The sequence below is a fragment of the Diuraphis noxia genome, unplaced genomic scaffold, assembly GCF_037042655.1.
Source record: "Diuraphis noxia isolate RWA-SAM2 unplaced genomic scaffold, SU_Dnox_SAM2 contig0003, whole genome shotgun sequence".
Lineage (NCBI taxonomy): Eukaryota > Metazoa > Arthropoda > Insecta > Hemiptera > Aphididae > Diuraphis > Diuraphis noxia.
The window spans coordinates 34,517,857-34,579,065 of record NW_028301713.1 but is presented as its reverse complement, the minus strand read 5'-3'; the positions used below and the strand labels follow the sequence as shown (position 1 = coordinate 34,579,065).

General features: G+C 31.6%; 2 protein-coding genes across 2 annotated transcripts; both read right to left on the bottom strand.

Moving 5' to 3' along the window:
• Positions 1–1,652: 1,652 nt before the first annotated feature.
• On the bottom strand, positions 1,653–3,224 carry LOC107170135 (uncharacterized). Its single transcript, XM_015520163.2, has 2 exons — positions 2,895–3,224; positions 1,653–2,751 (listed from the first exon to the last, which is right to left on the bottom strand). The coding sequence occupies exons 1-2, from the start codon at positions 3,006–3,008 to the stop codon at positions 2,362–2,364; spliced, it is 504 nt and encodes a 167-aa protein (XP_015375649.1). The 5' UTR covers positions 3,009–3,224; the 3' UTR covers positions 1,653–2,361.
• Positions 3,225–18,641: 15,417 nt separating this feature from the next.
• LOC107170133 (uncharacterized) lies at positions 18,642–33,312 on the bottom strand. Its single transcript, XM_015520161.2, has 8 exons — positions 33,192–33,312; positions 32,948–33,089; positions 32,762–32,873; positions 32,491–32,677; positions 32,200–32,385; positions 31,845–31,935; positions 31,494–31,579; positions 18,642–18,899 (listed from the first exon to the last, which is right to left on the bottom strand). The coding sequence occupies exons 1-8, from the start codon at positions 33,304–33,306 to the stop codon at positions 18,754–18,756; spliced, it is 1,065 nt and encodes a 354-aa protein (XP_015375647.2). The 5' UTR covers positions 33,307–33,312; the 3' UTR covers positions 18,642–18,753.
• Positions 33,313–61,209: the final 27,897 nt, after the last annotated feature.

The window sequence follows — 61,209 nt, the reverse complement described above, 5'->3', positions numbered from 1 at the left end:
TTATTTTTATTCGAACAATTATTTTTAAAAAAAATATTGATTTAATTGGGGTTTTACCGACTCCGCTATTTTAATAATAATTCCGTCAAATAATTGTTTATGTTGATTCCGTCGATTGTATGTTAAACAATAACCGATAAAAATATTTCAAAAAACAATTCAAACATTTTCGTCTAAAAAATACAATATTCATTAATATAATAAAATTATATAACTCAAATACCCTATATTTTTAAATAGATTTATATAATATAATATTAAAAATAATAAAAAATACAGTTAATTTCACGTAATTTAAAGGATTATCAATAATTGTCGTAAATAATAATATAATTAAAATACTAAAATATGGGTATGGTATGGTAAAAAAATAATGGTTAGGTGGCCAATTTGAAAAATTATACAAAATATGTTTTATATAAACACTACAATATAATTTTAACGAACCTATAAAATGTATTATACTATGTTATCGATGTTGTGGAATGATGTCGTAGGTATAATCATATTATAGTGTTTTATATTGCAGTACAACAATCGACGAAAATTTTTCGCATATTATTAATAATTAATTCAACTAAAAAAATGTAATGCGTTGTTAATTTTCTCCGACGACAACAATAAAAATCATTTTTCAAACGCCCCCTGACCTATACTGTTATCGGATATAATGTCGTTACAAATGTCGCATGCACGTCATGTCAGTTTGTGTTGGCAAAAATCAATCGTACATATTATTATTACATCGAAAATATGTACTTAAGTATTATAAAATAAAAATGCCATAGTCATATGTAGTATATATAGGCGATTGTCTAGCCAAATTATTGCTTAATCGAGACACTGCAACGTCTAGACTAGGGCGACTGTGGAATGTTTGTTTTGGTATCAAGTCTCGACGCGCGTGTTTTGACCATATTAGTCCAAGTACAATAGACAATAGTGAAATACAATTTTGACAACAGCATTTAACCTCTGATGGCGATTTAGAATGGTGATGATAACCGTGTTAAACAATATAATAATATTATAATATACTGTCTGGTCATCGAATCACGTGGACACGTTTTTGTCACCTACTTCGAGAGAAAACTATAAAAAAAAACCTTATGATATTGTAGGCGCAGACAACGCGCGGCACGTGCAGTATACCGTGTTGTAATGCATAATAACAATATTTTATTTTATATACTTGCCACTTGCCAGTATACAGCGTACATGTGTATTTTACCTTTTACATGCAGTAGGCATACATTGTCTGGTCAACATTATCATTTATAATAATAATATGATATACCCACACGAGTTTCTACACCAAACGACTGCACGCGTCACTGTACACTCATTAAAATATTCGACGAACACAAACGCTGATAATGATAGTCAAATAATATTCTGATCCAGTTTTAACGATGTCCTCCTGCACTGCGCATGTAACCAACAGCTATCTATATGTATTATACATTACACATTACCACTATTTTAATTATATATTATAATGTGCTCAAGCAGTCGAGCGCCTATTTATTATACCTCTATATAATTTACCTGTATACATAATACCTCAACAATTATAATAATAATACAGAAAAATATGAACTGGGATAGGAATGACCTGTGGCTCGAGCGCCGATAATATAGACAACAACGTGTTTAAAATCAATTAATTTTCTCAATTTTATTTATAACAAAGGAACACAATATAGTATAATATAAACATTATCAGTCAATAACCACAGTTAGTTGTAGATAACTGCAGCTGTTAAAATTGAATCACAGAATCGCTGTTGAAAAAAACAATTATTTATCACAAATATATCGTAATAATGCATACGACAGCGTTTTATATACATACAAATTCGTAATACATTATTGTACAAATATTTTTTTTTAAACAAAAATAAAAATATATTTGTTAGGTCTTAAGTATATATATATAAAAAAAAATAATATAAATTATAATCATAATCAGTAAAGAATCGCAAGACGATAAAATATCTTTCATATAAACATAATTTAAATCTACTAATATAATATAATATGTATATATAAATACTATATATTGGCTGATCGATATATGATCAATAGTGCGATCAATATATAATATATTATTATACGAACACGTTTACAGGTGGTAAAAATGGTTTACACTGTTTAGAGATCCCAGTAAAATAGATACCACAAAAATATAAAATTAAAAAAATAAATAAATAAAAATTACACACGAACGCAAACACACATTATATACATGTTAGTACAATATATAGAAACGAGTTTTGAGCAAATGGCGAAAGACTTTCGGGGGCGGACGGACGAGACGGGTCGGCGTAGACCGACGGACGATAGCAACTTGGTGCATTATTAGTACCTGCAGGGCTGCTGTCTCTGGGGCGTCTGTTGGCTGGTGAATGATGGTCGACCGGCGGTGCGGGAGTCCGATTCGAACCAGAAATCACGAGACATGTAGTATCCGGCTTCCGGCAACAAGGATACGAGTTGTCTGCGATCGGCTGGCCGGACGAGTTCCTCGAATGACATGCCAAGTCCGGACTCGATGCTGATCGTGTCCGAGTAATAGTCGTCTTCATCGTACACGACAGCCTGTGATAGCTTGCGTTCGATGTATTCGTTTTGAAGGTTCTCCAGTTCTTCGGGTGATAGACCCCGTGGGTCCAGAGCCGAACCGTCCTGCTGGGCGGCCGGGGTAACTGCATTTCGGCGGCACAACGCTCTCAGTATCGGTTTGATAGTCTGTAAACATAAAAAAAAACAATTCCGTTAGATGGGTCTGCGTAGAAAAAAAGGCGCAAAGATAAATCGCACAAGGTGTGATCGGATGCCGAAAGTTATGTCGATAACGATATTATATAATAATATAGTATGTCGACGCTTACCTTGTTGATTTTGTGCATCTTTCTTGCGACGAAAGACCGTTTCTTATGGACGGCTTCCCAGTTGGTCGAGTTTTGCATGTGTTCGAAGTCGAAGCTGTTTGATAGATAAGCCATTTTATGTATTGTTCGGATCCGGAAGTAAATAACACGATTGATAACGAACGGTGATATTATATAATAATAACGAAAATAATATATAGTGACACTAGTAGTTTTCACGACGACGATGATAACAACACTGATACGGTGTAGTGTGATAAGGGTGACGACGTGCGATGTGCTCGGTATGCCGTTCGACGGTGTACTGTTGCCTGCCGAACGGGCGGCGGGCTCTTTTATAGGGGCATAGCGATGGGGGCAGGTGTTGGCAGATGCGGCGCCGTGCAGTGGTCTCGAACGCGCACGGACGGGACCGTGAGAAACCTCGGATTCTCGCGATCCCATGGCGGAGTACGCGGCAGATGGCGAATGGAGCGGCGGCGCTGTGGACGACCCTCGCGGCCCGCACAAACTGCACCTGCGCGCGCGAGCCCGAATCGACCCCGCGCTACGCCCTCGCCCGTGACCGCCGCAGAACTCGCTACGCCCGCGAGATTTAATATATTATTATTATTATTATTATTATTGTTGAACGCTTATTATTATATTATACCGTGTGTGTAAGGGGTTTTTTTTCATCCCTCGTTCGTCGTCGTCGTATATCATATATATATATGTATAATAATGCGTATATACCGTCACGGACCCGTTCGGACCTGCACAATACCGTAAGTGCAACACGCTGGATCCTTTTCTTTTGTACGACTTCTCCTTATATTGTATAATATATTCTATAGATATACATTTTACGCGAATGATATTGCGATGTCGTTTTCTTGTGTTATATATATCTTATTGTGTGATGCTGAATGTTTTATTACCCATCGTTTTCGCTGACCGTTTTGCAACATGTTCGCACAGGTTTCGATTCTGTCGTGTAGTATACTAGTATACCTCCCCAAATAAGTGTACCGCTAGTTATTATTATTATTATTATTATCACTTATCAGGTAAAGTCGCGGTACACGAGGGTATATGCGATCTGACGGCAGACACGTGACATCCATCCGATACTATGTAATACATTACAAATGTATATACCGCCGATACCTACGCAAAGCATGTGCTTCGACGCGGGTCGAGTTACCGCGGTATAGGTTCCGGGTGTGATGTACAGTAACCCTTTTTCAGTTTAATTCTGGGTCGTTTCGCTGCAGACATAGGTATCATTTCAATAATACGTTACTTAATGTGTAGGTAACAGTCCTACACCTGTATTAACTAATAATAATGGATGACATCGTATAATACGGCAATAATTACCGTTTCGGAAGATTTCAACATTTATTATTTTATTTTATTTTTTGTTACGACTCGATACATTGTCCTACTACTGCAACCAACGACGCCCTCACCACCACCCTCTGCGTTGTTGCATTGTTCATCTGTACCACCTAAATACATTACATTACTATTATTATATTGTACGGATCCCGACGCCGTCTCGATTGACCGTGGTATACCATTACACGATTGCGCTGACCTGTTGATTTGATCTCTCTTGTAATGTTATTATAATATGTATACTGGTCAGGCGCATTATATTGTAATATATCTACGCTGTACATTTGCCGCCTAATTTCAGTTTTTGTATAATATTATGCAGGAGGTCTAATGTATTATTATTGCGTAATATATTAAACCGTAAATATACCTTCACCCTAAATACGCGTATTATCCGTTTTTATACACTCGTGTGTAATTCTACGGTAACTTCAAATAAAACGTACGACTCGACCGTCAACATAGTATACGTAGTTTGTTATGCAATTACGTTATTATCGTTGTTATTTGTGAGTACTGCTCGGTGCCGCCTTGACTTCGTAAACAGTTTTACGAATAACATAATATATTAAAATAAATAATAATAATAGAGGATCGAATATAATTATGACCTCCGAAACTGTTGGGTAAGGTCAAACTACGTCGTCGTGTTTAGGAAATACAGTAGGCCCTACACCACCGTGCGCGTATATTTTATTCGTTATTTCGTGTATACAGGATTGTACAAAAATGTATAATTTATAATATTATTATGCTCGATGATTATTTTGCGTACACTCAACCGACGTGCATTGCTGTCCATGAATTCTCGTATAGATATTATAATATTATGACTCTCATGAATTATTATCACTGGTATATGACTTACGATGTAAATATAATGTTATGCGCGCTGTACAGCATACGGACGTCAAACCCGTCTAGGTTTCGTTATCGTAAATTTTTTCTCCCTAATATTTCCATACCGCATATTATAATCGATGGGATATTGCATTTACGTCAACCAGACCGATAAACACGCTCTGCACATCCGCCGGCCATTGAGATCTGTACAAACACGTGTCCGCACACGAACGGACTTCATTACCATTCGCGCATAATATTATTTAAATTATAAAGTTAACATATATACGAGGAGCAATTAGTGGCAACCCAAAATTTACTTTTGTCTATTTCCAAAATATCAACTGTACAGTAATGGCCTAAAAATGTTCCCAATACATACATAATACGTATGCCGTATACAGTATATCCATTATCTATACCTTAAAAAATGTAATACATTTATTTAAGCACATTTTTAAGATTGAAATTTAAACTGTAACTTTTTTTTTAAATACAAAATTAACATTTCCTGGAAACTTCGCGTTTTGCCATGAACATATAACTAAGTGTAACTGTTTAAGTATGTTATGTTATAGGTTATAACACACCAACTTCCTAGAAAATATATTATCTCCCAAAATAACTTTAAAAAAATATTACTAGTCGAAGATTAACAAACTCTAAAATGTTTATAAAAAACAACAATTTATTGCGTCTATCCTAATTAAATCATTAACAAATAATTTATATATATTAGATTGAATTTTATCCCCTGTTTTCACAATATGAAATTTGTTTACACTTGCTATGTCTCATAAACTAACACGTAAGATAAATAAACTATAACAACACTCCTCCCTGGCTCATCATTTAAATTTTATCCAATTAAATAAGCTTAAGTAAAGTATAGAGATAAGAGTGGGTTTTGTAAAACATATTATTGTTGTAATAGCTATAACATAGGTAAATAGTTCGTTTTGATGAAAAACAGATTCTAAAATATATTATAATAACTTGGAAAAACTAGTCGTTTTTAAAAAATATTTTAATGTAATTTTTGTGTAATTATAATAATATGTAAGGTACGTTTTCGAAAATAAAAACTACGTCATCAATCGATTCCTGCGATTTTCTATTTGATGTACAACTGATAACCGACAATTTTGGCCAATACGCAGTAGGTACGCACCAACAAAAGTATCCAATTATACTCTTTGAAAAGTTGTCCTTAATCGCAGGACTCGTGGATTTACCATAAACATGTAATGTATGCATGTATATCCCTACACACACACACATATTATTATATGTATATAATTTTTATATACTATATAGTATATACGACGAGCGCTCGATCCGAGATTCGATTCTTTACATATTATAATTTATTATTGTATACGTGACGACTCGGGCGCATAATAATAATATAATTAATCCGCCGTGGCACATATTCGTTAACGGCTAGCGTGTGCCGCTTCTCGATACATCGCCGTCACGTCATATATTATAATCTCCGTGAGTGCGTGCGTGCACTTAGAACATATACACATAAAGCCACCGTATATGATGTGGTACCTACAACTATATATACGGTTGTAATTGATAGCCGTATATATATACACACACACACACACACACACACACACACACACCGCAAGCATAATTATGTTGAATCGCGATCGTCGGCTCGTTTGTGCGTCGGAAAGCCGACGATCGACGGCGGTGATGCTGACCGCCGGTCTCGCTGCCTATGCGGATAAATCAAATTCGTCTAACCAGAATCTCGTTAAAACAGGTATAATATGTTATACGTACGAGCTGTCATCCGTACATGGGGTGTATATACCTACCTATACTACTACCACTGTCGGTAACTGCAGTGTAGATATGGTGTGTATTATATATTATAGCGGTGCCCGTGGTTTAAAAACGTGTAATAATATTATAATATAGCCAGGTAATAAGGCGAAGGCCAAACCGTATTATTACACCTTGTACACCTGCAGTATATTATTATAATAATATTGTGATTATTATTAGGTATATTACCTGTGTATAGTGTATAATATATTATTATTATTATTATTATTTGCGCGAATTTCACCGTCGTTCGAAACTCGTAACTATATACCTATCGCGTTTTAATGCGCGTAGGTAAACTCATACAACTTATAGTAACTACTTTATAAGAAGTACTTATATGCTATGTATGTGTATTATTATGGGTATGCGAGATGATTTGACGTGCATAATTATTACGATTTACAATGCGATCGACCTGAAGTATACACTGCGCGCGTTTACCTTACCTAATGCTTATTATTATATTGCAATAATTATTTTATGCACATATATTATTTAGGTACAGCTTCTTCGATCAGAACGGTAAATATAGATATATTCGACCAACAGATATTATAATACGATGTAATGGTTAGAATTTAAATTAATAATATAATCGAATGTGTCCTAGCTGACTGACTTATCAACGTAGAGCCTAATTGATGATAGTTGTAGGAACATGATATTTTGATTAGTAACTTCGTATACCGCCAAACCGAACCTAATGGTGTACTGCTGCAGAGTGCAGAGAATATATTGTCATATACTCCCGAGGATTTTGAGATTCACGATGGAAATGGAAATTTTCTATTTGTTTATAATTGTTTTCCATTGGTTATATATGTAATATGTATATTAATAGATTGGTTATAATAGATATAATGGTAATACCTATATAGTAGAAATAAACATTTTTTTTTTCAAATAAATTGTTGTCACTGAAGTAACATGAAATAAAATTGTTTTTATGTTTAATTCGATTATGATTAGATATAATTTTAGACCATATTATTTGATCGCTATATTTTTTACCCGAGTTGATTGAAATCACAACCACAAATTCGTTTATTCCTGCTATAACAATTGGTTACAAAAAAGTTACTATCCACTGATTTAAAATTTAATATTTTAATTTTTTAATTTTTTAATCTTTATTATTGAACTCCGTACCACGGATTAATAAATAACTAAATGAAAAATGTTTGAATGAGTTGGCATTTTCTACGAGCAACGAATTGCATGGGGTCAGCTAGTATATTATAATATTATAATATAAGACGTGTAACAGCTGATTCCAACACTCTGTACAGCGTTGTTGCATTTGTGTGATCGATCCATGATATATTTTTTTAAGTAGGTAAGTGTACCGTGTACCTATATTATATTATACAGAAGTATATACGTCGCTTTTTTGTTGCGTTGTTATTGTGCAGACAATTATGTCAAATATATCTTCATTAGAAAGAAAAAACGTGTTTTGTGCCCTTCCTAGAACCACACGCCTGGGCGGCTCCCGTTTATTATAACAGTATGTACACCTATCCTACTTTACTAGAATTTCTAGACGTCATTATACTTTACACACACGGTTCAAATATTTAAATATCACTTTTTTATCATAATTAAAATATTTCCGAAAATACAGTGGTATAAATAATAATGGTTCACGAGGCATTTTTTTTTCACAATTAATACTCTCGCAATAGTGTTTTCATACCTCTAAATGGAAAACGTACCTATATATACTACACGTTGTGGCTGTAAAAAATAACACCTCTAAGACGATCCAACTACGCCAATTCACGTATATATACAAATATATCATTATTACAATATGTTAGCTATATTATAAATTTGAAGTTAAACAAAAAAGAAAAGATTTCGAATGGGATTCATCGAGTGTTAAGTAACGTATGAGCTGTAATTTGTAAAACCGTGTTTATATGTGACATTTTGTTCTCATGAAACAGTCGTCGTTGTCCGTGGCTTATCTAGAATTTATAATTAATGGTACCTTCACCAACACACGCTCGGCCGGTTGAACATATAATATTATTATATATATATAGCCAGCATATAGGTATGCGAACGGAACGGAGGACGAGAAACACGCATATTATTATTATCTTGTTCATATTTGGTACATAAAAATGGTACATCGGGATCGATTACCACGATAAGGACAGGCGATTAATTTGTAGGATCGTCGACGGCAAGGAAAAACGTTTTTGGTTACGACGTATTTAAAAAAAAAATATAAAATAGTCACATGCGTTAAAAGTGAGTTTCTATATATTATTACGATATCATAACGTATACGAATAATAATAATAAAAAAGTGAACAAAAGTGAAGTGAGCGCATACGACACATATAATAATAATATAATAACCCTCTCCGTTTTGGTCGTGCACCACGAGATGACTGATCGCACGGGGATCACGCTTTGTAAACAGTCCCTAGCGGTTCGTGTAGTATTTTTATTTTCACACGACGGTCCAACAATGGTCCCATCAGGATCATTATAATAGCATAGCTCGTGCTACGCTCGTTTTCCCCGCGGATTATATAATTGCCGCAAAGACGATCGGTCTCGTGATTTCCGATAAATATATAAGTACATAATAACATATTTTTATACGTCACCACATCGACGTGCACCTGTATAGTAAAACGCGTCTACATGTTAAACCAATATATATATAATATAATATACTACATTATTATTATAAGGGCCGCAGGGTGGGGAACACTTTATTGTATTGGCCAGCAAAGTTTGAATGACAAATTAAGGAGGTATATATTATGTATAATAATATAATGCAATAGATGTAAACATAAAATGCTAAAAAATATTTTTCAGATGATTCATCGAGAATGCTAACCCTCGATTTTCCCTTTAGCTTATGTATTTATTTAAATTTCTGATTTTTGTAATTTTTATTTTTAAGTATACCTAATACCTATGTTACATAGGCTATGTACTAATATGACCTGAGTCGTACTCGATTTTTTTGACAAAAATGTTCATGATTTTCAATCAAAATTCGATCAAGTAGTTTTTGAGTTATAAAAATTTTTATGTATATACTAAGTTGTATTTCATCTGTACATAGTTCAAAATTAATTCTATATATATGTGGCAATATTTGTTTATAATATTAATATTTTCTAAAACTTTTGCTAGCATGATTAGTATTAGAAACTAGAATAAATATTACCTATAGTTATATTTTTATATTTTATACAAAACCATCAATGAAGACTATTCTTAGAGTAATCAATATTTTAAAAAAACTAACAGGAAAAATATTAGTTCTTGTTTGAAAATAAAAAGTTTATATCACTACAGAAAATTACATAAAATAAATAAATGGTATAAAAGTATTTAAAAAATAATGTATTATATAAAAATTTTGATTTTGATAAATGATTTTTAAAGTGGGGGGGGGGGATATATTGGAGTAAATATATCTGTAAAGGTATTTTTACCTACATGTAGGTATAATTTCAAAGTCATTTAATTTTCAAGCGAAATATTTTCGTTTGATTTATTTGATGTGACCTTATTGTTTTCGATGAGAATTAAAATCATTGTGTTAAGTAGGTTAGGTTACCCACACTTCTTACGAGCATAACTATTTTTGACCTAACAAAAAAATGAAATATTTATATTACGTCATACTTTTTATATAGAAAAGTATTAAAAAGGGTCTCGTCCCTACTAATAACTGCATGAATTGGACTTATTATTGCAGTTTATCAGTTAATATAAAGCGTAGGTATATAATATGTGGTTATTAGAGTCGGCGAATTTTTTATCTCGAAATCGATGTGTAGGTTTGTAGGTACGAAAAGGAATAATACGCATAATATATTTTATTATGATGTATATATTTTTTTATTTCTTTAAGTTGACCTCCAAACATACGTGGTATAATTTGTACTAAACTTTATCTAATGTCATTTCCGGGCGTTAAGTGTTTTATATGTTTTTTTTGTGCACAGGATGTACTCGTTTACGTCTAAAATGAGTAGCTATCATTTCAAAACAGGAACGTTTCTATCACATCACGCGAGAGCCCGCGACGAGTGTAATTCAATGCATGACCATTAATCATTATTTTACATATATATTATGTACAATAAGATAATCTGTGACTGTCGATTGCAATACATTATTTTGCCATGAAACGTCAGATTGTAACATACATATGCTTATAAATACAAAAAAACCTAATCAAAGTTGAATTGTATTTTGTAAGTTAGATTTTTGTTATTTTTTTTAAAAATATTATCGAATATTAATTTTGAATACAATTGTATAAAAACAATATTCCAAACGCCTTCAAACATGTAGACATTAACTTAGATAGTATTATGAGAATATCGAAAATGTTCATCGAATGCAATGAATTGGCTACCTTATATATTATATAAGTACTTGCAGGTACCTACTCAGAATAAACTGTTTTTTTTTTTTTTTTTTTTTTTATTAATTAAAGGCTTCAAATACAATGTTTATTAGCCTACAATGGTTTATATATTTAATTTATAATATAATGGAAATTGATAGTTGTGATGTGCTGTCTTTGGTTCTTGTCTTATATGTTGGTTGTAAGGTCGGCCATCTTGATGAAGCTAACTATGTTTTTTTCTTGTCCTGGTCCGAGTGCGTCTTTGAGTGAGGAGGTGTTTATTTTTGCTTTTGATCTAGCGTTATGATAAGTGGGGCATTCTAGGAAAATATGTTTAACGGTGAGTTCGCAGTTAATAAACTGTTTTATAAACAGTAAATATTAAAATATTGTGTTTAAATATAAAATCAACATAGTATATAGGTACCTATATTTGTTTACATCTTACAGTCTTCTGCACTGTGTACGTAAATTTATCATTAATACAATATTATATAGCTATTAGCCATCTAAAAATGCTATTACGTTAGGTAATATAACTTTAATGCGTGTCGTAATCTTATAATATTTTTTGCATGTTATAATGGATATTGTTCTGGGTAAAGACAATTTTCACTTAATTTTGTCGAATTACACCAGGATTCAAAAATAATGATGTTCAAATTGCAATCGATTGTTAATAAGCGTATTAACTAAAAAATATTAAAAATAACAGTCTATGGTCGGTAGAACAATTTTTATTTTTAATAATCTAAATACTAAATTTGATTGTTTTTATTATAATAATATAATAACATATTAAAATATTATAATAACATAATATCATGGATAAAAATTAAAAATATGGTGTTGATAAAAATGTGAGTGCATAATATATAAGCGTATCATTTGATGAATTTCAATCGATTTTCCAATTAAAACGATATTTTGAAATACTATAAAAATTCATCGTCATACATTTTTACACGATCCTGTATATATATTCAATTAATACTGCATGTTCATGAGGGCAAATGTAAACTGGGCCCGCGATTACCTTTTTTGATGTAAACTCGGCCCGAAAATTTTAGGTAGTAAAATATGTAGATTGTAAACTAGGCCCGGCAATTTCAGGTAATAAAAAAGGTCGGTTGTAATCTCGGCCTGATAATATTTACCGATAAATTTCATGCGCATTTTAATTCAAATTTCAATTCCACTCATCCCAATATATATTCCGTCATTGTGAAATTAAAAGAAATACAAACAGAAACGTACATTAAAATCGACAGCCTAGATGCACCATTTCAATTTCAGAATACAAAAACTAAAAAAAAAGAGAAGTCTTAGAAAGAACACTTACAAAATATAAAAATAAGGAAATATCAGTAAGTGAATACGATAAACACATGGTGCTTTTAACCAAGCTTGGGCAAGTTAATGATAATTTTTAACTGAGTTAAGGCAGTAAAGCTAAGTTAATGGAAAACATTTTAAAAAGTTTAAAGTTAATAGTCAACCTAATTCTTTTTTTAACTCGGTTAAGTTAAAAGTTACATGAACATTTTCAATTAATTTATTAACTTAAGTTAAGTTAAGTTTTTTTTTTTTTATAATATCTATATAAATAATAAAAATCATAAATATTATTGACCACAGAAAATAGCCAATAGTTTTTCTATACATAGGTATTGAATTAATAGAATTATGTAGTAGGTATGAAAAAAATACAAAATTGAAAATGTCGAAACAAATACAATCTTTTGATTTATTAATACACTAATACAGACAAGTATTATACATTTTTTTTAAATTATTAAATAAAAATAACATGGTATTTAAGAATGTACTTTGAATACTTTTTCAGGAAACTAAAAGTCTAAAACTGTTAGAGAATATAGCCCACTTAATACTTCATTATATTTATTATTTAATTATTTATAAATTGACTTAACTTGAATTTGATTAAAAGTAACTTGTTATTTATTAAGTTTATATCAATTAAAATAAGTTAAGTTAAAAATTAAGTTTATGAAAACTAAATTTTAAAAAGTCAAGTTAAAAGTTAAAATTAACTTAACTTTTAACTTTTTAACGCATTTTTGCCCAGGCTTACTTTTAACTAAAAAAATAGATTTATACATTATATTTTTACACTTTTTACACTTACACATTTACATAAATACATTTTACAGTTATATAACGATTTTCATACTATGAATAATAATACGAAAATGAAAAAAATTTTGGAGGATAATGAGAATCGCCTCCTCGTGGTGTCATCTGGGTAATGCTAAAGGGTTCTTAAAAATATTATAAGAAAATTATATAAAAACATTTTTATCCGGGAAGAGTTTACACCTAAATAATTTTTACCTGTAAGAACCCCGGGCCGAGTTTTTTCCTCGGGCCAAGTTTACAATCGCCCGTTCATGACATGTATGTGTATAGGTAACTCAAGGATTCATTTGATTGCCGGCGAGTCCGTCTAGCCGTATGAATGACCTTTTCGCTCGCGTTTACACCTAAAAACAATATGGTGCAAGTTTAACAAACCGAATGCAATACTGACCTACAGTCTCTCTCTCTCTCTCTCTATATATATATATATACACATTACACATATATCGATATATGGGTGGCAAAAACATTCAAAGGTCAAGAGCGAACACGGAAAAATGAAAAAAAAAAATCATACATATTATTATGGTTTTTGATGGTTTTTTTGATTCAATGTTTTTCCGCGCATACGCGAAATCGGTTAGCTGAATAATATCAATTCATTTATTAATGTTTGATAATAATTTCAACTGTACCACGAAATAAACTACGTGAAATCATTAAGTAAATACGATCGATATAACTAATTATAATTTATAACTTACTATATTATTTATATTTTGCAATTTATACCTTGTAACTTATTGTTAAGTTATCATGACAATGATTAGAATTTTGTATTCAGCTTAAAAACATATTATATACATGTTAAAATTCATAATGGAATATTGGAATCTAGACTTTTAACGATCGTTTAAATTTAAATAAATAATATTAATCGTGATCGCGTCCTTACTGATATAAGATATAATATCAATATATTACGTGCAATAGTCAATAGGTAGGTTATATATTATATTTAGTAATAATGTTATTATAATGACATTATTTAGGTATACGTCATAGAACGCCTATAGTATAATACTTGTAGAATATAATATAATATATAAAATATAATATATATATATATAATTATACAGTATAATATATGATACAACTCGCGGTATAATATATCGGTTTGATGTTGCGTAGGTAGTACATAATTATGTATGTATGTCGATTATTTATATTATAATAACCATTACTTATTATATGTGCGCCGCGAATCGCGATAGCCTTTGTAACACCGAATCTTTTTGCGTCGAACGTTATACATTATATACTACTACGTTGTATCCATAACGTATATATGGGTATATGTATATTGTATAGTCCATATTATATACAGAGTGGGTAATCGCAACAATCGTTTTTCGATTTTTTTAGTGGCGTTTTAGAAGCTGGCCAATCATCGCTGGCACATTTGTCCTTGTTAATAAATAGACACATATTTTAGTACCCGAGGTTACACGTTTATGAAGTTTGCCCCCCAACTTAGTCCTATCGAATTCGGACCTTTTAGTACTTTAGGACTAATTGTAACCGACATCAAACAATATGAACCAAACAGTTACCGTTAAAATTTAATTTCCATTTGGGGGTCAACATTTTATTAACTTCAAATAATTGATACCTACATAACGTTTTGAAATTGAATTCATTTACAATTGTCAATTTATATATTATTTTTAGCAATTAATAATAAGAAATAACAAAGGATATACAAAAAAAAATTAAACAAGATTCACAATCAATCCAACGTCTACTGCTTAGTATCGACTATCGACTTATTCAAGTAAATTTATAGAGAAAACAATAATATTTTAATTTTATGGTCATTAAAATAAAATAACTCTTACGAATTTCTATAAATATTATAAAAAATATTGTATAAAAATATTGTATAACATTTTTGTCAGTGAGTTAGATTTATAATATTTGTCATGATTATTAAATTAGCAGTAACATACTATAGGTAATAATCATTAAAGTGCTTTTTGAATACGGAATACCTAACATTTTAAAATTGTTTTCACATTTTGAATGCAGAATAATTTATTTATATAAGTGGTGAAAAATAATAATTAATAAAGATAGGATCTTAATTTTATTTCAAATTATGGAAATCAATTCCTTAAGTTGATAAGTGATAACAACCTGAGTTGTCTAGTTATTGCAGTGTATAAAATATTTTTGAAGTATAAGATCTCCCGAAATAGAAATTGATTTTCTCGGAAACTATTTAAAATTATTTAAATAAATTCAATTGCAGAACGTTATGTAGGTATCAATTATTTGAAGTTATAATAAAATGTTGACCTACGAATTGGAAATTAAGTTTCCTCGGAAACTGTATAGTTACAAATTGATTGATGTCGGTTACAATTAGTTACTAAAAGGTCACTAAATTTGGATAGGTCCGGATTCGATAGGACAAAGTTGAGGGAGCCAACTTCATGGACGTCGAGGTTACGCGGAAATTTGTCCCTGGGCAGTGTAGACTTTTTCCAAATTTATCTAAAGTAATATTTAGTTGTTATTTAAAGTTTTCCACGTTTTAAAAATTCTTTGAACATTTTCGTTGACTGATGCGATAATGACATGTAAGTCAAGCTCACGGCTTCGACGTAGCATAAACCAGTGGTGTCCAAAACCATCATTGTATTACACATTTTACGGGAGCTAAACAATGTAAAATTAATCTCAAAAAAGTCAATTTTTGTAACCATTTTCTTATACGATAGTATGTCAATTTATATATTATTAATTATGTATAGGTATTAGGTAATATAAAAAAATAGTATTATTCCAAAGGTAAGTAAGTTAATAAAAAATCAAATTACGTTAAGTCAACATTAAGCTATACAATATTAGTTATACTAGTTATCATTCTAAACATATACACAATTTAATTTAAATAATAAGTAGAAAAATATTGAATTTTTTTGTTTTTAATATTACCATCACTTTCCACTTGGGTAATAGGAAAATTATAATTAACTGGCAGCTTTGACTTTTTGACTAGTATCTATTAATGTCTACATATTATTTTGATTATTACCTGCGCGTGATAAAATTGGTAATTAACTAATATATAATATTGTAATGATATTAATGTATTTCGATAGCCGTAGCGATGCTAGCAAACAAGGACAAACATGCGACGACGGCGAGCGCGTCCGCGTGACCTACACGACTATATACGATGACGTACTCGTCCGGACGGAGAGGCCGCGTGCCGCCACCGCCGCCGGCCAGTTCACCGTCGCATATATTAATATTATTATTATTATTAATATTATAATCACAACCACACACAAACAAATGTACTCACACGTGTACATAATGTGCGTGTTTTACGTTAATATCATTATGCCATCCGTCTGGCGACCCTCGTCGTGGCACGCGGAGGACGATTGGTAAATTATCGTATTGTCCAACTGCGTAGATAGATATATATAGCGCATTTATACATACACGTATATATTATTATATAAAACACAAACACGTATGGTTGTAGTATTTTAAACGTAAATCAAGAATGGTTAATTAAATTATTATTACTGTTGTTGTTGTGTATGGCGTAATTTAATTTTTTTTGTCAACGTTAATTATTTTTCACTACAGTGAATTGATCGAATCATTAAATATCAACACCTTAGAACATAATATTATTGAAGTTTTTCATTATTATAAACAGAAAAATAAATTTGTGATTTCATATTCTGAAGCAGAATATTTTTTTGAGAGTGTCAATGTGAAAAAATCGGATTTTGAATTCTGTTGGCCAAATGTAGCAAATGAATACGGTACGGTATACTGGCTAAAAATATGTAATTGTATATTTGCACCTCTCTCCAAACCATGAAAATATCCAAGTTACGAACAGCGAACACCACAAGTTCTTATACCACGAGGTATATAATAGCAAAACGATCAGATAAATAAGTTTCCACACGGAATTCAGTGGCGGATTTAAGGGGGGGCAGAGCGGCCTGGCCCCCCGTTGACCAATAAAATGTGTAAGAATATAACTGTGACGTAAAACTTATAATCACGATTCACGAAAAATTTAGGATTCTGATTTTGTTTTGATACTTAATATTTAATTATATTATACTTTATATTTATAAGTCAACTGTGAAAGCTGCTATAATGTAACGTCTTATGTTGTACTGATGTAAAAAAATATTGGACCTCTCCCAAAACAAAATCCTAGGTCCACCACTGACGGAATCAATATGTTTTTAGAGGCGTTATAGCTATCTAGACTTATAGAGTAAAAACAATTTAAATCCTTTGTGTCGTGTGGACGTGTAGTTAAAACATTATTTGTTTGTTGAGTTATTTACTATACATATATAGGTACATATGTTCACTTCGCTGTTCTTTTTCTTTAATAATTCATTTATCCCAAGTATCACTTTGGAATTTTCAAGCATTGGTGTAATTATATTAAGGATGTTATTTTATTGCTACCTTTTTTGCTGTAATCAAATGATGATTTTTCTTGAAAACTTTAATGAATTTTATTCGGAATTTGATCGTGCAGTTTTTGTTGATTTTAAATTATTAAACTTCTCATATATAGGTACTATAAGGACCATAGTCCATACAAAATAGGTTCAGAAAAGTCGTGTACACAGTCCCGGGATTCATTCAACATAAGACGGTGCAAAAATAGCGAGATACGACGATCGAGTTTTTTGCCAACCAGAAATTGATCTTGTTATAATAACGTATTAAAACATTATTATTTATAATTATTATCTATATCGTTGTACAATATGATCTATGCGTAAACCTATATCGTATTAGTATTATCATAATGTCATTACTGCAACCACGTTGCATATTTACGCCGCGTGTAAGTCCGTTGCAGATGTCCAGACATGCGTTGTTTGTTCCGTACAGCCCGTGCAGGTATACAGGTTAGTAAGTACTTATATAAAGTATTAACATTATTAAACATTATATGTATATTATCTTTTTTTTTTATTGAGCATATTTACATCGTCAACAAAGGCCATTAGTTACAATTATTTATACAGTAATTATATAATATAATATGTATTGATACAATGGAAAGTTATTAATTTGGATAAAACATTTTTTTTTATTTTATTTATATAAGATTGAACAATTTTGTTTTTCTTAAAAAATTAATTATATCTAGGTTTTTATCATGAAAAGGTCCGAATGTGGAGTCGGGGTTGAATGATATTTTATGTTCGGCGCGTTCTTGGTTGTAGATTAGACAGTCGGCAAAATTATATGTTTTACTGTTAATGCAGTACCACAGGTTTGACAAATAGGGGGATCCTCTTTTGCCATAAGGAAACCATGGGTGATTCTCCTCTTTCCGGGTGAGTTTTGGGTTCGTCCACCGGCGGATGTCTCTATTAATTTATAATATTATATTATTATGTAGACCTGAAATTATTACTTTGTACATATTACTACCTTTATTCGTATACATATTTTTTAATTATAATATCATAATTTAATATATGCGTAAGCAGTATGTGAGTGTGTGTGTGTGATACATTATATGCATTAATAAACTCGTTTATACTTATATAAATATATATACACTCAATATGTAAAAAAAGGCATAGGTGTCAATGTGTCATAGGTGCAGATTGCTGACCGCGACGCCTGTATATACCATATATATACGAGACATACCATGTTTGTGTGTGCTGTTATTGAAATCGATGTTTGTAAATTAATTACTATGTTAGGTATATGATATTTTTATCGTCGAGTTATGTACGATATAATATTATTATTGCAGTGATGTCTATAATAGCGCGCTATATGTGTAGGAAATATATTGGCGGTAGTATACTTTTTACAGTGATGTTTAAATTCAGTACAAAAACCTTGATTTATTAGACCACCATCGTAATAAATTCACACTAGGCAAAAAATATTTTTAATCACCTCGTGATTATATTTGTTTTCGTTGAACGCACAATTTTTTTTATTCCGATCATATTTTTTTTTTTTTTTTTTTATTACTTTAAAGCCTCAACAACTAAGGTTATTAGCTTACATATTTTAAAATAATCCGATCATATTATAATGTTATAATATTAATAATATCAGTAACTGCACATCAGTTGACTACCTAGACCTTCTTTCTTTACATGTGTTTTATTCAATCAGCCGTCGCATAATAATTATGCATTAGGAAACGTGTCGTCTTATCAAGTTTCATTAAAATATATTTTACTATAAAACTATTAAAACTATAAAGTGATAAATAAATGAAAAAAGTTCCTATATTCAATGCGTTATGAATTAATGATATAGACAATAATATCTTGTAATAAATAGACTACGATGAAAAACAGATGAAAAATAGTAATTGTATTACTTAACAGTTAATATATTGAAAAAATTCTGTTGTTTCACGAGCCGTTAATATTTACTGTATATCACAACACAATATATGAATTTGTTTTATTATGCATCATAAGAGGTACGCAATCTTATGTAGGTATCTAACCTAAAAATGACGACGTGACCGTTTGACAATTATTATACGTGTGAATAGGAAATTTCTACCGATATCTAACCTATTCACATATGTAAATATTGTCGATTTTGTTGTACTCAGTAAATTGATTATTAGATTATTATTAGATTATTCAAATACACTTGTATTTAAATTATTTATACATAATAAATATTCAATACGCACCAATATTTAAAAATATATTTTAATACCTTGTTCTTTATTATTTTTCAAGTATAGTTTGGTAAATACTTATAAATAAATAGATAAAAATGCTGAAGCGTCCTCGGTTATAATATTATGGTATATAGCGAACGTATGTGTTCAGAAACAAAAATAATAATTATTATTCATTATTGTATACTGAAGGATATCAATACAGACAGATTGCAACGTGCAGAGAGGATATGCATTTTTGAAATGTGTCTCTTAAACATTGTATATCCTTTATTATTACACGTATTATTACAAAGTATATATTATCATGTCCGACCCAACAGCGGAAACACATACGTCGTATGGTCGATTTGGTCATTTCCGCTGAATAATAAAAATAAAAATCTCCGAACGTGTTAGCTTTACCACTTTGTTCAGTGAAAACGTGTGTATACAATAGTACCTATACGATAAATATACTAAAGTATAATATCATGGGTATTCACATTACACATAATATTACTATTGCATGCACGAGGAGAATGAACCTGTTGCGGGATGATCATACATTCATACCTATGGGGGCTATTACAATTTGTAAACACGATGAAAACAATGAGATGCGTAACACACTTAAATACTTAATATGATTGAACAAAATAAAACATTGTTATTATAAATGGGAGAAACAGTGTGCTGGAAATGAAAAGATCGGAAGTACAAATTATAGGCGTCATGTGTGCGCGGGCGCGCATATGTGATGAAATCCGAAATTTCAACAGGTGAACAAATCAAATCCGTTTACTATATTACATTTATGTAACAATAATATGTAAGTACATCCGTTCCACAGGAAGTCCAATTTCGGTCATTCATTGTTTTTGTATAGCCGTACAGATAAAATGTATTAACGTCTCGACGATACAGTTTTTATTTCCTTTACAATTGCGTACTTATAACGAAACTTGTCTTTTCCGGCCCGCACACGTCATGTGGTGCACGCGACCGACGTCTTCCGAACGGAACTGCAGCAGTAGTCTGGGATGTACCTTCTATATAGATCTATATAGTCTTTCTAAGGTGTCTCCTGTGGAAAGGATATTATAAATTTGGAATTTTAGAACACGATAAAACAAAAGTAATGGTTTCGTATACACCGACTATGAGAGAAAAATGAGAGAGAAACGTTTTTGGGCGAGTCGACTCGTTTTTAAAATATATTATTTTTTTTTTCATTTTTCCTTGGCACGAGTCGTCTAAAAGACATTATCGTTTTTATTTTATTCTTAGAAATCCGATTCGTATTCAATACGTTATCGTATAGACACATCATACACACTATTTTATTCATATTAGGTATCAAGTCGAATATTTCATGAGTATAGTAAAATGTAGTGTTTTTATATATACATAGCTATTATAGATAGGTACATATAATATCTCATAGGCATTTTGACGTATGGAAATGTAGTCAATTATTAATCAATATAATAATATAGTATTTTCCATAAACACATATATTACATTTGTAAATTTATTTTTATATTAAAAATTCAGGATGTAAGCCAGACGCATAAATAAATAAATTTAAGCAATTATACGCGACTGTCGCAAGACACGTGCGACGTGAATATTTTAAGCTTATATCACACTGTGGTTTTAATAATATTATTTCATAGCTGCTGCATCGCGTGTAGGTATTACATACGTATACAGGTAATATTATAATTATGAGGACACCACAGTGCACTTGTTGCAATCGTGTGTATATGGCATTATAGTACCGAATCTTCACGAACTTTTTTAGGCCATTGTATTTAAATTGGACCTTTATATTATTATAAACGACCTTTGACGATAATAGCATTATATATTATGCTCATCTTTCCTCTACGTTATACCTATACGATCGAGATTCGAGAATTATGTTTATAGTTATGTATAAAAACTCTAAGCACTTACCATGGCAGGATTAACTGCAACATTACCTAACCTTTTCTGTTTAAATTTATTTTATTGGACCTATAATTAAACAGTGTGATATATGATACACCAATATCATTGTTATTAAAAAACTACACTTCTCCCTCATGATTTTATATTAATGTTCGTGTAGCTTGGTGAGGCGCGGTCGTACGCTCAATCTGTGGAAACGCACTGAGCGTACGTACCGGCCGCAGTTGCTAGCTCCCGGATGGGTGACCACACGGGATTTTTAGCAACATATCCTTGCCACACATACACAAACACGTGTTACAACCCTACCAACTCAAAAACCTACAAACAAATATACAAAAATAACTCTTACCGTACCACCCCCACACCCATTGGCCTATTTTGCCGCGGGTTCCCCTCAAAAAAAAAAAATTAATGTTCGTGACACTCTAAGACTCACTCTTTCCTACAACACTATTCTTACAACTTTTACTTCTCACTGTAATATATTTTCTATTTTATCCCTTCTCAGCGGTTCAGAATCTATTCGTATCAATTTCACTCCTTTTCCCATGACTCCCAACAACGATCCAGCAAGGAACTGAAGGAACCACTCACTTTTCTACGTTCCATCACACTTAACCACGTATGGTAACAATCATTTCATTCACAGTTCTCTCCACTAGTTCAATAAATTATTTTAGTTTTACGATTAACTTTAATTTATTAAACTTTATTTAATGCATTCCGTTTCATGTGTTTGTGATATTCATCTTATACATAGTGTCACTGTATAATTTGCTATAAATTGTACAACTTATCAAAAGCCACATGGTGTCAGATAAAATAAATAAAGTCAGATCATTTTAACAAGATTTCAAACGAACCGAGTATTTTATAATGTATGTTATATAGGTACCCATTTTTTTTTTTTTTTTAGTGGGACGTGAATACTAATGCTCCGAAAGGTTTATATATGGTACCTATATAGGTTTCAAGTTTCAAACTATTTTTGGATTAAAAATGTCAACTATACAAATGGAGTTAATACTTTCAAATGTGGTACGTCTGTAAGTTAATGTACACCATTAAGAGTTTTAAATAGATTAATTATTTTAATCATCGACATATGTATATTAAAATAACAATGTAAATAATTGATACTCCACCGATTATATTAATTTAAATATTTCATGTCCATACATTATTTTAAAATTATTTTAATTATTTTGGAAAACTGACGGATATTTAAAAATGTTTTTCAATAACCATAATAAGAACCATATGATATAAATATTAAAATCCATCAGTATGGATATTCGATATTATATAATCGATACTTAAAAAGGAGACATTCTAACTCCTATCGTAGTCTTTTTATGAAATTCTTAGAACACTTGAGATTAAAATGTTTGACGATTAGGTGTTTTTAATGTTCTAAAATTATACCTGTATACAAGCATTTAAATAATTACGAGTGTGATAATATTTTAACGTAATGTGCTACCTCTTTTGTTTGGCCGTGTGTAGGTACTGCGTATTACCTATAATAATATACTCGTAATATAGGTATGCAGTATACACACTGTAGGTACAAACATTTTAATCATAGATAAAAATAATCAATTGATTTTGTTAAATATGCAACATGGCGTTAAGCACTAACATTGTAACAGAATTTAAAAATAGTTTTGAATAGATCCTTTTTTTGCGATAAGTATCTGAAATTGGATATGATTAGAAAACGTGATAGCTATGTTTATAATACGCTGCATAATGAAAATCAAATGGTTGTCGATTTATATGCTTAGGTATAAAATATTTTATTACAATATTGCTTTTAATTCGATGCGTTTTGGAAAAGACATAACTTCCTAACTACATTGAGATTTTAATGATTTTTAGTATCTATCTGAGCGCACGGCAGTGCGCCAGGCCAAGTTACAGCAATGCCTTATACTTACATAATAAGAAAATTAAATATTTTAAAATATTATAAATATTATTTGTTATTGTTTTTTTTTTCAAATCTTTAAGTTATGCACATCAAAAATATTCGATTAATATGGTGGATATTAATAGGAAAATATAAAAAAATTGTTAGGTATTATTGGTATTAATTTATTATTATATTACTTATGTCGACTGGTTTTTATGCAAACTGACACTTTAATGTTATTTTTTTCATTATTATTCAACTTTTGAAACTTCCTTAACTAAATGGCTAAATATATTAAAACTTTCATTTTTTTCTTCAAAGTTACCACACTATTAGTATTTACAAGATATTACGCGTACCTACACTCTAGATTATATCTTGCAGATTACAGATTTTCTATCAGTAGTCTATAATTCTTTGATAAAAAAAAAAATAAAAAATAGACAGTAAATCGCTGTTTAGTTGTCTTTGTATTTCGTTATTATTATATCCTAATTTATTACCTATTGCACCGAGTAACATTGTTAACTCATACATAATTCGTAAGAATTCTATCTATATCATGGTAAATATATACTTTGACCATTTTAGATATTTCATAAAATGTAGGTTTAGTCATGGTATTTAATATACTATCAAAGTAATCTGTCAAATTTACTATGGTTATGCTATGAGTAGGTATTCGTCAGTTATTGTCGTAGGTATAATGATTTTAATACTGTCATCAATTTTTTAACATTTATATTTTATTATATTATTCGATGATTTATAGCAAATTATTATTTTTCTATTGTCATTTGATGGTTCGTTTTAAAATTATTATCATTGTGATATTATATAATTAAATGGAAATGTGTAATTCGAGACTAGATAAAACATTCTTATATTGTGAGAGATCAAGCTTCCAAAAATTATTTGCCAATGATAAAAAGTGAGTTAATATGATTGAAAAAAAAAATTTTATAAACTATACGGAACAGAGTAATAAAGTAAAACTAAATTCGATTTGTCTATTTTAATAACATAGCCGGGAGCACAAAAAAGTTATTATCATATACAAATTAAAAATTCGTGTTTATAATTAGTGTATACAACGCTAACTAAATTTAGTGCAGTTGAATAATTTAATTTTCAGCAAAAATTACCCACTACTTGACCACTTTGATTATGATAATCGATTTGCCTATTTTATTGCTATGAAACTATTATACAAAATGAAATTCCGTTTAATGCCACGTATAAAAAACGATTAAATACTGTAGGAATTCTTAGATAGAGTAATATTATGAGACGTTTGGACTATTTTTACGGTTAGTAAATTAATTTACAAAAGAATGAAACGTGTTCGAACAGTCATCGATCGGTGTTAAAACTGATAAACCTAAAAGAATAAAATATACTCCCTAAAAGAGAATATCATAGGTGACATACATGAGATTCGTAAGTCAAAGTACTCGAAGAGTCTCGAAACGATACTTAAACTAAACATATAGCTCTATTTTTTCAATTACAGAAATATAAATCAAATACATTTTAAGCATATGCTAATTAGATTACATATTATATCATTTTTTGAAAATGTTAATAGAATAATTATCAATGATCAAAAATAGAATTATTAAATTATCAATTTTTATGTGTTTTAATTAGATACTTTTAAAAGTTAGGTTTTATTTTATTTCAATTTAATTGTTATTATGACTCATCGCGTATTGCGAACATAATATAAAACTCGTATAATAGTATACGTTTTGAAAATAACAAAACGAGACGAACAAGCCTATTATATTTACGTATAAAACCCGTTTGGCAATAGAAAATAATATGTATTTATATGTGTTAAGTGTACATGATTGAACCAGAGTACCTATACTGCTCGGTATATATATATATATATATATATGTTTTTCCAAGTATAAACATATAACATATCATTACTATATATCATATATATATATATATATATATATAGTAATGATATGTATGTATATATATATATAGTAATGATATGTATGTATATATACCTACCTATTATAGGTATTATATTATTCCGCGTGCACGTAACACGAGACGCGTGTATACAATATTATTACACACATAAGTACCGAAATCGTACTTCCAATGAGTGTGTTTGAACAACCTATTATATTAAATTATATTATATATATGTATATAAATATTTTATTATATAGTACCTATTTATTATATTCTTGGTTGTCTAAGTGGCGTTTCGTGTTCGGTAAACCGTAAAAGTAAGTAGGCCAAGATTTGAAGAAGAAGATAAATATCTCATATCCTTCGATTACTTTTTTTCAGTATTATTATTATTCGGGGGTCTCGAGTATTATTTTTTTTCGTTTTCAGTTTTTGTTGTTGTCGTCGTCTTATTTCTTACTTTTCTTCTTCTTCTTTTAACCTTATCCCGTGCTCTTTTTACCGGTTTGTTGTATAAAGTGGCCCCGGGGCAATGGAAACCGTCCGACAACCACATCGGCTATATGGATCCTGCTATACATTCATTAATCATCCGTATTTGATCCATTAGAGCCAACGAAAATAATACGCACGTGTAGGCGCGTGTAGAACTATTTTTTTTTTTTAACAATTATAATATAATATAGTACATTATATATCATATATAATATCGGTCTCATACAAACCTCCTCTTTGTGTGTGCGACGGGCAAAAAGGAACGGAGAACCCTTTTAAAACTATATAGATCTTTGTTTCGCGATAATATACCATTGTAACATAAAATATAATATTATTATCGGATGTGGGCATGTTTTTTCACAGTCGTTACGTTTTATTTCTTAAACATTTTTTCATGAATGGCGATCGATTTTGTTTCGTGGGCGAGTTTGTTATCGCCAAACATATAATGTAGGTACTCATATAGGAGTAATGACTATTTACACATAATATATGCTTTCGCGTAATACATAAGAGCCATAATGACGTATAATATTATGATGATTTAATAATGTGCCAGAACCTACTACCTACACACTTCACTGACATGAATACACACGCATCTGTAGACATGTGTCTGGCATTAAAATATGCATATCATTTTAAAGGTCTTAACGTACTGGTATTAAACTCATTTGTGATATACGTTTAATAAAACCTAATATTACAGCAGGACTTACAGCGGGCTCGCTCAATATCGGAGTAAATAAAATCGGACTAAACGTAGGGCAGTGAATCAAACCTTGATCATTGATAGATTTTTCATTAAGAAATTGTAAAGTCGTTCCACTTATTGCATATTTAAAGTTAAATACTTTTAAATCATCCGCTAACGTTAGAAGTCGGATGGTTTTTTAATTTGAACAGAATATTATACTTAAAACAACTAATAATAATACTTTCAAACTTTAAGCACCTATGTATGCTGAAAATTAAAACAAGATATATTTCAAATCTTACAATACAATATTGATTATTGAGACTTAGAATTCGTGAACCCTTAAAATCGTTTTCACTGAGATCTAAAAATCTGGGTTTATTCATTTTTTTGAGGTTTAGAATTAGATCTCGTGGAAAATTTAAGAAACACAATGAAAAACCCCTCTGTCCCTGACGGCCAATGTGTTAAAAAATAAACAATGATTAATAACATTTTATTTATTCTTCGAAGTTCAAAAATATTATTGTTGTTAAAGATTCTCAGCGGAGTTTTATTATTTTTTTGTGTCTGCGAACTCGAGTGTACGTGATAAGTAGTCGAAAATAAAATGTTTCAATTTTCAATTTTTCACTGAAAATGTTATACAAGGTTTCGCATAAGTTGTTGTTATAGGGAATATAAAAAATCCACAATCATTTTTTCGAGCATTTGCATTTAGAATTTTGACAAAATTCGTAAAATCATGAAAATTTGCAAATTATTTTAAGTCCATGATATTCATTTTTTTTTTTTAATTTGCATTTTATTAAAAATGATATTAATTTATAGTTACATTTATAGGTGTTAAAAATTAATTGTTCTAACCTAACCGAACGTGATTACTGATTAGTATTAGTTTGGTTAAATTTAAATGTTTAATAGTAGTATACACTATTGTTTGTTCATACTACAAAACAGCCTAAACATTTATACAAGTGGGTACGAGACGTATCCTAAATAAAACAATACAACTAATCAACAATGATTTAAAATAATTTGCTATATATTTGAAACACAATGTTAAATATTATTTAAGTAAGTACCTATACACGTGTTGTTAATTATTTGCTAATTTTTTATACATTATTAGTAATAATTTATTACTATTTTAAACTTTCTTAATTTTCATCTAGTCAAATAAACTTTTTATTATTAAATTGTAGGTATAGGTATCTGTATTATTTATATGTATATATAATATAAACTGGGTTGCTAACTTGAAAATTAATCGATTTTTACTTGAGGTCACTCACTTACAGGACATACTTAGTGAGTGCACTCAAACTTTATTTTCAAACAGTTCCACCTTCGAAACGAGAACACCAAGCTTTATCACAAATCCTTATCATCTCCTCAAATTATTGTTTTTAACCATCATACACAATGTGAGTGTCTTTTATATGCAATTTCAACAACATTGACGTACCTATCCACCATTCACTTTCAGCGTGTTCCACGGAACCCCGAATTCACGAAAGCGAGTTTCCGATAGCTGCAGCTTGTAATCATGTAATATATTATATATTGATGCTTATACGTATATAGACGTATATATAGGATAGATATAAACGCTGAAAATCGTTCGTACCGCGTTAGGTTTGTCCTGCAGCCTGCGATAGACACGAGGTTTCGTGGTAAGGCACAGATCAAGTCTGCCATCCTACACGAGTATCATATATATAGGTAGGCTATTATAGGTACTATGTGTTTATACTTATAAAAAAGAGGCAAAAAACGAGGATACTTCATGTTTAATATAATGCAGACACGCGTTTTTTGTTCTCATCGCCACAGCACTATACTATGTTCATATAAATAAGACGAATTCCGAGTATCTACTTGTGTTTTCTATACACCTAAACATAACATTAGTTCCGCATCGTATATAAAACGCATAAATCAATAACGAGCGGTTGACGTCGACCCAGGAGAACTCTCTTAATTCCGACGACTTCCGTCCTCGCCGCAGGCCGATACAAATATACAATGTACATACACATACATATATACTTACTATATGTGTAGGTACACACATGGAATTGCCTTCACTGCTTCCACATGATATGTATTATACAGACAATACAACAAGACGATGGCATGTGCGCGGCGGCGGTCACATCCGAATCGCGTTAAACACAATGACTTGAGTATATACATACAAGTGACGCCACCGTTGTCGTCTTGAGCCCCGGGGCCGGACCTCACTCCCCGGTGGGTTGATTTCCCGGATTCCGGACCGGACAAAAGGAACGCGGTCCGAGTCCGAAGTCCGTTTCGTCGGGGCGGTCCTTCATAGATCACCACGCTAATCTTCGGTATCCGGTCTTCGCATTTATGCGTATAATGTATATACGCTCCGCATCAGAGAACAGCTGCGGAGCTTCACAGTGCTCGCACGGGCAGCCTCATATCCCGCGTGTGCACGTATTATACATAATATTATATTATGTACGCATTTATCGGTAGAAGACGTGCGCAATAATATAATAATAATAATAAAATACAATAATATAATAAAGATGGCACGCATGCACACTCGCACAATAATACAATATAATATTATATATTATATGTATATAACACACGCAGAACGACAGAAGAACGACGACGACGACGACGACCGCGAAGACGAGGACGAGAACCAGCGGGACGCTCTCGCGGTCGGACGTCCATGTGAATATGTATAGGACTATATACCATAAAATAATATACGATTTGCGAGATCGCGCACGTGCAGGAGTCACATATACGCTACTTGTCAAGAAGTCGTGCATGCAGCGTATTATATATAATATACGCACCGAGTCCTTATACACCACGCTGTTATACGGTTAGGTCGATCGTTTGATCGATCGCGAGCTCCAACGACGACGACGATGACAAAAAAAACCTTTGTTTGCCTAAACGATCCGACACCGCACGTGTGTGTGTGTGTTTGTGAGTTTCACGTCTCGACCAGCGAACGACTTATAATAATATAATGTACGACGACAATATAATAACAGTTGTGCATGTGGTGCATTGTGCGCAGTATCGTATCGCTTTATTGCAACAGCGAGTATAACAAGACGTAAACATCGAACGAGTCAGCGATACGGGTCGTCGCAGCGTGTGCGGGTGGTGTGTGTGTGTATTCGACAAAATAATAACATAATACGATAATATATAATATATCGGCCAATAGACGGAATTTTCCAGGACTCGCCTGAATAGTATTCTAAACGATGGTGATATATATATACGATCGTTTCCAAAGTGTCACTATACATACAATTAAATTATAATACATAGCACGCCGCCGGAATGGATTCGAGGTGGTTCGATGAATTACTTACATTTCTTTGCCCGTTGTCCCTTTACGATGTTAACATTTTCGAGAAACGAAACCATAAAACATAATAATATATTATTATCATAACAGTATACGAATATAAATAATATAATACAAAAATATGTGTCTTATACATATTGTATTACATTATACGACTAAGATACGTATTCGATTCTTGTTGAGTATTTCTCATCTGCGGCGCACCGCGCGACATTGACATCGCCAACTAAGAACGCACTTCGTCTTGTTCAAAAAAACCTGTACTCTATAGAACATATATTATTATGATTTATGAGTTATGACAGATGGAAATGTGTCAAAAATACGTATCTTATAAGTGAATAACAAAGTTAAACATCTTCTAATATTAGCTGTAAAAACAATCTGTTAAAAGTAAAAAGTAATTTACTGCGTAGATGATTATTTTATCGAAAAATATTTATCATTTTAAAATCTATTGAGTACCTACTTCGATGTATTAAAATTTTAAATCGAATTTCGGATGAGTAGTTCATGAGTAATTTTTTGATATTCGGAGTTAGTGATACTACGATGGTAGGTATCTACAGCAAAATTTTTGTCCACATTACTACTATTCCATTTATCTACCTAAACCTTATATACTCATAATGTTATGAATAATGAATTACTTATCCAAAATCTGATATAAATATGCCATTATAGTCTATAATTTATAGGCGTGAGTGTTGCCGTTTGTTGCTGCGCAGTATATATTATTGTGCAGTGTTTTTTTTTTAATAACAATATAATATAATGGCTTACGATTATTTTTATTTAAAATTCAACAATATAATGATTATGGTTATTAGTTTAATTTATTCTTAATTTTCTAAATAATACATCCATAACTATTGTATTCCTGAAGCATCCAGTATGTCCAATCACAACAAATAAACATATATAAAACTCTACTTACTGAAGTGTGAATCATTATCTATTACTTCAGGATTAAAAGTTGGTTGTTTCAGGCAAAATGGCTTATGGTTTCGACATTGGACATGTCTGTAATATATCAAAGACGTAATATTTAAAAAAAATACTATAGGTATATCATAATTATTGTATTATAATTAAGTGCATATGTACGAGAAAGATGGCGTGTTCACGACAAACAAAATAACATATTAACTATAAAATATTGCAGAAAAACAATGAAATTATAACTGTATTATTTATTATGGTAAAAGTTAAAATTAACTACATATACACGTATAAAATGAAAATGATATACTATGTTAAAATAACTGAATTTATATCGAGTTCTTACTTTTTTATTTTTGTCACATCCTTCGTGTTATTTAAAAAGATAATGCTTAGAACAGAGAAGAAGTATACACATATGTGCATCCAGTATTGATCTGGACACAGAAAAAATATGATATATCATATTTATACAATATTTCTCGAAAATGAAAATTATTAGGTAGAACACTGGAAAATCAAATTAAGTTAAAAACATAGTCTTAACGATATTTTCATGGCTCACACATACAATATATCATTCATATTATATAATTGCATCATAAATATATAAAATCTTTGATAAGGATCGATCGTTACTATTTATACTTAATTATTTTTCCAGTGTGCTGTTTGGCGGAGTGTTTGAAAATTAAAATTACCGAAACGAGGAAAAAAATACAATACTACGTATACGAAATCCACGAACAAATTGTTCGACAGTGTCATGTAAGCTGCAACGAAACATTCGGGCAACGGATACATCATTTCGACACCCATTTCGTACAGGAGTGACTGGGTACACCAAGCGTACGGAAAGGCCATCAGGACGACGCATTGCAAGATGGCTGAAAAAGCGTGTAAAAGTCGTTAATATTAAAATATAATTATGGTCTTTATCGCGGAGAAATATAATATGTATATAAATATGCTTGCGTGTGCACTGTGCGTACTTGGCGTGAACTTTAATTTGAAGTTCATTATGAGCATTAACCAAAAGAGGAAAGTCGTCGACACGTAACGGCTGGCCAGAATGAACCTTTTTCTGTTGGCGGGGACGCGGTCCGCGAACGTGCTGAACGACAGGCTCAAGGCGAAAGCGTGAAGGATCATGAAAAAACTAGTTTCGGTAGACATTTCCTAGGAGAAAATGCACACACTGATTATTGTACGCAAAATTTAAAAAAAAAAGAATACGAAACGTCGTCAACGACAACGGATTACGGGTGGCATGTGCAGGTGTTTGAAAAAAATCGACGGTATCAGCGCCGCCCACGGAACTGACATCGTGTTGGACAGCGTGAAGGCGAACACGAGACACCAAAAATCGAGATTCCTTGAAAACGAAGAACAAAAAAAACACCATTCTCGTTTAATTTATCGGGAGGGAGGGGAAGGGCACATACGTACGAGACGAGCGTTTTAAGCGAGTGAAACATTTTGGCGCTCTGGTGCGACTCTATCGACAATTTGGACTCGTAGCTAAGTGGCGTAGTGCATTTCGGGAAGAACGTGTACACCAAAAGCGTGACGAATACATTCAGAGCCAGACCTGTAAAATATATGCATAATATATTATAATACGTGAATGGCACTGCATATTATACGCGTATTGCGTATAGTACGAACGCTCTAGGCGTTAAAGTCTCCGTACATGCGTACAGCATGTGCATGATCTGACTTCTCACGATGAACGGCTTCAGCGGTCCGTTGTTCACCACTGAAACCACGTTGGGGACGATTTTATACGTGACTGCCGATCCCAGCATCTTGACCGCTAGACAGAAACCTATTTAAACGCGAGCGAAAATCAATATCACGGTATAACTTTCAAGTCTACATATTATTATATTATGGTATATGCGGTATAAATAATTATGACGAAAATGCGACGATCGTTCTTGGCGAGCCACTGACCGGTAGCCATGTTTCTCTCGTTTTTCGGGAACCACTGCGCCGACATGGTTATTATCAGAGGCGTCATCTCCACGCCGCCCACGGACTGGCATATGGCCGACAAGTGCAAACACCTATAATAATATAATATATATTAAGTATGATGGATCGTTGTAATCATTATAACCACGCGTTACGAAGGGGCGTGCTACTTTATAATATTATATACGTATATATATATATATATATATATATTATACTGCATCGGTTGAACCGATTTGGCGCGTGGTAAACGATTATACGAGGAAATCAATTTTGATCGTTACAATAACTGTTATACCTATACCTATATAATAATATATATAATATAATTTGAACGTATAATTGTAAAATAGTGCTACAATGTATTATAGGTATATATATATAGTTTCACTCGTCGTTCAATAAAATCGTAATTGATTTTGTGCGACGTTCATTATATTTATATATATAGTTATTATAATATATACTGCAAACTCGTCGAAAAGCGCACTTGTTTAAATTTTAAATAAACCTTGAAATTATGCACGCACTGCTCCAAATATTAAGTGTTATATAGTTACACCACTTTTTACAAACTCGTACATCGTGTAATACAATTTTGAATCAATTTACAAGTCCGCAGTAAACGCGAAACGTACGCTTCGTTTCTGTGAATAATTATAGGATATATATAAGTTAACTATGTTTTATACATATTATTTACAAGACCAGCCACTAAGTATTAAAAGAAACTAATTAAAATGTTATAGTTAAGTTACTATTACCTAAAACAAGTTAAATTTTATCCATATTTAGATTGTAGTTACATGATAATCAGTTAATTAATTGTATAATCACGACAAGACGTCAAGTAGTTTTATTTCCTTATATGTAGAATACCATAGATTAAAAATATATTTAGTCTTAAAAATTTGAAATTATTATAATTTTTGTGAAAAATAAGAAGTATTAAAATCGTACATATTATTAACAATTATTGTAATATACCTACTGTACGCACTGTAAATACTAAAGTCGAAGCATTAAATAACTATTTGTGGATACGAATCAATAGTATCTATCATTGGATGGTCAACTCCATTTCTGTTATTTTTCTGTCAATTATTACTCATAATATGTATTATTTTATTTTACAATATTTCTAATTTTGTGTATGTATTTTTTAGAAATGTACAAGTATAACTTTTAATTTAAAATTTAACTTAAATTGTTCTATATCAGCTCTACACTGCAGCAGGAGAACAATTCTATATATAGATTATAGATACGTAAGATTTCACGGCCACGTGGCCATAAATATGAGGTTCTAATAATTTTTTTTACGCACGTATCTAAGTCCTACACAATGTATTATAATATTGTAATGTAAATGATATACATCCTGGCGTTATTCGGAATACATACACACTTACATCGTACACGAGTGCATGGTCGGCATACATCTTATAGCTGTGCCCAACGTAAAAAAACAGCACGACCATAACAGGTTCAATTTCAATCCTGCGGTGATAATATAGTATATACAATAATAATTAACAACGGTGATATTGCAGTGATTCACGATGTAGTAATAATAACAACAACAAAGTCCAGACAGGCGATAATGTCTATAGTTTATTATCATTATTATTACTATTATAATATTTATATGTATAATATTATTATTATTATTATATGTATCCGTACCGTATTTATTGATCGTTATACATGCTGGAAACACTAGCACCGTAGTCGTCAGACTTCCCCATATGGGCAATAAGGACAGCGATCTGCTAGTCCAGTTTGGAAAAGCCAACAGTGCCGGCTCGTGTATGGCGCTCCAGATGGACTGAGAAAATGACTAATACGGAGGTAGATAAATAGTGTGTAGGTATATTTTATGGTCTTCATCAAAAATGTACAACCAAACAGTAGTGTACTTATATTATACAATATCTAAGTCTTACGGTGTTTTTATTTCGCTAATCGAATGCGACATACGAACACTCGAGCGGTTAGGTTATTGCAATTTAAAACAATAATAATAATAATATGACATTGTGTTATTGTGTACGTGTACGAGCAAGCAAACGTTGGAGTAAGACATATCTATTATATAATGTATTATTTTCAATATTAATGTTTTATATCGAACCCGGGGCTGCAAGTAGGATATATAATTTTGGGAAATATTAACAATACGCGTCCCGCTTTCAAACGTGTTTCGTACATTTAATATATAATGGGATCGTAAAATTATATCGAAGTCGTTTCACGTATTATAATAATAATAAAATATAGTTGGGCGTAAACGTTAATTTATAATATTTCGGTATCGCGTGATCCTAGCTCGCGCGAGTTTACATGTTTTTATATACTTGTAGTAAAAACGCTGTAGACATTAAACTGATGACGACAAATCTCATCCACGACAGGCCGATCCTCTTGCTGTCAGAATTGTTCGACGAAACCGAATAGACGGGCAAGCTTGGAAAAAGTGTCAAAGTCTCGTCGGAATCGGACGAAGGCATTCCACTGTTGATTTTCTTGGGAAAAATCAAAATCAGATACAACATAACAATTATTATCGATTTATTAAAACTGTTCAAAACTTTTATAATCATATACATACGCTGAAAAAAATGTGCGAGTTGGACACAGATATACAGAATATTTTTATAATATTATAAAATATAATGTAACACACTGTACGATAAAAGAGTTTAAACGCAGTGTGTATTATATTACATTGTATGTCAATAAATATTATTATGTGACTCATCGTGGGTGTTATAGTGACATAGTGTTTTTATAGTAATAATTATTGTTCGGTGTACATTAATATTTGTATAGACATATAGCCGTCTCTGACTTTTTAAATATTATAATGATGTACCATATTATACAACGACATCAAAACGTTGTATCTTGTATGGTCTAACACTCTAACCCTTGGGTAACCGTTAAAATGTTATTGTTATTTGGTAAAAACCATAAACCGTTATCGTGCCAATAACGATATAACACGTCATCGGACCGTCAAGTCACGTTCACGTTGGAATGAACACCATAAATAAGTTTACTACGTTTTTAGCTTATATTGTTCTACGGATCTGGTCGATATAATATTAATAAAAATCAACAAACAAGATATGAATATAATATCTTATACAGCACTTTTTTTTATTTATATTAAAAAACAAATCAGTATAAGTTAGGAGATAAGTATTGTAAGTTTGTCTCGAAGCTTGTTAACATCTTAAAAATAATATAGCAAATATTAAAGAGACAGATTATAGTATGTTGTAGGAGGCACTACTGCACTAGCAACTGTAAGTCCGCATGTTATATTATGATTCTAAATTAGACACCTTTTTTACGTCTACGTCGGATAGTGGTGCCCTTTATTGGCCCACGGTGGCGTGATTGTATGATTTGTATGCAATCACTAAACTATATGTATACAGGTGTTTTTAAATAAATCTGAATATGCTATTATTTCTATTGTAATTTATTAAAATTAGATTAATAACACTGGCACTGCTATTAATGTCAGATTACAAAATATATTCTACCATATTATTATTATATTATAAATTATATATCATAATATTGCTACATCACTTTAGGGCTTTTTGGAGTTGTCTATGTGGACTATGGGACCGAGTCAGGCCAAATTTTCAGGTGAGGCAAACCAAATGTTATAGGGCAATTATAGTTAAAAATAATATTAATTTCTAATATTTTTTATATTTTTAGAGGGTGCAACGATTGGGTTTAGGGAGGGCACGCACCCTCTTGCCCTTCTACCCCGTAGCTACGGGCTGTATTGAGAGTTTTTAATACATAATAATCTATTAAAGATGTATATTGTATATACTATATATATATATACAGCCATACAGGTTAAGCCAAAATTGTATTCAAGTGTACAGAATCTTAATCGGTCTATAAACTAATTGAGGGGCTTATCTTATCCCCTTATCCCCTTTCATACTATCATATTATATATTTGTATTTAATTTATTTTAATTTATTTAGATTTTATACAATCTGTACATAAAAAAAAAATACAATAAGCATAAATGATGTTATTTTTCTAAAATTATTTATATGTATTAGCTTGAGTGTTTTGAGGGAAGAACCAACCAGCGAAGGCACTTCGGTTGTATCTAGTTAAAATTTAATTTGTAACAATAATAGTAATTCAAGTAGGTATTACAAATATTGTGTCAGAATTAAAATGTCAAAACTTTTAAATCACATTTCATGTTTGAAATACTTGAGCGAAAATGTCTAAGTAGGATATAGAATTGTGTTATGTCTGATAACTACGGTTGTGTAGAATGCACTATATACAAATTAAACAAGATACAAATTCAGCTCAAAACAGGCCAAAATAATATGCATACAACATTTTCGAAAAAGTGATTAAAATTAAAAATTTTATAAAAATATAAAATATATGTAATATCAATATTTAAAAAAAAAAAATCAATACATAATATTTATATTAATTTAATCCATTTTTATATTCTTATTTAGTTGTATTATTAATTTTATTTAATCTTATTAGTTGAACAAAGTGGCCTTAAACGCTCATTCAAAATAACCATTTTATCAAATAGTATAATATAGGACGTGCAGCTGCATGTAGTAAGTATAGGTACCCTACACGTTCCTGCATGTAGCATCAACGCTCGGCCTAAGTACATAAATATCGCGATGTTATATGTGTATTCTTATAAGTACATACGTGGCTACGTACTTCAATAATCTCGTCGTCGTTTAACCACATTGTAACCAAATGAACACTCGATTCCTTGTGATTAACCCCGTACAAGGAATTTGTTTCCTTACTGTCGGACGTTCCCACAGGGTACGACAGTGTCGCACAGTGAAGTTTACCACACTATAATGTTAGATGAATTATAAGAAAACTGTAACGTTTGAATGAAAATATCGAACTGATAATAGTGCAGACGACTATACATTGTTTATATTTTGTACACACATGACAACGATTTTTTAACCATAAATATGTTTATGGACTGGTTACAAGATGTTTTTTGTTTCTAACTTAATTTCGTAAGGTTTTTGTTTTTATGGTTACTAACTTATAATTAAACATTATAATATACAATTTTTAACGAAATAATTTATTTTATGATTTATAGATTTTCCCTGCAGAGGAAAAATATCGAGTATTTGCTTCGGCGAAATTAAAGTGGCCACTCATCTAGCTGTTGTCAAAGATGTCTGAACAGTCGTTCTCATTTTTATTATTGACTGACCAGACTCATTAGTACAGTTTCTGATTTTAGTTATTCAATATTTTTAAATCTAAATTTATTTTATCCGTATTAAAAACTTGAAATTTTTAAATTGGAATATCATAATATAATCTAATCTGCAATATGTAATGAATATTAATGTGTATTGTGTATGTGACATAAAAATTCAACATAGTTCTTCTATGAAATAAATTGCATTAATACTCGTCAATATTTTATTACCTCCTATCAGGATTAAATGTACATCAGATGGTATTAAATGTTGGGTACATTTTTTAAGTCATATAAATTTAAATTATTGAAGAATGGACTTTTCTTAATACATTTTTATATAAATTGCTCGTCCAAGAAGTGTTCGTAACACTTAAAGGTTATTAATAACTCAGTGCTTAATGTTATAACTTATAACATTGTTTTGTTCGAAGAGTTTAAATTTTATATGTATCAGAGTAGTAAATCGTTTTTTTATAGCTGTTTGAAGAGGAAAAAATATAAATTAATTTTAAATAGTATCTAAAAATTTGAAATTTTCATGAAATAATAATAATAATAATAATATATATATATCTGAGATTCTATTTTGAACAAAGTTAGAGGATATCTCTTGGATTTTTATTAAATTTTCAAATTTCCAATTAAAACATTTTATATTTGATTACCGAAAGTACCATATTTGGGAGCTATGGTGATTAGGAAATGTTAGTAATATTAATATTAATCTATCCACATTTTAAACTTAATTTGTTAAATTGGTTCAAGTTTAATAAATACTATATATATTAAATATCCAATAAATTACATCAACTTTACATTTTTGTAAAACTATTTTTAAGGATTATTATTCTATTATTAGGCATTAGTATAAATATTTTAATAACAGAGAAACTGCATGATGGTTTGAATTTTTAAATAAGGACATCACCACTGGACATTCTTCCTTGTGTGGTACAAACATAAATATGGTCGTCTTCAAGTAAATTTCAAAATTTTTAAAACCAGGATTTGAAAAAATTCATTACTAAGCAAAACTAGGAGTGATCATGCTTGGTGAAGCACTCATCTGTATACATATCTACCACGATATTCGGTGCTGTGCACGGTTATACAGAATACGACTTGACAGAAGTCATCGTTTTTAATTATTGTCCGAGACGGCTATAGGCGCATAACGTGTAATATGTTCTCCTTGAGAATATCACCGAAAACATGGTCATAATAATTCAATAACGAAACTTGTATATACAGTATATTATGAAAAGAAAAAACACACAAATCCGACGATCACGTGAAGACGAGATTATACCCACAGCCCAGACTCCGGAGTAAATTGCTTTGCCCGTCGCGTTCACCGCGGGGTCTCCGCGGCCAAGTTCGTCGTGGAAGCTGACGCCGCCACCGCCGTCGTGACGTGTCCTAATTAAACCGGATTTTTTTTTCTCTCCTGAAAACACAACGACAATGCGAGCCGACAGTAATAATAATTATTATCGAAGTCCGGTCACGTTTCGTAATAATTTATTATATTGTATACTGAGGTAGATACGCGGATCTCAGAGAGGCAGCGCCCTATACTAGTTTAAAAAAAAAAAGTTAAGCTTTTTTTCTAATAATTATTTTTATCTTGCGGGCGGCACGTGTTCCAGACAAATTTAATAACATACGCCGTAATATAGGTACCGACGCTATACTGTTTACCTATATTATATTATATTATATTGTTATAGGTATATAATATAATGCTATTATAGCTGCTGCAGGATGCAGTCGCACTGCAGTGGTGCAACGTAAGCGGAGTTTTTTTTCCGTCTATATTATATCAAATATACACATTATAGTAATTCGTATTCGGGTGACGCCGTGGTAAACGGTTTGCGTTACGCAATTACGATTAAAATACTTGAGAAATAATAATATATAAAAGGAGAAAAAGATGGTCCGAAATTCGCCGCCGCCGCTAAGTCGCTGCCGGAGGTGTTTTCGCCCCACGATTATGCTAATTAGAACCACGCAGCGTCTAAATAACGCTCTCGGGGGGTACAAAAACAGGCCCATTAACCGTCGTTTTCGGTTAATTAGGGGTTTATTGTTTCCCGGCCGTGTCGGCGCGCTGTGTAATTTGGGCGTGTTTAGCGCAGTCGTTTTGTACAAAAATTTTGGCCCGACCCGGCACATTATATATATATATATATATTGTATAATGATATACGGTGATGGGATAATAAGTCGTCGCTGTGCCAGGCCTATATACACCGCCACAGCATCACTGGACGAATAATATTCTCGTTTAGCAGGTGCAAACTAAATCACCGAGCTCATTAAAATCGACCGAACAAAACGGTCCGTATTAAAACGTAATTTAACGCGGCTCATCAATTCCGGTCAATAAAAATAATAATAATAAAAAAAACGCCAAGATTTTATGGTCATATATATATATATATATATATATTTGTGTAGGTATATAATAATATTTTATAAAGGCATAGGTACGCATTCCTCCAACAATATGCACGGGTATATATACCTATATAATAATATGTAATAGAGGTACCTAATGTATACGAAGGGCCAAGTCGACATGACAATAATAATAATAATAATATTGTATCTCGTGTAGAAGAGAAATATGTCTTAGAAGGAGAAAAAACCACCCTTCGGGGTCGAGCGAAATGTATAAAGAAAACCTCTAAAATACGCGCAGGGTTAACCATCATTGTGTGTGTCAGCGCGCGGTGAAGTATTCCGTGCTGTGTACATTCGCGTATACATAATAATAATAATAATAATACTGGTAGTTCTCTCGGAGAAAATCAGATCTCGCGGGATGCGTGTTCTTATATTATACATTTATATATATTATTATATTATTATGTTGTATATTTATCGGAATGCGGCAGATGTTTCGCGCGTTTATATTATATATTGTATTATTATATATATTAGACCGGGTGTCTGTCCGTCCGCGGCCGAGGGAATAATGTTTATTTTGCCAGCACGTTTTTAAATCGATCTGAAAATACTCTACGGGTGTGCCGTCTTTTGTGCATTTTTATTATATTATTATATTATATTATGTGTAATATATGTATTGACGACGACGGTTTGCTTAATTTCCAAGACTTTGGGTGGTAAATATTTGGAAACACCGCGGCGTTCGAGGATATCTGATAAATTTGAAGGGCCACACTACAGCAGCTATACCGTACTCTGCGGCGACGTTTATATAATATAATATTATATAAGACATCCACCGGTCCATCGCGAGGTCGGCAAAATATATATATACATAATATAATATATACCTGTGACGTGCGGGTGCGGTGCAGTGTCCCGGCTAGAGAGACATAATGTTTCAAAAAGGTCACGAACCATCGAACGCCGTTTCGAGTACCTCTTCCTACATAATGTAATATTAATACAACACTTTGATGCCATGACGATCTCGAGATGAATTCCGGCGTAATAAGCGAGGGAAAAGAACCTCTCAACCTTGAGCAGTCACTATATTCTCACTTCCACATGATATTATCTGGACGTGATAATTGGCGAGTTAGCAAAATAACTAGCCATTTGTGTGAAACCCAAAAACCTTTATGTTGATGTGAGTATTTGTTGGTATAAAAAATGATAGACAAGACTATTCACCAAGTGTGTTCAACTTACATTGTTTTTAACAATGAATTTATTCAAATCTGAGGGTTAGAATTATATGTATATGATATTATGTACTTTTGAACCATATTTTCAATTATTTAGATTTTCATATTATTTAGCGATTCGTCATTTTTGATAGTCAAATGAAGATCACCATTTGTTCCTGTAAACTGTTAAGAAGTTGATTATTTTTGAAAATTTTTATGTATAGAAAATTATATTCGAACGAAAATTTTTTGCAGTGCAAAATGTGATTAATTAACTTTGTGCTCTAAGAATAACACATGATCATGATTCATGATCATAAATTTAGAGGATATGTAGGCTATACATATATGATGATTTGAGAGTAATAATATTTAATTTAAATCTAACTATAAAATATTTTATAATTTGCAAAATTGTTAAAGTAGGTATATTTAGAATAAATACAATATAGTATATACGATATATTTTAATCTGTTATATATTTTTTCATTAGTTTTCTTCAAGGACTATTATTGTCCTTAGTATAAGTATACATTTTGATGATTCAGAAACTAGTCGTACAAATTTTAATTTTAATACTTACATCAAATTTAAAAAATATATTTATAAATATATACCTACTTAACAATTTACAGTTAGAAAGGTCAGTTCCTGTAGTACTGGAGTGTTTAATTCACATAAACGAGCAAAGTATATACAAATATATTCGACGGCCGCAAATTCCAAACACCTTGTTTTATGCTGCAGAAAATAATAATCTTATTTATTTAATAGAGAAAACCAATCATCATCGGTTTAAAAGGCATAAAGATAATAATATGTATGTAGGTTGTTGGTACACTCTCCCGTTATCGATATAGATTCGAAATATAGATAAGGTGATTATTAATGTTTTGTTTTTTCGATTTTACTTTGTCGCGAACACCGCATGCCGCACTCAAAAATTTAAAAAAAAAATGTTCATCGACAATATAGTTCAAACATATTTTGTAGCTGACCCGTTGATCAATACACCTCCGGACATTATTATTATTGTTATTATATATCCAGGTTTGACTAGGTATGTCGTAATAATTTGTGTACACGTAATGGCTTAAATGCCCGACCCTGAGATCTATAACATTATAATGCGACGTGTAACAAGACAGATCATAAAATATGATAGTAAAATATTTAACGCGTGTTTAACAGCGCCCACAAAAAGGGGTGGCGTAAATATTATACTATATGCATTGCCTTGTTATTATTACCATATTGTTGTCGGATTTTTAACACCTGTTGGCGGTAAAATTTACGCTGTACGGCTTAAGCGCGGCAGCGCAGTGTGTAGTAAATACCAAATCAAAATACAAAATAACGTTAATTTATCGATATTATTTCAATTATTTTATTTCATTTTTTATTGTTCGTGTACATATTCCGGAACCTCTTTTTATCTGACTGCAATACAATTTAATATAACCAGACATTAAATGCCGTTTATATTTTACTTAAGTCGCACGACGATCCGAACAATAGAAACAGTTTTTATTATTTTTCTTGAAGCCGGATAAATACAAAATATTTAATGAGATTTGACTTCGACTCTGACTACAATTTCTACGCATCTCCGTAAAACCAATAAAAAAAATACTGCTTCGTTCTCTTGTAATAATCTCCGTCGTTTCGGTAGTATATAATATTATATTAACATCACACTAAAAAGGTATAGCTACTAAATAGTACAATATAGTATTATAACAACTGTGACTCTTATCATCTTATCCCCATATTTTTTTGAATAGTAATATAATTTATTTATTGTTGTGCGAACAATACTTAAAAAAAAAAAAAAAATGCTCACTAAGCGACAACAATAAAGTCTTGACAAAAAAAAACAACATAAAAACATAAAAATAAAAAATAGTTAAAAAATAATAAAACCGTTCATAAATATGATTATTACGACACATATAAAAACACGATGATAAAAGATATTATGTTCTCACCGCCGCCGCACCACTCGTATTATAATATTATATATTATGTGCGTATACCACCGATTACGATCTTAGACGTTGTCCTTAATTTTGGTTTGTTTCCATGACATCGAAACGAAATTAATAATAATCGTCCAACAACATCGTTATTGAATTTACAGCGAGCGTATCAATAATATTATGTTACGTTTTTCCTCCGACGATGCTGTTCATAGGATATTATATAAAATATAATTTATATGTGAAAAAAAATTGATTTGTAGGTATATCGGACAAAAGAATACAACAGGCCGTGTTATTTATTATATATGATTATAGGGTTGTGGATTTACAGAAAAATGCATTTTTTTTTTTATTTTTTTTGCTCACATTGTAAAACGTACTTTTCATAACAGATAGTTAGAAATTTAGAATATTATGTACGAATTATTCAAGTTTGTTTATCTTTGAAATTTTTGATTTCTAAGTCATTCATTTGTATTCAGTTTCTTCTTCATTGAACAATTAAAGGTTCAAAATTAATTTTTTAATATTTAATAATCCATTCAATGAATTATTGAATATAATACATTAGCAGTTGTGTATATAAGTCTTGCCTTACAACAATTGTTTAAGGTATGAATGGATGTGGCGCAGATTTGATTGGCAGGATACGAAATGCAAAAATTAAGACCTAAATAAATTTATTGTTTTTCTTTAAAAAAAAATGCGATATTAGGATAAAAAATAACCATAATTTAAATGTAAAATTATTTAATCACTTGTTTATGGTTGTATATACAAATAAATTAGTATTCTCATGTACTTTTTACCTGACAAGTATATTTTGAAATCGTCTACGACTTAATTGACTTCTTAAACTCTTCAATATAATTATTCTCTGGAGAAGTTTTTTTTTTTAGTATGAAACTTTAAATTAATCAATATTGAATCGTTTAAGAAAAATAGAGAATACGAATATAGGCCCTTCCTACCAGCAAGAGTTTACTGAATACCAATCAGTATGTTAACAGCGTGTTTTTGTGCATATAATTAATTTCGATTTCGAAGAGCAATCAACCAATATTTTTAATTTATTTTTTCTATTTTAAATAAATGACTGATTTTAGTACATGTCCTTCAGTAATTTGGGCAACGAAGTGCAGTTGTATCATATATTATAGGCATTTAAATAACTGATTTGAGGTTTATGTTTCTCAATGCTCAGTCCATAATATAGAAAAAATTGAGCCATACTACTCATACTCAAATATTTAAAATAATATTAATATTTACGACTATTGGGTGCAAAAAGGGTACCCTCCCCCCATCTCCTCACAGTCGTACATCCCGAACGTCTATATGATGATTAGTAAAGTGTATAATATAGAAAAGAGTTTGTTTCTCACCCTGCCCATCACAAAGTGCTACGATTTATTTTATACCGTCTGACAAATAATAGTAATTAACGGTGGTGGCGGGTCGCAAGCGGGGGATTGTTCGTTGGCCGTAATAATTTTATAACAATTATTATTGTCGTCGTCGTACACGACAACAGTAATAATACCTGTAATATCGTCGCCGTGAAGCAGTAGGTAGGTAATATGTAATACTATATAGGTACGGTTTATGTACGTATAAACGCACACGATGTATTTATAAGGGGTCGCAATAATAATAATTATCGTCGTACAATATAATATTATAATATAATGACGTGTGTGCCGCACATGCGGACCGGCCGAGGACGCGACGATGACGACGATGACAATTATTCATTTTTACGGTTAAAAAATCGGGGTGCGTCTCGAATATAAATGCGTGTGCAGTGCGGCGGAGCAGAGTAAATTAAAACCAGACACGATTTTCGAGGGCCGGGCAGCACGCTGAACCGATTAACCGGGCCGCAGACCTCGGCAGGCGTTTTATTATTATTATTATTATTATTATTATTATGTTTTCTTCGTACAAATATAATGTTATAATTAGTGTGTCTGCAGCGCGCGGGTCACCGCTGTAGTATATACGTTTCACGGGCGTCGTAAAACAGTATATTATAATATATAATAATAATAACGCATAAAATATATTAATATGCGAGCGGCGAGGTCTGTCCCCTGCGCCGTTACGGTATGAAAAACGAGAAGATGACAAACCTCCCCCCCTAATCCCCCCCCCCCCGAAAAAAACAACCAAAAAAACCAAAACACGAATAACGAACTAGACCGTTCGATACGGGCTCTCGAACGAGACTTAAACATCATATATATACATTATAATATGCATATATAACATAATATGAGTATATTATTGAGTATATATATATACATGCATACGACGACCAAAGATAAAGACACACGCGTATTAACTGTCCCGAAACGTGAAATGCGGCGGCGGTGGCGAACACGTGTTGCTAGGGGTTATAATATCGTAGACGAAGAAATCCGTGAGAACGGGCTACGAAACACGACACCCCGGAATGCCGACGGCGTAACACTATACGCGAACGGCGCGCGCGAGCCGCCTCCGCCTGCAGTGATGTATTACGATATTATTATTATTATTATTACTATACACTTAAACACAACGTGCCCGCAAACAAACCTTATAATGTCTCCGGCGACCGCTCGCGCGGTGATGTCCTTGGCCCCTCCCCCTCGAACGGTGACGAAAAAAAAATTTCCAAAATAAAATGTATAAAATAATAATAACCGACCGGGAACAAAAGCGCTGTGCAGAGCTATACAATATTAATATATTTTATTATTATCACACAGTTGTGCGGTGTGCGAAGGGTTGATGCGAAGACCTGCAGCAGGTCGCGACTCGGAATCCTTTTATGCGCATTATCGTTATTATTATTATTACTATATAACGTTCGTCGAATAGCGTGATAATAATAATAATAATAATAATCATATATAACGTACATTAAAATACATACAAAATTTTATGTATACCGACCGAGTGAAGATCGGGTTTCTCGCGCGTATTATGGGCTCGCGTCGATTTTTATCGCCGACGTGCACCTATACTATTCGTTTAGTTATAAGGGTATCATATTATTAACGTGTAGCATACCACCGTCATTTCCATGTAATATATTGTCATTGTCGGTACATATATAGGTACGTTATATATTATACTGCGCGCGGTGTATGTAGTAGCTGCACCGACCTGAAAGGGGTGTTCAGCCCCTAGACGGGTTACACACACACACACACCCACACACACAACACTGCATAAATTCGGCTTTTTTTCACTCTTTGTCACGCTTCATTCCTTCCCTGGACTCGTTTATCCAGTTTTAATAACAACGTGAGCCGTCACGTTATTTAGGAAAGGAAACGATTTGCGTCTTTTTTCTAACACGTGCGGCACACATCTTACGACATATTTTATATGCCTGCTTTAAAAATATAATATGTCTACAGGAGAAAAGAAGAAATCGCGGTCTCCGTACATAGGAGTCTCTGGAAGATGGCCATAACTTCGAGAAAACTCTAAAATTGTAATACATGTTATACACAATACATATTAGTATATTACTTATACAATATATGTACATAAGAAGAGAATTGAGAAAAAAAACTAGAAGGGGTACACTTAAATATTTTTTTAAGGGAAGAGCTTCCCCCGTGCTGCCTTAAAATGGTCACATCCTGTGACATAGTAAAAACGTCTATGAAGATCATATTATCTTAGAACTTAAAACAGCTTATGTTGTCAGTAGTTCCTCAATTTTGTGAAATCCAAGTGTGAACCATTATGACTTTTATAAGTAAAAACATTGTTATATGTGGTCAATATAAGTGAATAGTAAAATAATCATTGTATTGTGTATGATATTTCATATACTACGTATATTAAAATCATAAAGACAGCATCAAGGAGAATAAACCTTAAATTGTAGAATAATAAAAAATAAAAGTATAAGTTTCATTGAGTAATAAATAAACTTAGAAAAATTAGTTTTGAGTACCTATATAACAGAGATGAGCTGGTTGCTGGTACCAAAAGTATTGTTGTTTTTAGAAACATTATTAGGATATTTTATTTATTCAAGACAAATGTGTGATGGAAATACAAATTCGTACAAATTTCGTACTATATTATGAGACTTCAAAAATCACTTGTGTGGGGGGGGGGAGTGCTTTTGAAACGTTTCTCCAGCACCACTCCAGTTTTTGTTTGCTGGGTGAAAACTAAACGCATTCAAATTTGGAAAATTATTATACAAATTGCATACTAAATATCAGTACAAAAAATTATGAAAATCGAAAGGGGGGGGGGGTAACGTATGTTTCTTAGCAAGGATTTTCAATAAGTGATAGTTTCGGCAGTTGTATTATAGACTGATTAAATTATGTTGAAAATATTAATTTCAATAGACCCAAATAAATTATAAAGTGTTGCAGGAATATAATACCATATAAAACAACTGATGCATATAAATAGAGCTGTCTTTGTAATATTATATTATTCTAAAGGTAGTCTGCAAAATTTTATAAAGTTCTATTCTCTTATCTGCAAAATGTCTTCATATAAACATTATAGTATAACTAAAAAATCCTGTTTGCATTTTTGTTATGTTTTTTATTATTGACTCATTCAGTCCGCGCGTTAACAACTTTACTAATATAATTAAATATTTGATTTCTTTACCTATTTGATTTCTGATTTTACTAATTTTACAAAGATTATAAACAAAATGTATCAATTTGTTAGTTTTATGAACTATTTTCTAATTCCTTCTATTTTATGATATTGTGTTATTATTATTAGTATTAGTATTATATACTTAAATTTTGGACCCATGTCCCGTAACATTCAAATAATAATACAATATAATAGAATATTAGAATAGACGAAATGAAAAAATACGGTTTTTTTCCATGAAATTCCACGAGTTTGTGCACGAGCAGACAGCGCCGCTGCAGTGTGTCGGCAAGCGAAATATATAATAACAAAAAAAAAAAAAAAACAATGTTTTGAAACCGTTTCATCGCTCGTCCATTGTGTGATATTATGATACACAAACACAGGGGGTAGGAACGTGTGCACGAAACGTTCTGATGCGTCGAAACAATGTATAAGTCTACTACTAAATCGATCGCGTGCGGTCTGTATCACTACACTGAAACTCGACATCATAACTACCGTGCGGTCAATCAGTCGGATGACTTTCCAAAGACTTTCAAACACGTTGTTGGTGGATAAAAATACTATTAAAAAATTCTAAGCCTAACCGAGACTAAATTTCCGAAAAAAACCACAATCGTATTGTTGAAAAAAAATTACTGCAATAATTTACCTTTTGATAATATTTAGCTAACATAATTTTTGTGTACATTTTTGTTTTATTTCTGAAATCGTTGTATTCAACGATCAAAATTTTTTGATTTGAATATTTCCTTGTTAGTATAGAACCAACAAGAATTTTATTGATTCGACAATATTGTTGACAACTTTTTATAAAGCTCGATCAATCAATAAAAATTGATTGGACAATTTTTTGCACCAAAACATAAAACATTATTGTTAGCATATTATATTGAAACCTAGCCTAACCTATTGTGGATACATGATGGTCTATCTATATCTATAGCTTAAGTAAATTAATTATTTTATCATATACGACTTAAGTCACTAATAATATCATAGCTAAAATATAACAAATCATAAATGGCCACTTACCTGGTTGACACTCGAGAATCGAGATGAACATATTATATAAATATTAGATAATATCATTTAATGCATGATATAGAGTATAGACAGATAGTGCCAGACAACTGCCACACTTATTGAGTAATTCTCTTATTCAGTATCTATGTCATGTTGTTGGTAGTTGAAGAAAACCAATTCAAGACGCGTGTGTTGTTATAGATTCAAAAGTGTACAACTGGACTACGGGAAGTGCATGGTTGCTGTCTCACTACCCTGAACGCAAAAAAAAATGTATCTACTTTTTTAAATGAAAATAAAACACGTTAACTCACACAAATAGTGGAAATCTAGAGTACCTAAATTAGATTTTTCCTGTTATAATCTACGGCAAAATTGGAAGATACGTGAAGTACATTAACATTCACTTAACACACAGTTTTGGAAATTATATAATAGTATATAACTATAAAAACATTGTATATTTGAATATTTCTCTATTATATTTTACTTAAATTCTAGTCATTATGCACACCGATATTGTATTATATAAGTATTTTCTTATATATCTTATATCGTATACCCGTTTGTTATAATTAATAGTACATCAGCACATGCGAAGAAAATCAATTTCTTATTGCATCAAATTTAATTATAATATATTGTCGTGTTGTATCGGAAAAGCCTTGAAGGTGCCTAAATCCAATTTTTTAAATATATAATAAACCAAAAAATTTTTTTTTTTATATCAACAAATTTATTAAAGAAGTAAAAATTCGTGATATTAATTTTATACTTTTATGGTGATTAGGCAAAGTTTTGTGTGTTGAGAAAAATTATAAAATATATAAGATTTAGATTAATTTTTTTCCGCAAGAGGTATTAAAACCAATTAAATATAGATATGCCTTAGCTGCTCTTTCAGTGTTTATCTTAATTGGACTACGATATTATTATTTAATTATAATTGAAAAATGTTGTTATGTTTTTGAAAAGACTATTCGTCGGAATCAACTTTGCACATGCCAAATATTTTAAAACTCTAATTGCAATACTAACTATTAAACAATGATATACTTACACGATGTATCGCGTATGATATTATTATGAGCCGATTACGATAGTTTCCCGAAATACTGAAGGCGTTAGCCCCATTGGAAGACGTATAAATTCTGTCCCAAAACCGCTGAAGGTCGAAACTACTTAATATTTAATTTTAAACCGAGTTATGAGTATTTTAAAACTTTTGAAATACTCATAAATCGCTTCAAAATTACAATATGATAAAAATCCTATGAGGTTGCCAAGATAATAATCTTACCTTTAAATTTTATTGGAGGTCAATTTACTCTAAATTTTAAACATAGCTTAGCGTGATCTGCCGAGTGTAAAATTTGTTATGTTACGCACTTGTAAGACGGAGACCACATACGGGTATTACGTCCTCTTAATATTAATTATTATTGTAGGCATGTCTGATAATTTTTATTATTTTGTACGTGTTTGTTAATTGTTTCGATTTATCGCAAAAAGGCTCAAGTTTGTCTCTTTAAGCTGCATAATGTTATATATTTATTGTATAATATCATAATATGATATAGCATACGTCAACCGTCGTATTTTTTGTCTCCCCCTTCCCTCCGATCCAAATCGTAATAATAATTCGTCAATTTTATTATACAATAGAAACGATACCTATAATTTTAATTGGTACACTTCACTCATATATCATATAATATACTGTAATGTTATTAGGAGCTATACTTTACGTCCGACTGGTTTCAAATCGAAAACGGCGATAAATCGATCAGCGATTTGTTTACGTTTGTTTTTACGTTTCGTTCGATAGCAACAACTATACATACATTGTACATTATATTATATTATCGCGTTGATTCGATAGATTAGACGCTGCAGCACACACATTTATAGGTATATAAAATATATATACATCGTACGCAGCTGACAAAATAAAATGTTTATTTGGTTACTTTTCCCGGAACATTTGTTTGTTTTCGTAAATCAGAAAGCATATATTATTATTATTATTATTATCGTTGGTATAAAATCTGATGGTGAGCGTGTGGGTGGTGGGTGGTATGCACGAGTGTTGGATCTTGGACCCTGCAGTGGTCATTGTATAATAATATATTATACAGTCGACGCCGTCCTCGTCGGTCTCTCGGTGAGTTCTTTATCCCGAGAATCTTGTTTTCGCGTTCCTTGGCGCCACCGTGATGGCAAATAACAAACGCGGTTCAGACCCAAACACGGTTATCTGCTGTAGCAAATGAAAAAAAAAAATAATAATAATAATAATAATAAATACTTATTATATATGGTACTTATATATGTACAGGTATGTTGTATATAAGAACAAGAAATCTCGACAACAAATGAATTCGGATTTCGTATTGTTGCGACCTCCAATAGCGACGCGTTCGGGTCTTCGATCGCATTAGAAGAGGTCCCGCGCACGAGTTATTCGCGTTATTATCGGTTCATCGGTGACGTGCACGCCACTGCAGCCGACGCCGCTGCCGCCCATCCGTCCAACCCCCCTGAGGCAATGCTAAACACTTTGGGTTTGGACTCGTTTTAGCGATACAAAGATGCATCGCCAAATTGGCGGGTGCAACCGCTCGCATTGTGCGCCGTGTACCACCTACCTATTTAAGCTGGACGTGTATTATTATTATATTATATTTTATTATTATACTTAACATGTGTATAAGAAAAATTCACCTTAGTAAAGAGAAGATTGGACAATTTAAAACGTAATCGCGCAAAATCGAAAATCGATTTCGTACAATAAAAGAACGATTTATATCAGTGTTTTGCTAAAAACACGTCAGATGGTTTTTCGTTTGGATTCCTGGGGAGGGTGGACCATTTTTTTCCAAAAGTGAGTTAATTATACGTATTATAAAGTTTTACTATTATATATATTCAACCAAACAAAGAAGATTCTTTCCATTTTCCACCAATTATTTATATCATATGTATTCATTTTTTTTAAATACTGAAATTATGATTATTCGGTTTGTATTCTTAAACAGTTATATCTAAGTACCTACAGTCGAGTCGCAATATCTTTAAGCGATATCGAAAGGAGATAAAAAAAAATAGCTACGATAAATATATTACTTGAGATACATAACACACATTTAACTTGACCTAATCTTGAGGAGATTAAAAAGTTTGTTGAGTTTTAAAACTCAAGTAATAATTATTACGACTTGACTGTGTACATAACACACCAATATTCAAATACATAGAAAATCAAAAAAAATGTATGTCAACTTCTTTAATTTTTTCCGAAATCCTTCTGAAATTACTATCTCAGCTTCTCAAAGTTTCTTACATCTCCGTCTAATAGCTTCGATAAACGGTAAACCGTTTTCCAAATTTATCTCAGAACTTTCCTTTACTACACTGACTTTTTTCTTTTGGTTGAATTTTAAGTACATCAATATTTTTATTTCGCGTTCGAGTTTCGACTATAACTGAGGTTGTATAATTTTCCAAAAACTTATAAAATATGCCGCTATATGGAGGCAATCATGCGGCAAGTTGGCCGGGCATGATAAGCATTCACAATTTAATGAGCAAAAAATAAAATTATTATTTCATCTATTATTATATTTATAGGCACTGTGCATATAGATCCACTCTAATAAATACCGTAGATTCTTATTATGTCGAACGTCAATATCTCGAATTTTTTCCTGAGCCCTTAATGGATTCGATATAACTTTGGATTATTGTACCAAGTAATATGTTTATAATTATACACTAAATTATTACTGAATTAACCAACTCGAAACCATCTGTTATTTGTTAAATTTGTTAAAAATGTTTAAGTTATAACTGTTATAAGCTTCTTAGACGTCTTTAAAAAATTAAACATAATATTATATAGCAATCAACAATAGTACCGGTATATTTACAAATTGAAATAAAAGATTTTTAATTTTTTAGATTTTCACGTTTTAAATTCATTGTTATGAATTATGATAAATAATAATATAATACTATCATAACCGTCATATAGGTTCACTTATTTATATGAAATTAATAAATTATCTAGCTGTCAAAATGTATAATAAGCAAACATTAATTACATTTTTAGCCGATTCATTCACGTTTTGCACCTGCCTCAGTGCTTAAATTAAAAATACACAACAATAAGCCACTATAATGTTATATTATTACATATTATTATTGTTATTGTATGGCAATAATATTATACTCAACTACTCCGAGAGCATTTTAACAATAGAGGTAATATTTATTTTTCAAAGTATTATTACATATTATTACTATTATGTTAAAAACACACAAAACCCACAACATAATATAATAATATTATATGCATTGTTCACTTAGCTGCACTAGCTGCAGTGTTGTTCTGACGCAAATCAGAGACTTTTGGTCTGGTGGGTTACCTGATTAGGTATATGATATACAATATACATATACCCTATAAATACACTGTTAGTTAAGTTTAACATTATGCGGAGAGAAGCCCGACTACTTCACAACAATCTCGTCGAGCGTGTACCTCGTTGCGGTCACGTTTTTTAAATATAATATGTAATATTATGTATAACGAATGATGGTCGAATCGGTTTGAAAGTTTGTGTAAACTTTCAGTCGGCCAACGTCATATAATTATGACGGTATATACTAAATATATTAAAGTGATGATAAAGAAAATGAAAATAACCGGATAAGTGGCTCTGCTATCAATATGTGTTATAGTACCCAAACTCTAGTCTATATTGTTCCTCGTCTTTTCTATTTAGGTTATTATGAAATAACAAAAATCGTTTTAGAGGAAATCGTTTATTTTATACGAGTGAATGTGTGAATATTCAGTGTCGTGAAAAATTGAGCTCAACCATCATAATGTATTAGGAATCGGAAAAAAACCCACGGAAAAAACCATCGAATAAAAATTCCCCAAAGTTTAGGTGTATCTGTTAAAAATAATATAAAAAATATAAAATTTATATGATATTATCATAATTGATAATATTTTATTGAGAGGACGTTAAATCAAAATTATTTTATATAACGTTATACTTTGGGGATTTTTTTCCCTAGATTCAATGTATTTTATTACATATAGATATAAATCAGAAGGATAAAGCGCTCTTCGGATAAGTTGCGGGTGATGTCGTACGGAAGGATATAAATACTGCACACATTATTAAAAGTTCAATAATATAATAATACATATTATCATAGAGCTTGCCTAGTCGTTATGATGAATTAAAGAATTTCCATTTTGGTTATAATCCAATTTCTAAAGAGTATTCATTACGGGGTGGAGTAGGTATACTAAATATTGTATTTTTTATTTTATTATCTTTTATTTAAACCTGCACGACTTGATAACTGAAAAAAGACGAGTTCAAAGGACAATCGATTAATCTGGTGAGGAAGAGATGTTCAAAAACAAAAATATCTCTCCGACTTGATTATAACTTTTTGACTGGCTGATAAACTACTACCACGCTGGTATTATAGGTACATATTAATATCATTGGAACCTAACCTCTACCTACGCGCGACATTAAGTAACGTTTACGAGGAATACGGCAAATGTTTATTGCTGACACGCAGTGACACGTCGAACGAATAAGTAATAACAACGCGTCTACATTATTTATTATTGTATGGGGCACTGTATAGGTATGTGTATTATACGCATATAATACGAAATGGGCCCGTGTTGTTAGTAGTACACGAGCGCCTCGGCTACCTAAACCTTATTCTTGTATTGTATTCGTATTTTTATTGGGTTTTGTGTAAATTGTTATTTCATCTGCCCCTCGACCGAATAACACGACAAACCCATTAGAAAATTATGTGACCCGCCGCTGCGGCAAAGAATACGGCGGCGACGACGACGACGACGACCACGTGCAACCGATTACCCTCTTCTTTGGAAACGTGTCACATCGATTACAGAAGACATTTCGCACAATGTGTTCACGGAAGTGTGTACTCGTTCTTTAATATTTTTCACCTTCCAAAAAAAAAAAAATAAAATAAAAGGACTCGCACACATTCACTCACACACGTGCGCGATCGCCCACACCCACACACACACATATTTGTATATAGTATATATTATATAAATTATACGTATATATAGTATTCTTTGTATACATAATGTGCGCGCGTTCGCACTACATACAGTCGACGTTATTATCGTTTCATTAGTCCACAGTTCACGGTTTCTGTTCGAAACGCATTTTTTCATCTTCACTAGGCAAATAAAATAGAACACTGCACGTCTTAACTGCGTAATACGTCCTTAACGACTCGGAATCGCCGAGGGCCAACATATTATTATAATATAATGATACTGTGATACACCTACTCACATTATATTATTATATATGTATACCGTACGCATACGCGCGCAGAGGCAGATGCGTGTCGCACACCCCGCGAGGTCCGAGAGGTGTGATGTGCAGCGTTTATTCCACTCGAAATCTCCTAGGCGTGCATTTACGAGCAGTGTATACCTATATATATATATATATATATATATATATATATATATATATATATATCATATGAAATAGAGATAAACAAAATAATAAACTGCGCCATGAGTGCCGTTGTCGTTTAATTTCCATATGCACTTGTGACCCCGCGCTAGGGATGCACCCCAATCACGGGGCCATTGTTCCAACCCTCCGTGATTTGGTCTCCCCTAATATATAATATACTTAAATACGATATTTATATAGTATTATATATATGTATATAGTGCAGCGTGCTTCGAGCGCCCCCCTAGAGGTCTTTAGTTCCGGTCTCGTCGCACGGCAAACGGGTCAAGGACGTTCGGCTGTTCCTCTCCGGTACAGGTGCGCTATATATATATATAATGTTGTTTAACCCTTTCGCCGTTATTGAAACCACTACGCCTGTTCCATCGACCGTAACGGTCGACGGAACATTGTCTCCCCCTTTGCTAGCACTTTTCAACAGCATTCAAATCTCGATCAAAGTATCATTCGAACATATTATAGACGTGCAGCGGTTACTTCGTAGCGTACGTTTTATATCTTCGGACCGCCGTTAAAACGATACCCTAACCGCAACTGCAGTGATCGGCATGAAATCGGGTTTAGAAGATGAAAAAAATAATATTAATTTCGAGGTAATAAATTTGGAAGGCCAAACACAATAATAATAATTAATATTTTATTCGGAAACGTTGCAATTTTTATGAAATGTTATTAGATATTATATATATATATGGGTATTGTCTATCGCTGAGGAATAATATCATCGTTTTGACGGGTGATAAACGGATAAAAACGTATATAGCCGCATAATATACGGGGAAGTATTGATATTATATTGCAAGTGTATATTAAAAATCAAAAATGCACCTATAGGTGCTAAATGCTGTATTTTTGTATCGACACTGTATAATAACCACATAACAAACTCGACTGACGAAAAATATGTTATATTATTCTATAATAATATATCGATACATAATAACAATTTGACATTTGTTTTTATGCGCGTAAAACGAATAATGGTTGACTGTCGTATAAAAATATAAAATATATAATATACGTCTCCGACTTCGTATATTATTATATGTTTCTTTTCGCGAGTACAATTTCTTATTTTTTTTTTCCAACGCGCATTTGTCGTCTGCCGGTCAAGAATGCTGCTTTGTCCGTAAAAGTGGCCTGCTGTTAACCTTTTGATAGCGAGATGATAATAATAATAGTGATGGTATGAGAGACGGACCAAAGACTACTCTACCACTATATATACCACGACAGTAGTTATATTATATTATATTATTATTATTATTATTATTGTTGTTGTGTATTATAATATATAACTGCTCAGAATATTACTACTACAATAACACGGCGCGCTGCAAACATAGGTATATTAGGTTTTTATATATTCGATGAACGGTGGCCGGCTGAAAACGGAAAAAGGAAAAAAAAAGAAAAGGACAATGTGCATATAAGACGGAGAAAAGGCTTCCCCGCGATATACATTATAATCGTTTTATATACACGTGAACATAATAAGAGAATCTTGGAAAAGTTTAACGCTTCGAGGAGCAATCACAAAAACCACAGTTTACCAGCCACCCCCGAATCGTCGCCGCCGCCGACCAGACAATGTTAATAATAAAAAAATGATAATAATAATAACACATATCGGCATTGAAAGCTTTCCGGGGTCTCTAATACACATTATTTATTATTATTATTATTATTATTATTTTCATTATTATTATTATATTATATTATATTGGCTGGTTTTATTCAGCCTGAAAACGACGCCGGTTCTCGCGCGTTTGATTTTCGGCCTATTGGATTAAAATCGTTATTAGCCTCGGGAAAATGTTTATGCGCGACGAGGAACGTTCACATTGTTGTCGATACATAAGCACACACACACACATACCTTATACCTACACATTTATATTGTACACGTTATACTATAACATGTCCTATATGTAAGACACACGCACGCACACACTACAGTTCTACTCATCGTGAGCATATTATTATTATTTTTATTTACTCCCGCCGACGAGCACCGTGCTTGTTTGTACACCCACCGACGGAGATATCGACGCCGAGTCCGATCGGACTGTTAAACGCGATTTCGAGCCTAATCGAACACGAGTAAAACGCTATATTATCAGGTACCTATGTGTGTGTGTATTATTATCTCGGTTTTGTTTGGCCGTACAATATTATATGTATTATTATTATTATATACATATACGGCGCACAAGTACGCATTATTACATTCAAGCGATGTGTATGCGTGCCATAAACAACACGCGGTTTAAACGTCGACGGATTTTCGGATATAATATATACCATATACGTACCAACCTACCTTGTTTTAGGTATTATGTATTATTATTATTATACAGTATGTGCGCGCATGATTAGTAAGACGCACGTGCACGGCGGCGGCGGCGTTTACGTTCGATAAAAAAAAAAAAACTAATAATTTTACGATGCACTTAAACCCATAAGCACGTGTGTTCTACGTCTTCAAGGGGAAAACAACGCGAGATAATAGACGCGTCGTTATAATATAATATGTATATAATATTATAAACCTATATGCATGTTTGTATATATACATATATAGGTATATCGTATATACGATATACCTAATAGTAAGGCGGATAAAATATAACGAGCCACCTCTGCGACCTCTGCGCACACGGAACAATAAAAGTATGATCATATTATACATATATATTTATTATTTTTTATTTTTTTTGTCTGGGGTCATCGTTAATGAATCTTAATTTCCATAGCTTCACGTGCGCATGACTGATGCAGTAACTAGACTGCGATAGTGTATAATATAATTATAATTTTTAGAAACGTGTCGTAATATTAAAATTAGTTTGATCTAATAATTTAACATATATATATATATACTTACGATAAATACGAATTCACATTGCTTGTCTGTTGACAGCGACACATAATATATAATGTTATAATTATATTGTATATACGATATACGTGTATAAAGTATATATTATCATGTACACGCGACGAGCTATTCTCATACCAATTAACGCTATTTATGATGTATATAATATTATCATGACGACATATTTAAACGTGCGTGCAATAATAGTTAAATGACAGCACAGCTCGGAGAAAACCATCATTGTGGTACGTTCATGTTTTTTAGCGTGTTATAATATCATCTATGGGACGTACTTAAATCGGTTTTGTCGGTGTAAACGCGTGGTTCGTATTAGATACTTGACAGATATTAAGACATTGAATATATATATATGCGAAACCTCTGGATAGCGGACACTCTTGGTCTCCGAAATCTTTTTCGGTATTCGGACGTACCAGCTATTTCTATTCTACAGAAGAAACTTCGGACTGGACTTTTGAAAAGTCGTGGTTGAATAATATTATGCAATAAACCATATTTGTTAGGAGGTCAAATAACATATAAATTACATAATAATATGTGTGATGTAGGTATCTCTATGATGTATAATATTTGTTGTACACATTCTCGCACTATATGGCGTCTTTTGAATTTTTGGATTTCCGATGTGAGTGTCATGATTTTTATGTTTTAACGTGTATCTATTTAAGGGTTAGATGTGTAATAGCTGGTTAAGTTTTTTATTTTTTGCATTTTATAATTATTATGAAATTATGATAAGAATTGCGCTAAAAGAGCGTCCATTATCTAAAGTGCCCGCGGTAAACGGAGGATTTTCCAAAAAAAGAAAAAAAAATAGGGAAAAAATTACTACATAATATATATATTTTTTAAATGAGCTTTTTCATATGTTCACTATTTAAAGTTATTCGTACAGGGCAAATTAGAATTTTTGCTGTTTTTATATTAAATTATTATCTATACCTCATAGAAAACAGGGCAGAAATTCAGTCCACTCAGATCCTGGATACCTAATATAGTAAAGTTATCAATAATGAATATAAATTTTATTTACGCTTAATATGTTGAAAAACGACCATATAGCTACGCAGCGTGTGTCATTCACTTATTATATTTTTCATAATTTAGGGACGATTTTGCTTTTTGAGGAGGAAACAGATAATAATTTGTTATATATAAAATAAGTTTATTTAGGATCCCTCATCAGTTTGATATGCTGTCGTGCAATTTCATGAATATAATATAACATTTAATATTTTAATACAAGTTATTATTTAAATATACAGTAAACAAGGATACGTCCTATTCATAATGTGTTCATAGAGCACTGAAAGAACTTTTAAATTTTCTCGAAATATTGATAAGAGCTATCACTGATAAATTTTAAAATTCAAAATACTTTTTTATAAGTCCTTAATCGAACTTAAAATGTTTAGTTCATTTTTATATAATTAGGTTTAAGAAATTTCCTCTAAAAAATATCCCATATTTTAAAAATTAACATTATTTTAACCACTGTGTTGATAAACTATAGCAGCGGTTCCCAACCTTTTTAGTTTCACGGACCACTAATTTTGTAAAAAAAATATTTGAGGCCCACCCATAGCATACCTATATACGTTTTCATAAAATTATAATATATATATATATAGTTATTAGGAACAAAAAATGTTAAAACTAAAAAAAAAATTGTTTATTAAAAAAAACTGAATTATATTATATA

Excerpts from the sequence above, each read along its gene's own strand:
- LOC107170133 (XM_015520161.2), bottom strand. The coding sequence starts at position 33,306 with ATGCTGGGATCGGCAGTCACGTATAAAATCGTCCCCAACGTGGTTTCA. Across the intron at positions 32,386-32,490 it reads CAAATTAAAGTTCACGCCAA|CCATCTTGCAATGCGTCGTC; the intron begins GTACGCACAGTG and ends ACGCTTTTTCAG. Across the intron at positions 31,936-32,199 it reads GTATTTTTTTCCTCGTTTCG|ATCAATACTGGATGCACATA; the intron begins GTAATTTTAATT and ends TTCTGTGTCCAG.
- LOC107170135 (XM_015520163.2), bottom strand. The coding sequence starts at position 3,008 with ATGGCTTATCTATCAAACAGCTTCGACTTCGAACACATGCAAAACTCG. Across the intron at positions 2,752-2,894 it reads AGATGCACAAAATCAACAAG|ACTATCAAACCGATACTGAG; the intron begins GTAAGCGTCGAC and ends TTATGTTTACAG.